The sequence below is a fragment of the Hordeum vulgare genome, chromosome 5H (genome assembly GCF_904849725.1).
Source record: "Hordeum vulgare subsp. vulgare chromosome 5H, MorexV3_pseudomolecules_assembly, whole genome shotgun sequence".
NCBI lineage: Eukaryota > Viridiplantae > Streptophyta > Magnoliopsida > Poales > Poaceae > Hordeum > Hordeum vulgare.
The window spans coordinates 571,505,729-571,577,817 of NC_058522.1; the positions used below are offsets into that span (position 1 = coordinate 571,505,729).

Here is a 72,089-nt window from a genome sequence, read left to right on the forward strand (position 1 = left end):
AGAGCATCTCTGGCACACCCCATATAATGCCCTGACCCGTAAAATAACCCTCAAAATATAGGTCCGCGCGAAAAAAAGTTGCTCAATCAGACCCTGCAAACTCGTCGGACCCGTAAATTGTTTTGCGGGGCGCGGTAAAAAGCTCCTCCCGATCTGCAAAACACAGTTTTCGCTTCCGCGTCTACGGTACCTTGTATCAAGAGAAAGCAGTTGGCGGGAGCCCAACCGTCACGGAAACTTTCGCATCCGCCGTCCACGTCCACCGTACGCCACCTGGGACGTCGTCCCTGACATCCCCGAACGTCGGCCGCCAGTCCCCGGTGTAACATCCCAATTTTCCTAATTGGGAATGTTTTACATTGTAGCTACGCATCTATGCATATTGATTGAATTAAATTTAGCACGAGAATTCTTTCGTCTTTTGATTTGCATTTCTATTTTTTTTCCTCGCACGAAAAGCCCGGAGAAATGCTCTCTTGCACGCAAGAGAGAGAGCGGAGGAAAATGACCCCCCCAAAGTGCGGGCAAATTTCTGAAATATTTGAGCCAAGAAACCCAAGGATTATTTGCAAAAATAATTGCAAAAAGGAATAAAGCAATTTAGTGAATTTCTGAAAGAAAAAAAACATTTTTTAAAAGTTTTTATTTTTGCTTTGAAAAAATGTTATTCGGGTAGAGGATATTTTTCTGAATTTTTTGGTATATAATACCCTATATTAATATTTTGATTTATTTCCTTTTTATTCGTTTTTGTTTTCTGTCTCGGAAAAAGTTTAAAATAGGAAAGTTAGCCGCCGCCGCCCGAGCGCTTTTTAGGCCATTGGGCCGAGATTCCCTGCCGCCGGGGACTAATTCCCTAGATGCCGGCCGACCGCCCCACCTTTCCCCGCCTCCCTCTCTCTGCCGAGTGGCCCCCACCGACCGAACCCCCTCCCCGTCGGTCATCCCTCTCCTCTCCCTTCCTTTCTTCTACCGAGACCGAGCCCGAGCAGGAACCTCGGGATTTCTTCCCCGATTTCCCTCCCTCCCCTTCCTTATCTCTCCCCCTCCTAGCCTATAAGAACCCCGCCCCCGAGCCGCCCCCGTTCCCACCCCTTCCTCGCCGAGCCGCCGCCCCTAGCCTCTACAGCGCCGCCGCCGGAGCCGAGCTCCTGCTGCCCACTTCGGCCCCTGGGAGCAGCACCCCAGCGCCCTCTCCGTCCCCCCCCCCCCCCCCGAGCGCCGCCCCTCGGAGGAGGACCACCACCGCCGCCGCCCCGACTCCTCCAACGCCCCGGAGCCCCCTCCCCCCTCGCCGGCGACGCCCCTCGCCGGAGCTACCCCACGGCCAGCACGATAGCTCTCCTCCCCTCTCTGTTCCTTTTCCTTTTCTTCGTTGTAGCCGTTAGATTTAAGTTGTATGGTCTAGATTAGACCCTAGGAAAACTGTTCGGTTTAGATTAGAAAAACCAGCGGTTTTTATTTCACTTAACGTTTAACCAGCAAGTTTTGCTTAGCCTCCGGCCGTTTGCTCCTAGCCTTGCAACAAACGCCTCCACAGCCTATAGCAACATGCCACGTGTACCCTCCTTTTAGTACTAGTTAGCTTTATATTTTCTGTCTAAATTGCAAAAAAATAAAGTTTCTGTTTTGTTTTGGCCACAACTTTTGATCCCGAAGTCCAATGACATTGATTCTTTTTCCAGTAGCTCACAAATTTCCTGTAGTTTTTAAAAACATATAATTTGTCTATGTTTGAAATTTTCAAATATAAGTTAGATCAGATTTAGTTTAAACCTTGTTTTGCCTATTCCAGGAGTTTAAAAAATGATTTTTAGTTGATTCTTTTTGCTACTGCTTCCTAGTGATAAAATCTTACTGTGGTAGAAGTTTGAAAATTTTTAAAGTATTTTTACTGGTGTTTTCAACAGAAACAAGTTTCTGCCATACCGGCGCGTGATGAATTCTTTTGCTTAGGCTTTAGCAAATCCTTACTTGTGATGTTATTTTTACTTGTGGCTTGATTGAAGTGCTTATGGTGTGCTTTGTGTTTGTATCGGTAGATCATCCGGAGTGCAAAGCGTGTTACTTAGAAGCGCTCGAGCAAGACAACTATCATCAAGGCAAGTCATTTTGATCATGTTATTTTTACCTATGTTTTCGATGCATGGTAGATCACCTTTCTTTGCCCAATTGCATGCTGCCTAGGTACTTGGAAACTTTAGTATAAGTTGTAGTGTCCTGTGGTAGGCACACAACAACCCCGATACTTGGCCCCGGGACGACAATTTCTTAATGCTATGCTTGAGTAGACGGGTTATCGGTTAAGTGTATATCACGAGAGATGTGAGGTTGATATAATAATCAAGACCGGCTAAGACAAGATTTTCAAGACCTCGGACGCAATGAACTCTGGGTGAAGGACGGTTGATCGGCTCCCTGGAGAACCGAGTGGATGCCCGGGATGCTGGAGAGGCCATGTCATCCTGCGGAAAGCTTCACCCAGGCTCGAAGAGACGGACGGAGACTTCAAGACTCAAGGCTTACCTGCACAGCCACAAGTCATTATGGGCTCTGGCTTGGTTGGACAACGCGGCGACTCTGGACAGGCGGTGCTAGCAGATGTAGACGAACAGTAGGAATGGATGGGCACCGACAGGGATTCAGAGGGACCCGTTGAAAGACCATGTTTTGATCATCCGGTCTTCAAACACCTTGAAGTGCGAGGACAAACCCGGAGGCGATCAAATCTTGTGGGGAACGTGTGCAAAACTCTGCAAAGTGCCCAACCTAATCGATTAGCCGTGTCCACGGTCATGGACAACTTGAGCCGAAGGCATTGAATTTCCCCTGAACTCTCGACACAACTTAGTAATGATGTGGGTGTTAACAACTATCCGGGCACGAGAATTGGTTGGCGGAACCATCTCGTTAACAACAAACAATGTAGTAATATTTTGCTTCAAACCCCTCTTATTGTAGGATAAAACTGGCTTTATGCAAAACTTAGCCCCACCGGCCAAATATGCATGTAGAGATAGTTGATTATTTTACTCCTCTCTTTGATGACTTGCCGGCATATTCAATATGCTGACCTACACGGCTGCAACGTATCATGTTGCAGAGTACTTTTCCGACCAGGAGTGAGGCTACGATTCTACGCTCAGCGACAATGACCTTGGAGTCGGATGGACTCGTCTACCTGATGCTTCCGCTAGTCTTCGTTAGATATCTCATGAATTGGCCTTCAGCCACTTTATTGTAATCCTTTATTGTAATAAAGTACTCTTTATGAGATTTCGATTAATAAAGCTGTGTGATTGAACTCTTGAATATATACATTATGTACTGTGTGTGTACCAGCATGATCTTGGGATGGTACGGAAACACCAGAGGCTTGACTCGTCGTGAGTCGGATCGCTACACCCGGACGCCGCCCCGCCCGTCCTGGCCGGAGTCGGCACCGGCGCGGAAGCTAGCTAGTTAGCTCCGGGCTCCTGGATGGATTCGTGGACATAGAAGCTAGCTAGCTCCTGGATGGATTCGTGGACGGAGGAGCTAGCTCTTGGATGGATTCAGGGATCGACGACTCCGTATTTAGAAACAAATTTAGTTGACCATGGACATGGAAGAAAGGAAGAAGAAGATGCGGTGGGGGATGTAAGCGAAAATTCGATTTACAGTTTAAGTTTAAGGGGTTTGTTCCACCGCAGCTCGAGCCGACCCGTAAAAGAGCATCTTCTACGAATATCCTTTTTTATAGGTTCATTTTATGGGGTCTGGCTCGTAAAGTTGTTTTTTTTTTAACTGTAAACGCGTTTTTACGGGTTGATGTTATATGGGTGATGCTCTAAGAAAAAAAAAGGCGATCATACCGGAGGCTGACGTGGCAGCAAAGTTTCGGCCGCGATGCACACGTGCGCGGATTGGCTCGCTCACTTCCTTCCGTCACGTCTCTCCCCTCCTCACCGCGTCGCGTTTCTCTCAGAGAGAGAGAGAGAGAGAGGGAGAGAAACAGAGGAGGCTCATGGCGATGGCGGCAGCGTTGATGGCGGGGGCGCTCCGGCGGGGAAGAGCGGGCGTCGGCGGCGCGTCCGAGATGGCGCTGCGTAGGCTCGTGAGTCCCCTTCCCTTCCCTCCCCTTCCCATTTTCCCCTCGCTACGATTCGATCCGGTTCCGAGGTAGAGCCTCGTCCCCTTCCTATGAGTAGAACCGGCGACCGGGGTGATGACAAACTCACCGCACCAGTAGTGGTGTTAGCCAGCCGGACCAGCCCGCCGAAGGCCGAACGCGGCGCGGCGAGGGGAGGAGAGGAGGGGCGAACCAACTCTGTCTATATCTCTCTCTGTGTGTCTTGGTGTGCTCTCTCTTCTCTTGGACAGATTCAGTTCCATGCCTGCCTGCTACTTCCTCTGCTAGTATCTGTCTACTCCACTCCAGAGTAGCATGTGAACGCTAATTAAACAAAACAAAAGAAGATGAATTTGCCTGCTCCTTGTGCGGTTATGCCATTATTACTTCTCCTGAATTATTACTGAACATCAGTCTTGCCTCACCATCACTACCTAAAAAGGTTAGTCTGCCCCTGGATCTCCTTGACCCTGCTGCTGTCCTGCTTGCTAGGTGAGCACACTGATCATAGCGGAGCACGAAGGCGGGCTCGTGAAGCCATCTTCCCTAAGCGCGTTGGCGGCTGCCGAGGCCATCGCCAAAGAGAACAAGGTGTCTCTTCTTCTCGGTGGATCCGGACCGACGCTGCACAAGGCTGCCCAGCATGCCGCGTCTAGCCACCCATTGGTCAATGAGGTATCGTTACTTGCTGTTGGCCACCTCACATTCCCCTACATAATACTAGTTGTTGCATCTTTTTATTTATTTTTGGCCATGCTCTGCATTATTTCAGTTCAGCAAGGGTGAAAGAGAACTTGGCGAGAATGGAAGCACAGGTTCATTTCTTCATCAGTTGTCTCTCTTGTGTGGCAGGTTCTTGTTGCGGATTCAGACGTGTTTGCGCATCCTTTAGCCGAGCCTTGGGCCGAGCTGCTCCGCTCCGTGCAGCAGAAAGGTGGATACTCTCATGTGATAGCCTCGTCGACGTCGTTCGGGAAGAATTTGCTTCCACGCGCCGCGGCTCTTCTAGATGTCTCCCCTGTCACGGACGTCACTGCCATATCTGAACCACGGGTCTTTGTGAGGTACGGCAGTACAATGTTTTTGCATTGTTATCAGTGATTCATGGAGAATTCGGGGTATTCATAGGGTAGTCACCATCTCTTTGGTGTTTAACATAGACAACTTGATGCTATAACCCATCAGCAATTAAACTTTTGATGATTAAGATAAGACATACTCTTTTCTTCAGGCCAATTTATGCTGGAAATGCACTCTGCACTGTACGATATACCGGGGAGTCTCCTTGTATGATGAGTATTAGATCAACATCATTTTCTCTAGCTACCGAGTCTATGTCAGAAACTAAAGTTGCGCCCATAACCCAGGTTGACCTCTCTTTCCTCAGTGAAGGTTTGTGTGGTTCCCTCACCATATTCTTCTATTATAAACACTCTTCTATGCCTTGCAGAGTTTTTGTTGTTAATGTTGCATTACCTTTCTTAGACCATGGATCTATTAAGACAATATTCTGACTTCTGCAATAGAAGTTCAAGGTCTGATTGAGTGTTGGTACTTGATTTCCATTTCCATGCACTTATTATGGTTTACGGTCCATAGCTCAGTCTTGAGCAGGCGCTCATGCTTGGGTATGTAGGTGCTGATGTCACTGGTTTGTGGGTGCATCTGCAGGTTGTATTTATTGTTACAAAAACATGCTGATAATAACAGTTTACGGATCTATAAATCATGCGGCATGTTTGTAAAACTCTTTCATTCGATCTGCAGCGAGCTCAAGGAAATCTTCATGGGTCAATCTTACATCCCAAGACACAGAACGGCCAGACCTGGCAAATGCACGTGTGGTAGTCACTGGAGGCAGAGGTTTGAAGAGCGCCGAGAATTTCAAATTGTTGGAGCAGCTGGCAGAAAAACTTGGCGCAGCAGGTTTCTGCTTTTACCTCATTGTCCATTGAACCTAGTTGACACCGAACCTGTGAAGGCCAGGCCTCGTATGAAATCCATTCCTGTTTTACATTTATTGTTCCTTGTGTAGTGGGTGCGACCAGAGCTGCCGTCGATGCAGGATATGTGCCGAATGAACTTCAAGTAAGCTCCTCAAATCTATTAGAGTGGCTAGTTCTGATATTGTCCCTAGCTATGTACTCGGTATACAATCCCTTTGCGCTGGTTACGGTCTGATGTATGATCACAATGCCCTGACTTCTCAGGTTGGGCAAACCGGGAAGATTGTTGCGCCTGAGCTCTACATTGCTTTCGGAGTTTCAGGGGCGATACAACACTTGGCGGGGATGAGAGATTCCAAGTACATCGTGGCGGTCAACAAAGACGCAGACGCCCCAATCTTTCAGGTTCAACTCCGCTCCCCACAGACTGAGCTTGGAGCATCGAACCCCAAATATTGACCGCTGTTATTGAGCCTGCCCTTTGGGTTTTGTTTCTGCTGCCCAGGTCGCAGATTACGGGATCGTTGGCGATCTGTTCCAAGTCCTCGAGGAGCTCCTGGAGAAGATCCCAGACAAGAAATAAGTGTCCAGCTCGTGTCAATCATCTATCATGTTCCTTGTCAATGCACGGAAGGGCTTTGGTCGAAATATGTCATTGTTGTATGGTTGGCTGGTCAATAAGCACCTTGCTGGGATAGGGGTGCAAGCAGCATAATCGGAGGAATGTGTTGACAGTTGACATTTTCAAAAACTCATCTCCCCACTTTGTACATATACATGCACCAGAGTATTGACTGCATGCCCAGAGATGAAGGGGAATTTGAATGTATGATGCAGAGAATAATAATGAAGTGGTTAATCCAGCTATTCCAACTGGTTCAACATTTGACTCACTACAAGAGCCTTGTTATTTCTACAAATTTTACTTGTGGGAACCTGGCTCCAGAATCAGGTCAGGACGACTTACTGTCAAAGAACTGTTGGGAGACACGTTTCTTGCTGTCGACAAATGTGAATAATGTGAGAATCACGTATACACAAAACATACTCCCTCCATAAACTAATATAAGAGAATAACATACTGTATTAGTTTACGGAAGGAGTACAAGAGAATAATGTGAGCCTAGGAAAAGTGTAGAGTACAAGAGAATAATGTGAGCCTAGGAAAAGTGTAGAGTTTTTTGGGGTCAACACAAAGTGTTCTGTTCGATTCACAAAGAGGACACTTGAGAATATGTGTTGTAAGATCAATAAACAGGGAGCAGCCGACAATGACACCACTAAGACAATAGAACTATTGAGAGAGGAGATCTTCAACCATGAATTCAGTATCACCAAAAGGTAGAAACAAAATTAAGACAATGCAAGATGCATCTATCCTACCAAATAGATAGAAAGTTAAGCCACTCATGATGATGACTAGTAGATAGATGAAAACAAGCAAGAATTACATTGCAAGCACAAAATTGTTATTCACATGCCTAGTTCCTTCAGAACACAGAGTGGTAACTGGACACGATTCTTGGACTGGAACTGCCAAACAAAGGTGAGTAGGTCGCTCTTACATCACCGCCCGCTCCTCCAGGGTGATATTCTGCATCAGCCCAAAGGCACCGGTACCGGTCTTGGCCGGTTTCCCCAGTGACACGGTCGCCGAAGGGCCGGTGAGGTTGTCCACCTCCCCGTGGTAGGCAGCCTCCATGATGAACCTCGTGGCCTGCTCGAAGCTCATCTTGCCAAACGGCGACGTGCAGAACCGGGACATCCCGAGGCTGTTCATCGGTCGGTAGGAGCCTCCCGAGGTCATGAAATCCGCGGCCAGGCTCAGATGCCTCGGGTCTACCTTGATGCCAAAGGGCTCGAATACGGCCTTCACCTCATTGATGATGGTGGCCCTCGCAGCCTCCACCCCGTATGTATTCAGGATAGCGTGTATGTCGTTAGATTTAAGCTTATGGATGTCCAGGTAGTCCTGCAGATCCCAGAATACCTCAAAGTCCACTCCTGACGTTTGCAGTTGTCTTTCTTCCTTCTTCTTTTTAGTCGGATCGTCTTTCTTCTCTTCTTGAGAGGAATCACCTTTCTTCTTTTTAGTGGTAGAATCACCTTTCTTCTTCTTCTTGGTGGAATCGTCTTTCTTCTCTTCTTCTTGAGCGGAACCACCTTGTACATCTCCTTGAGAGGAATCACCTTTCTTCTTCTCTTTAGCGGAATCATATTTCTCCTCCGGCCAAACAACTGTGCATTCACTGATGCTTTTGTTATGGGATGCACTGACAAATAGGGACTTCAATGTCTTCTGGGCAATCTGGAAAGGCAAAATTAAAATGCATTTTCTATCAGTTTTTCTTTTGTATATGCAAACCAAGCTTGTATGGGGTCAAAAGAGTGAGCTTAAAAACACCCTGTTGTGGGATTGTTAAATCCAGAGCTGCACATACCCATACATAGAGCAGGGTAAGGCTTTTTTTCTTCTCAAATACTGATCAGAGTTTACTATAAACTTCTAAATCCAAACAACGTAACTATGACCCTAGCCAATATCGGTTCTCCTAGAAATCCTACAGTTTCCATTATTACAAATCAAATCTATGTACCAGATCTAAGACACATAAATAGATAACTGCTATGCCATTACTCCAATGTATGACTAAATTTACATGGTGGCAGCAACAGGTGTTTGCCATGACACAACTGAATAGCGTGAGAAAAGTTCAGATCCATACATGGTGGCAGCAACAGGTGCATACGGGGCCAAGCATTTCAATGGCAAAAGGGATACAGTGGGCATGATACAAGTTCACCGGAGATCCACAGTACAGTCAGGTCAACACATGTTCAGAGAGGAACTATTTACTACTACCTCCGGCCCGAATTAGTTGTCTTAGATTTGTCTAGATACGCATGTTGTCTTAGATTTGTCTAGATACGGATGTATCTAGACACGCTTTAGTGTTAGATAAACGTGTCTAGATACGGACATCCGTATCTAGACAAATCTAAGACAACTCATTTGTGACGGAGGTAATATTTTTTAGTTCTGTCGTATTCAGTTACTACCATCTGAAAGGAAACCAAAATATAGTGTTCTGTGTATGATGATGTACCTGGGATAGTAAAATATGTGGTTCCTTGTGCAAGATGTAGTGAACCTCAAATTTTAAATCTGCGCTTTCAACATGAACAGTCAGCTTTAACTTCTTGCTGCGTTTCTGGGTTATCTGTGCCTGCTTCTGCTCCTCCAAGTTTTCAACTGTTTCATTTTTGTCCTTCTTGAGTTTACCAGCTGCAAGCCTACCTTCTAATTTCCCTGTCTTGTTACCAGAATCTGACACATGTTCTTCACTATTCCCTTCTGATTCTGCACCAGACTCAACTGCATCATCGTTGTTATCAAGTTCATATTTTGTCTCCTCTTCAGGGTCACTATTCATACCATCTTCCTCTCCAATATCATCATCATATTCCATCTCATCATTCTCTTGCCGTTTCCTCTTTTCTGCATCAGCTCCCAAGTCATCATTATTTTCATCATCACCATCACTCCCACCAGATTCTTCACCATCAATAGGTCTGCTTTCGGATTCTTCAGGACCTTCTGATTGTGAGCTCTCAGTGTCCTTTACCCTAGTTTCCTGGATTCCACTAACTTTGTGTAGAAAATTTACGTGTTTTTCTATTGCATATTCCATTGCATCAACAAACACAGTTCTCAAGGCTGTTTGGCACTCATCAACTGTAAGTTCCGACTCAGGAGGGTAACACTCTGGTGAGAATAGTTTTAGCTGTAACTTGTAGAGACTCGAAATATGCCCATTACTGTTGTGAAAAGGAATTGTGCATACTTCAATTGCCTCCACGATATCAGCCAACCTAACGCCCCTTAATTTTGTTTCCAGACGTTTAGCTTCATCCCTAAATGTCCACATGTAGAAAGAGTTAGGGCAAGTATCTTGCTAGTTCATATGAAACTTTCTTTTACCTTTATACTGGAAAAGTGGGCATTAGTGCATGTATTTGCTGATATGGTGAAAAAACTGAGTGCAGTTTCACTGGGACTCTTTTTTACTTCTTATACAGGAGAGTTTGATATAACATCATGCATAGAAATTAAACTAAAATTATGAAGCAACTTCAAAATAAAGCAAAAAAAACTCACCTGCTGATATCTTCACGCAGAGGGCACACCATAACAGGCGTACTAATGTTAGCTGATGCTTTCATTAGGATTTCTTGTATCCGAGGCATCCCAAGTGTGACATTCATGTCACCTCTTCCAGCAAGATGAAAAGTGTTGAGCCTGCAGGGCATGAAAAAAAAAGTTTTACACGAATATACCCCAAAACAAATAAAGAAATGGAGTCGATATAGAACTACAGAAGTAGTGGACATAAAATAATTCATACAAACAGATGTACAGAAATGTTCTTACGTCATCTGTGTTGAAGGTTCTCCTAAGGACTGAGCAAGGATCACACCAACAGCTTCACCAGGATCGACAAGACTAGCCATGTACTTGACTTTCAGTAACTTTGTTAGTTCCTGCTCCTTTATGAGATATCGGCAGCGACACTTTTTAAACTTAAGCTCTTTAAGGCAGGGGCACTGTTTTTTAAGAAAATCCTTTGCACGTCCAGTGAGTTCTTCAGGCAGTTTAGTAATGTGTTTGGGCTTTAATAGAAGGGGATCACGATTATAGATCTCAAGCTCATCATTGTACCTCCCAAGTCTGTCAAACACAGCTGTTCTATTCTGTAATTTTGAACAAATTGCAAACATCAGTCCAATCAAACAAATGCATAGAGCAAGGTGTACTGTAGAAACCTAACTTGGCTAGTTTTATAACTGGGAACTTGAATGTCTTACATCTCGTAGTTCTTTAAAGTTATTGAGAAAACTACTTTTATGGACATCAACTCCATCTTCTCCATAGCAGAACTGTATGATTGATCCATCAACATTACGTACAGTGTGATCGTACGAAACAAACAATGATTCAAGACTTTTGATAAGACAACGCTGAAGATATCCACTACGAGATGTTTTGACAGCTGTGTCAATCAACCTGCGAGGAACGAACACAAGCTAAATATCATAACAACAAAAGCCACTGCAGATGTAATAATGGATGGCTCTAAGGAGATAATATATCTAATTATAATGGTGAAGTGAGATTGGCAATTGAGGGTATGAAACTACCACTGTTATATGAGAAATATTTTCTTTTCCACCAAGGGAATATACTCAAAGAGGTAGTATCTTATGTATTAGAAGGAGTAAAGAAAAGTTTACCCATTTCTGCCAGCCATACAATGGAAATAGTACTCTTGAGGGCGGAGACCAGTTAAAAATCTGTCACTGACGAAACCACCAGCTCTTGTATTAGTATCCCATGGTGGAAAGCATGGTAATGACTTCCCAGATACCATTCGTGGAACACGCGCTCCTTCTAAATCTTGTGAGCCTAACAATGACGAGATTTGTGTCATGTTAACCTAGTAAGACAAATGAAGTGGCAAGATGTTAGGGCAAGTAGGTAAAGCAAGGTATCTGCATGGAACAATTCATATATTTCTAGTTCCAACACAGAATATTGCACTGTTCTGCCCTATCAAAAGAAACTTACATCACCGCCTTTTGCTCCAGTAGCAGTCATAAGAGTGAGACAATTTCTAGGAAAGGGCTTTTGTAGACCATATGGAAACATGTTTTTGTTGACTTTAGTTGTTAACTCATTTAGTACACTTAAAATCTTCTTATCCAATGCGACGTTCGCGGATTCTCCTATTCTCCGTACAACCGTTTCGACATCCATTTGCAATTTCACTGTATCTGCATAATACATAAAAATAGTGAATGAGACAAGGTAGCAACTCCAATTTATAGAGTACAAACAGAAAGGCCGCTCTTATGAGCTAAACAGGTAGCCCATCCCATGAATACCATAGATGGAAAGCTGGCTATTAGGATTATGGAAGTATCTTATAATTATACAATCTTACCAGAGGAAAATGATACAGAAGTATGACGATATAACTCGTAAAATCACTAGTATCATGAGAAATATATGAATATATGTGATCCCACATTTATGATAAAAATAGGAATCATCTAGGAGACCGTAAACCAGTTACTGCTCGCAAAAGTGGCCTGCCCAGATTACATGAAATCTCTACAGATCAAAGAAACTTATAAATTGCCGTATACCTTGTTACTTGACGGATGTGGTAGTGGGCTGCGGATGAGAAGGGTCTAAAGTCATAGGTTGCGGGGTTATATCCATGAGATGGGCTCTCTTGATTATGGGTGTATCATGGGCTATGATTTCTAAATGATAGCGCATGTAAAATAACACATGATTTACGATCATCATTAGAATTATATTTCTAGCGCTATATAATATCTTCCAAACAGTTATGTAGATAATCCATAAGAATTACTCCCTCCGTTCCTAAATATAAGACCTTTTAGAGATTCCACTATATACTACATACGGATGTATGTAGTCATATTTTAGAGTGTAGGTTCACTCATTTTACTCCGTATGTAGTCTATAGTCAAATCTCTAAAAGGTCTTATATTTCGGTACAGAGGGAGTATATGTCTAGTGTATAAATTTATTGTATTTAAAAAGAAAATCATCATGATACTATGGTCTGGTCCTACGATCTGATATTGTCAACAGAAAAAGATACTCCCTCTGTCTCAAAACAACGGTCTCAACTTTGTACTAGCTCTAGTACAAAATTGTACTAAGCTTAAGACACTTATTTTGGGACGGAGGGAGTACTTCCTTACCTAATATCCCGATACTTTGCCCACTATGTGATACTTTGCCCACTATGCTTCAATGGGCTGGCCCACTACTTCTGGCCACTGCAACCTCAGACCTGGGCACCCTTAAAAGTGTTTCGGGGCCAATCCTGGCGATTAGGTAGGTGCGGAAACTACCTAGGTGGCCCTCGTGCTGACTTTTGGAACACTGTTCACATACCAACAAGGTTTCTGCTTTTCAGGAGTATTAAGAACATCTTAAGAGAAGGGCAGTAATTTTTGGAGGAATTGCTGCTTTGTTAGTTAGCTAAGTTTGAGTTTCTGTTCTTGTACCCATATTCCATGTTTTCGTGTTTTCTTTAGACCTGTGAATTATTTTCTTCACTTCCTTCCCTTAGACCCCTAAACAATCAAACCTATTTTTCTCACCAAATAATGGGATTGAGGATCTGATGCTCCCATAGAGCATCTCTGTGAGAGAAAATCGAGTGCATGTAAGTTGTTTTGGCTAGAGCACAAGATATTTGCTGTAAAGATAGTATTGAACAAACCTTTAATATCACCATCTCCAGTGCATGTAAATTCCCTATGGGCTTGTTTACTGTGTTCCTCACTTCCCGACAGAATTTTCATCCTCTGCTTATCTGACTCTTGGGATAGTAAAAGATCATCTATTCCACAAGTAAATCCATGAAACTGCAAGAATTTAATTAACCTTAGACCAACAGTAGAATTTAATTTATCTTAGACCAACAGTTACATAAACACAATGAAAAAATACAGCGCGAAGAAACAAGACAAAAACCTATTGACAGTGGGCCAAAACCAAAGGGAAACTAAATACAAAACAATAGAATAGTTAAGAACAAAGGGAAAACAATTAGGCCATGGTTTAAACACAAGGGGAAGTGCATATCACGTTTTTTTATCATTTGCCCCACTTTACTTCCCACTTTGATCCATGTGGGGGCCCAGGTGAAGGCAGGGCAAATTATCAACTGGGCACGTAATACCCCCCCCCCCCCCACCCCCCTTGGCACTAGGACTACTTAATCCCCTGACATTTAAAACATGTCATTCCACCCTCAACCTTTGCAAAAACGGGCAGGTAACCCACCTTGAGAACACAAGGCTACCCCACCGACACCCAATCGGCGAACAACCACTCACACCAAACAGTGAGGGTCCACCAGTATAATCACATTCTCTTTATCTCTTCTCTATATTCCCCTTCTCCACAAATGGCGCAAAGAACAGAAACACAATCAAACTCCAACTTTTGAGTTTTGTTCCATTACTTCTACAATTTACACTATGACATGACGAAATTTCATTAAAGAACACACTTCCGCGCCTACAGTATTATCAATGCTCTGAAAAAAAACAGATCTCTAACTTTTTTATCACCAAGGTTTCACGGTTCAAGAACAGCATCTCACCTAATAGCAGCAACACGAACTGAGGCTACAAACTGAATTTAATCTGGAAAGAACAGTGATGTGGCTAAAGATATGTTAAATCAAGCAAAGATGAGGAACAGCAAACGGCCTAACAGCAGCAAAAATTTGGAGTGCCGTGGAAGAGAGAAGGCGGGGAACAGGGTTGCACAGAGCAAAGAATGCACATGGGATCTGGACTCACAAATAGGCCTGTTCGATTTTATCATATAAAGCCGAGTAACGGCCACTTGCCGCATCACGTCACACGATAGCTTTCCAAAACTGCTCACGGAGTTCTACTGGTTTCAAAGGTTATGGTGATGTGTACATTTTTTTCTAAAGCCTAAACCATAGTGATTGATTAGCCATGGACAGGGGTAGTCCAAACTTGACATGGGAGTCCTTAAAGAGATATCTGAAGGACTGGAATATCACCAAAGATTTAGCCATGGACAGGGGTGCTTAGGCAACACAAAAGTAAGTTGTATTGTATTGTTGTGGCAGCTGGATAATTTTTTCACATGATCCACTGCAGAATGATGATATGGTTCAGTGACCAAACGTTTTCAGTTTGCCTCTTCAGCGCTATACCGAGAAAAATATGGCTCAAACAGACAACTCAACAATGGGTTGGCCCATTCAAAGTAGATTGATGTGCAGGTTCAGATCGGCTTTCCTTTTCATTTCTTTATTTGTTCAGGTAGCCTGTCTAAATGAATTTCCAAGGCAGATTATCTAGGAATTTTTTATTTGCTCCAGATAGGAAATGCTGCTCAGGAACATTAAAGGAATACAGTCTTGAACTAAAAAAGGGTAACTAAAGAATACTAATCAGCACATCTAATGGCTAAAACTGGCTAAAAAGTGCTCCATTTGCCAAAACATTTAAGAAGCATGTCTAGGTCTACGAATACTACTCCCTCCGTCCGGAAATGCTTGTCGGAGAAATGGATAACAATGGACGTATCTAGAACTAAAATACGTCTAGCATCCATTTCTCCGACAAGTATTTCCGGACAGAGGGAGTATTTGTTGCTACTTCACTAGAGAGTTCAACTGGTACAACTGTCTTAGTGGCACCAAATTCAAGAAAGAGTACACCTAGGGCTACTGTCTAGATGTTTTGACGGTTACCTGCAAGAACAATGTAAACAAGCGGCTGAATATCGAGAGCAATCTTCCAGCTGTATCCGCACCATAGAGTTCATGAACTGTATGAACTATCCCGTAGTTCCCGAACTGCTTCTTATCTATCATGCCTGTTAGGAGCTGATTATCATGAATACGTAAAACTTGTTCTTCAGGAGCTCTAGCAGTTTCTTTTTGTTCTTCAGGAGATTCCTGTCCTTGAGCACTAGCCTTTTCATTTTTCTCCTTTTTTGAGGAAATAGCCTTTTCTTTTTTCTTCTTTTCTGAGCAAACAGCCTTATCTTCAGCAGCAACGCACTTTTTAGGTGTTAGATATTGTACTGGAATCTTCCCTTCCATCTCCACAGTAAATGGTGGGTGACCTTTTGTTAAATGGTTCAAGATGGTTGTTATGACCTGTAGACAAAATAAAAACTTATACAGCTGAGTCCCAAGAAATGTCAAGATCAAGGCCAACAGTGAAATAAGTTCTGTTGTACAAACATCTTGCCTGTTTTCCCGTCCACAGCAGCTTTGGCTTCAAAATAGCTGGACTAAGAAGTTCTAATGTATCATCATCATTCATAATAGATACCCTTTTACCAGATTGACAAGGACTTCGAGCTGAGGACACACAAGACCCATAGACAAGCTGACTATATTCCTCACGGCTTAATAATGTGCCCACTTTTGTGAGAAGAACAGCACCAACAATGTGGTCCTAAAAATTAAAGAAATATCAGTTATTGCTTGTTAATATCACAGGCATGGCGAGTTTGCTAGATAGAATAGATGCATGTGACAACTGACTATACAACAATTGGGATGACTGTTGAACAGTTGATATGACTACACAGCAGTGGATATGGCAATACTAAGTACTCCATGGTGAAACTGTGTAGAAGAACAAAAATCTGCATATACATAGTATTACCTGAATGAGACCTCTGACAGCCTCACCACTCCTTGGACCAATGTACTGCTTATTTGCATCAACGATGTTGATGGCTTCAGCACGAGATATTTCATCTTGCGGAAAGTGCACGTTCATTTCATCCCCATCAAAATCAGCATTGTATGTGCTAAAAAGAAACACAATTACTGGATCATTTGATGCAAGCAAATGAAAATAGCAGGGACATATGAAAATACCTGCAATTGGCATAGTGCATTCGAATTGTCTTCTCTCCAGCCAACACACGAACAACATGGGCCATCATGCTGGGCTTGTGAAGAGTAGGCTTCAAATCACAAAGAGAGGGATTAGAGATGTAGACTAATAGTTCACTCTATCTACAAAAACTAAGTGTTAATGTTGACACAAAAATCCTATAGCAGTATGATCGGCAGCAAAGTGGTGAGTGGTTGCAACTCCAGACAAAAGTTTGCTGTTAGATTCTGATGTTCATGTCTTGACTTAAAAGTGAAACACCTCCTGAAACTGGCAATTCCAAAATTATGAAGTTGGCCTGCCAAGTAGGGCTACAAGTCATGGGCCTTATGTCGTATGCACCACTGCAGTTAATCTGGGTATTTACTATCATCTTAACATTTAAATTAAACCTTGAGATGAAAGCGTTTTTTGCATGTACCTCCATAGACCCAATATGATTTGTATGTTTAGCTCTATGTACATAAAAGAATGAAGAAATTAACACATCAAAAAATGATTAGACTCCCTCCGTTCCAAAATACTTGGAAGTTCTAGGTTTGTCCTAAGTCAGACATCATTAAGGGTATGTTTGGTTGGTGTCCTCGTCCTTTTACGCCTGGCCTGGAGCATGCCTGCAAGTTGCCTGGACTGTGTTTGGTTGGAGTCCAGAGAAGCAGCAGCTAGCCTGGCCTGGTGAGCATAAAATATTACTTAGCCTGGACCACAACCAAGGCTACTTGATTAGCCTGGCTCCGGTGCAAGGAACCGGTTGCCTGGGAGCAGCCTGGCGACAAGTCGTACGTTTTAATCAGCTTTTTCTTTCGTGGGCCAGCTCTCAAATGAATCATTTTTGCACTAAGCTTTTCTCAGGCCAGGTACACAACCAAACACACCATGCCCGACCAGGCACAAAACATCTAGTTGTCAGGCTGCGCTCAGGCATCATTTTTTATCAGGCATGAAAGCCAGGGTGCAAACCAAACAGGCCCTAAGTCTGACCAAGTATATAGAAAAATATGATAAACATAGAACTTCGTATTTTGGATCGGAGGGAGTACATCACAATGCTGCAAATAAATTATAAATGTGTATTTGTGTGGAAAAAGTCGAGTAGAAGAAGTATAACAACATTCAAAGCCCCACTTTGCTAAAACAACACCGAAATGAGATTGAAGGATGTCTTTCCTTGATTTTCAAGTATGCTGCTGAAGAAAATGGAATGTTAAGCATGCTAGCAAAATAATATGTATACCTGTCTGTTGACCAGTACAACGTCACCATCTTGAATATGTCGATATACAACTTTGCTTTCAAATTCACATTTAGGGTCCTTCCCTGGTTGAGAAATTGATCCTCTAGAAGCTGCCAACATCTTGGCAATGCCACGACGTTTGGAATGGTCATCCTGTAATCTATACATGTTATTGTTAACCTTGAAGTGTGTCGCACCAGGATGAATTTCCGGGCCATTATTTATAGCTCCCTGTAGCTTTTTGGCATTCCAGGGCGTCACTTTCTGCGCAGGAAAAAAAATCATGATGAATACTGTAAATTAGATACAAAACAAAGAAAAGCATGGATACAGGTTAACATATCTACAAAAAGGGTAACATCTTCTGTACAATGGTGTATTCTCTCTCTTCCTTGCATTGCCCAAAAAGGTGGAATGCAACTGCTAACTCAACAATAACAAAAAGTACCTCTTATTTAATAACTAGGAAACAATCCAACTTCCATGTTGTTCAAATTTCAAGAATAAAGAATACATCATCATCAGGAGTGATGCACTTTATTGGATAGAATAACACTAGTAAGATAGCATGCAAGAATCAACAGTGGTGAAAAAAAAAGGCTGGTGGATATTTCAAGTATATTTAGAGCACAAACATAAACATAACCATAGAAATTTTAATTGAATGTCAATACAGAAGAAAATGCAGGTCAATCCATGAAGAAAGTACCTCAGGATAAGTCAGCTTTGAAGCAGCAGCAGGAGGAATCCCAATTTCGTTAACAGCCAAAAACGGATCCGGAGATATAACCGTCCGGCAGGAATGATTAACTCTCTTGCCCATTATTTTCTGTCGAACAATCCCGGTTTTCTTGTCCACCAATTGTCGTACACCATGACCGTCTTTCCCGCTTTTTACTGCCATCAGCATAAACATTTCAAAAGAGAGGGACTTCTTAGTGGGGGTGAAGAAAATGAGCATGATGTATACGTGCATGTAAGACCAAGCCCGTTAGTGAAGGTAATGCTACAGTAAACATAGGACTTCTACGAAAAACAATCATAAACATCATGAATGACAACAAATATCTGCATGTGCACCATAATTCTTTGCTATAAAAAAATCTCGTTCTGAAATACTCCCTCTGTCCAGAAATACTTGTCGGAGGAATGGATGTATCTAGATGCATTTTAGTTCTAGATACATCCATTTTAATCAATTTTTACGACAAGTAATTCCGGACGGAGGGAGTAATATATATAATCCTGAAACTGAAGTGATCTAGTTGAGAAAAGAGGCAAGAAACTCAAGGCAAAAAGAACTCTACCAAATTATAAGAAACATAATCCAATTAGGGTCAAAATTGTTGAAGCAAGAAGCAGCCCAATCAATATAATCATGAATTGCAATATATGACTGTGTCTAAACAACTGAGAACAAACTGGTAACAGTTAGCCATGTATAGCATTCCGAAACTTGATTCAACCAGTTTATCTAAGTACAGGAATCCAGAGATACATGTAACATGTTTCCGTCTTTTTTAGATTTTGCCGAGGGTCAGAACATAAAGGGATGATCTATAATTCATTGAAGGAAAGAATGCATACTAACCAAGGCCTTTACTGTTATCATAAAATAAATTTACACTTGTTTGCAGATCCCTCCATCTTGTAAGAATATCCATGTGATTCGGATGGACATTGTCATGCTGTAGCGCAAGATTGGCCTCTTGCACTTTACTTAGCATAACATTTTGTGGATGTTCCATAATCTATACCCAAAAAAAGTTAAGCATGATTAGTTTACAAGAAGACTCAATCAATTAGACTAACTATGGTCTACTTACTCCAAGGCTAGAGCTAGTTGAGGGACGGAATCTATTTGGTGGCACAAGCATACTCTTCAAGAAAAACATCTCATAGCCCCTCCTCTTTTCCGATACACATAAATTCTGCTGGAAGTCACATAGTAACATGCAGAACCTGGCTTCCTTTTCCCACAGGTCTTTGAGAATAGATTCAACCTGAGCAGTTCAAAAAGAAAGAACTCAGTCATGTGCTGCCTGTAGAACGTGCACAAGGCATCTCAATGTTACTTCAAAATCAAAAGGAAACAAAAAATGTAACCTCCGTAGTCAAGAGAGGTCTATCATCAGAAAGGCCTTTTGTTTGATTGCTTGATGCTTTAACTCTATCATCCGTAAGACCAGAAACACCAGTTCCATTTGGGTCGGGAATATGGCCATCTCCTTCAAGATTATAATCAGTGATTGCTTTTCTTCTTGCAGCAGAACCATCTGTACCCTGCAAATCACGCACAACGAGGACAAAATAATGTCTACCTTTCATTGGTTAAATTGAACTTTTTGTCGCATTTTCTATTTACCTTTTGGTTGGAGTATAGTTATTGTTGGGTTTCATCTAGTGAACAGGAGGAATAATAGCAATATACAGAACCACAGTTTGTACTAAAATATGGCCGTGTTTTTATCCTCTGTCCTAATGTGCCTAAAGTTATTAGTCCTAAAAGCATTGAAATTCAACACATCTTGAGCAGAAGCAGGACGTAGCAGGTCGGGTTTTTCAGACAATGGCAGTGATACAGTGCTAGATGATACCTGAATCGTGAGCCAACCATATATCTGGCATTTGACGGACGGGCTCTTCATGCCGCAGTTTGCACACTTGTTCACCCGCTTCTTCATCAGCTTGGAGAAGATAGAATGGGCCTCTTTCAACTGGATGGATGTCCATGTTTTGTTCCCACGGTCAGATGGGGACGCCGGTTTATCAACGGAATCGTCCTCGTCCATTTCGAGGCTTTCCACGGAAACAGCGGAATCTTGCAAGTTCTTGGCCTGGACAACATCGCCCCTCGCCAGCAGCTCAAGCTCGTGGGCGTACCTGTCTACCTGACAATCATAGAACAAATCCATGGAAGGGGAATTATGACATGAGCACTGTGGGGGTGGATGGATGGATGGATAAGGAGACGAGGGAGGGAGGGGGGCGTGCGTACGAGCTGGGTGCTGAGGCGGAACTTGCGGCAGGTGAAGCAGGTGGAGCGGAGGAGGTCCCGGAGGGTGTCGAAGAGCAGCGGGTTGAAGAGCGGCTTGGAGAGCTCGATGTGGCCGAAGTGGCCGGGGCACTGGCTGAAGTTCAGCGCGCAGGTCTTGCAGCTGCTCGGAGTCGGGGCGGCAACAACAGAATCAGCTATCAGTCTACTAGTATGCTGCCGGAAAGAAAAGGCTAGAGAAGAGGGAGAAGGGGGGCGGCCATGCCATGGCTTTGCTTACTTGTCGTTGGCGTTGACGGGGCCCATGGCGGGGTCGAGCAGGCCGCCGGGCACGGGGCAGTTCTTGGCGTCGAGGCGCTCGGACCTGGTGAGCCGCTTGACGCTGAGCCGCCTGACCTCGTCGTCGGTGTAGAAGCCGAAGAGGATGGAGTCCACCTCCACCGACGTCGCCTGCTCCTGCTCCTGGTGAGGCACAACAGACACACACACACAAGGACGGGGTTATTACGGCGTGAGAAATCGCCGGCGGGGAAGGGGAGGGAGCAGGAACTCGCCATGGCGCGCCGCCGCCCGAGGGGGAGAGGCCGCCTGCCGGCGTTGGAGGGGAGGGGAGGGAAGGGGTGGGGAGGGGGGCGTCGGAGCGGTTCGCGGCGGCTAGGGTTTTTGCGAGAGGGTTTAACGCTCACCACCGCGGCAGGCCCATCATAACAAGCCCATGGTTCACAGCGTGCGCGCGCACGGGGAGGTGGTGGCGGTAAGTGGGCTCGCTGTTCTGAAAAGAATAACCTGGCTTGACCCAACATACCAAATTGATCGGCCCGTCTGTCTTAAATAGCTACTAGTACAATCCACTAGCTAATTTTCGTCTTCATGTAACAACGATGCCACATCATTAAATCATATATGGAGTCATAAGTTACATTTTTCATTAATCTTTTCATGCAAAATATATCATTTCATGCATTATTTTTTCCTAGGAATTAAGTCATGTAAGAAAGTTTTATAAACGCGTAGGTGTGGGGTTAATTTAGAATATATTAGACCAGGAAGCAGAAAGAGTGTTGCAATTCAACATAAAAGACTGGATAACAGATTCACATCAGTATAAAAGAACAACAAGATTTTTCTAAGTCAACACTTTAACAATGCTATGCGCTAAAGGGCTACCCAAATATCTCCCATGTTAAAACATTTTCACATACTCAAAACTTCAATGCACGTCAGTAAATGGCTTTTATGAGAACTCGAAGGCGATTCTCACATTTGGAGACACTGGTTAAGAAAAAGGAATAATTATGATAGTTAATTCTTGGGCAGCAATTTCTGGAATATTTGAGAAGTAATACACACCATAAGAACATGGAAGGTGCAAGGCTCTAAACTAACCTTTGCCACTTTTTTACTGTAACTCTTTGTAGCTTTTTGGTCAACACAATCATAACCATAGGAGTTAGCCATTTTGTAAGACATCTAATACAAGCTCTAAATAGAATTGAACCATTTCATACCCATTCTTCATGTTTTTTTTCTTCACACATTTTAAACGCCAACCTATAGATGATGCCAATAACTTGCTTAATTCAGAAAATGCAAGAGGTTACATCGGGAATGGCAAAAAGGGACATTTTTTCAATTTGTTTACAACAGATCTGCATGAAAAAAACAGTATACATCTTTAGATATCTGATGACACACGTTAGACCTGACAACACGGGTACGATTCTAACGACCATCATTCTTCCTTTCCCCAACAAAAAATAGGTAACAACCATGGTAAATAACAAGTTATATAATTCACTAATGGATCTTTGGAATGGCATACCTATGGAGTCAAATAAATTACTTGGCGTGGTTGGAGCTCCAACCTCCATGGCCTCATGCACCTTCGGTATCTCTAAGGCACCAGTGACTCTGAAAGATAAAGTATATGTATACAACAGATGATTGGAGAATTAATAACTTCAAAGTTAAAACAATGGCAATTGCAATATGTCTTAACTTAACTTTTTTCTGCAATTTGAAACAATTAAAGGTCATGACCAAGCCACTATTCCATCGAGGTTTGCAATACGCAACAAACTTAGATCCGATTAATGGTAAAAGCATGTGTTGAGTTAGTAATATCACCTACCGTGAAACATAGGGTTCTACTTTAAAACAATGGAATTACACTTAGAACTACCTAAAAATGTGAGAGCCGGTTAGTCAATATAATTTTCTAATGCTTCTTCTTCTAACAGGCAGCCTTAGTGAATGAATAAACATTTGATTGCATAGCATTTTCATGACCAGAATATGGCGGCTCACCAATCTGATTGATAGGCATCTTATCGATTGAACAATTCCACCTTCTATCCCGGTAAAAAATTAGCTTGAGACAAAAATAAAATCCCAATTTCTGAAACTCTAGCATCGTGCAAATGTACATCAAGGAATCATTTTCCTAGAAGACACCCTACTGCTGAAGCAGAAAAGTAATATGCATTTATTGATAATCAATAGGTTTCCCAAGGATTTTCTTCTCAAATAACAAATGTATGGTTATTTTCCAAAGCTCACACCAAATGACCACAATCCCATCACCGGAACGACTTCATTTAAGGGCTTTCTTTGTAAAAACTGGAGAGCAAATGCTTCGGCCGTGAGAATGCATAATAAATTTCCAATATACGATGGAAGTCGCTCCTCAACCACTTGAAAGTGCAGTCATGCCCTTAATCGTGTTTTGGTGTTGCTGACAACACACATATAGATAACTAATCACTAATCCCCTTTAAGCTGTTGTTAATGATCATGTGTTGATAAGGACAAGCTCATGTGCTAACAAGGACAAGATCAAGATAAGCATTCCTGAGCACTACATGCTTGATTCTTGTGGATGTTCACATGATGGACAAATGAAGATGAATACATAAGCTAGGCTTTCCACATTGTGTATGGGAGAGCTACTTGAAGACTTCATCATGTCTTGCTTTCAACTTGAGCCAAGAAGGAACAACAACATCAAGCTCAAGCGAAAGGGCTAACTCAAAGGTATCAGTTCCTTTGACGTTAGTGGTGCGGAGTGATGATCAACGAATAAAAGTATACACTCAAGTATGGATCATCAATACCCTTTTTATGATTCTTGAGTCTTTAGGGATCCCGCACTATTAATAGGGGATCACAGGTTTTGCGATGAACTTGCTCAAACTACATCTCTACTTTTGTGCTCATACCACATCTCCACTGCTCGGCTTTGATCTCAAAAATAGAACCAATGCCTCGGACATCCGGCTTCCTCCGGACGTCCGAGGGCCGGACGCCCGACCACTTCGGAAATCCGGAACCTTATACCAGAGCCAAAGTCTCGGACATCCGGCTCCCTCCGGACGTCCGAGGGCCGGACGCCCGACCACTTCGAAAAACCGGAACCTTGCACCAGAGAAATCCAGAGTCATATAACTCGGACTTCCGGCCTCCCCCTGTCGTCCGAGGGCCGGACGTCCGACCACTTTCAGAATCCGGTGCCCTTGAACAGAGCTGAACTCGCAGACATTTGACCCTCTCTTCGATCGTCCGGTCCCTGTTCGTCTATACAGTGATTCCTGATATCTATACAGTGGTTCCTGATATATATATACATCCCTCGGACGACCGACCCCTGTCGGACGTCCTACCCCTTGTGGGCGTCCGGACATCCGAGAACTGTCGGACGTCCGACCACTGTCAGACTTAAGTGACCCCAACGGTCACTTTCCCCTCTCCACTATAAATACCCCCTCCCACTTCGTGTGAGAGGGCCCAACACAGCCATATCCTCATAAGAACACATTTCTACCTCACACACATTTGCTCACACCAAATCTTAGATCCCAAGAGCATTTGTGAGCCCCTTTGAGAGTTGTTCCAATCAAAAGATAGATCGTCTCCCTCTCCTCCTCTCAACCCAAGCTATTTGAGATTTGAGCAAGTTTTGAGCATTCCCCGTGATCTTGTTACTCTTGGAGGTTGGAGACTCCTAGGCGGTAGGAGTTCTTCGGAGAGGAATCAATCTGTGTGATTACCCCCGAAAAAGTTTGTGAGGGTTTGGAAGCCACCTCAAAGACTTACCACTAGTGGTTGAGAAACGCCTTCGTGGTGTTATCTCAAAGGGAGATTAGGGTGAGCCTTCATGGCGTTGGTGTGCCTTCGTGGTAACATCCACCTCTCTAACGGTGACTAGCTTCCCTCCAAGGAAGTGAACATCGGGATACATCTTTGTCTCGGTGACCTTGGTTATCCCTAACCCTAACTCCTTACTTGTGGTTTACTTGTGTTACTTGAGCATACATACATTGCATATTGTTTGTGCTCATTATATTGTGTTGGCTATTTCTTTGTACAAGATTAATCGTTCAAGCATACCCTCTATATCCACACTTCTCACTTACAGCTTTTGATATATCGTGTGCTATAGGGTGATCTAGTATCTTGTGTCATTCACCTACTGGTCGTGTGATATAGCTCAAGTAAGTTTGTGTAACTTACTTGTGCTTGTTAGTAACCGTGTTGTGTCCATCTTGGTAGATCGTGTTGTTGGTACACGTTGCGGTGCCTATTGCATTTAGGATTTGTGCTTGAAAAGTATCCTCTTAGTTTATTTCCGCATTAGGTTTAAGCCAAATCCGAAGAAGTTTTTAAATAGCCTATTCACCCCCCCCCCCTCTAGGCGTCATCGTTGTCCTTTCAATTGGTATCAGAGCAAGGTCTCTCTTTAATTAGGTTTCACGACCTAGAGAGTATCGATGTTGACTATTGGATTATTGCACAATGACACCTTTGACTTTGATGGCACAAATTATACCCTATGGAGAATTCGTATGATCCATCACTTTCGGGCCATGGGCCCAAATACTTTACGAATTGTTCTTGTAGGGATTGTCGACAAAAAGGATGATGCATCTTCATGTACTAATGAAATGTATCTTGATTGTGAGGCTTTTCTTACCATTCATCGAACCATAAGTCCTGAAGTGTTTAAGTCTATCTCGACTTGCAAGTCAGCTCATGAAGTTTGGACTAAACTTGAAGATATATATGGTGGGTCCAATCTTGATGAAGACGATATTATGATGAAGGAGTTGGTGCATGAGCTCTTCACTATTTTCGATCATAAAGAGTCCACCACTACTTCCATATCCGATTGCTTGCACACCTCAGCATCTTCAATCTCACAAGGTAATGACATGGTGAGTGAAGAAATGTATGTTGATGAAAATGTCATAGCCTCTATGGACACGAGCATATCTAGCACCACACATAGTGTAAATTATTGTGCTGATAGGTCATGCATTCCACCTAAAGATCCCTCGACAAATGTCTGTGGTGATATGCCTGCTTTCCCGTGTCCTCTTGATCAAAATATCTTGTTTCTCCCTAGTTGCCCTATGACTAATCATTTAGGGGAAATCAAGAAATATGAAGTACTTTTGACTAATGAAGAATATGATTCACCAAAAGAATCATCATCAACTCCTCCAGTTCACATGTGCCTCATGGCAAGAGGTAATAATGAGGTATCATCTTCTCTATGCAATAACGATGATATTTGCGATGAGGATGATGATGATGACTTGACTGAAAATATCTATGTGATCGGTAAAATTCTTCATAAAGCTAAAAATAACGCTCTTCAAAGATTCCAAGATGTTATTGCTTACTTTGAAAATTGTAATGATTCACTTAATCATGAACAAGCTAAAAGTGAACAACTTGAACATGAACTTGAGAAGAGTCATCAAGCATGTAGAGACTTAAGATCTTAAAAAGAAGAGATTGAAGTTGCTCATGATAAACTTAAAAAGGATTTTGAGGTCCTTCTCCTTGAATGCAATAGTGTCAAGGGAGAGCTCATCAAAACCTCTAAAATCTATGAGGAGCTTCAATCTACTCATGAGAAGTCTCTAATTGCTACTTACTCCTCTCATATTGTTGATGATACTTATACATCTAACTCTACCTCATTTGAAGTATCAACATTGAAGGAGAATGCTGAGCTACGTGCTCAACTTGATTTACTAACTAGCAACTATGGGAAGTTGGAAGAAAACCATGTAATGCTCACAAGCTCTCATGCCGATCTTCTAACATCCCATAATGTGCAAAAGGTAGCTCATGAAGCTATCATCACCAAGGTAACATCAAGTGAGCCTCATGTGGAAAATGGCACTACTTCTAGTCAAAGTACTATATTTCCATGTGCTAGTCCTCGTAATTCGTCTACTCATAATGTTGCTACCTCGTGTGATGAATTACTTTCCTTACCTTGTTGCTCTAACATTGAAGCTTACACTTCCTCTAGTACTTGCGTTGATACTAGCCGTGCAGAGGAAATCGAAGAGCTCAAGGCCCAAGTCACTTCCTTGAAGAAAGACTTGGAACGGTGTCATGAAGGGATGTCCACACTCAACAACGTCCTGTGTGAGCAAACATCTCCGAATGACAAAAATGATGTTGGAGTAAACTCAAACAAGAACAAGAGGGGCCTAGAACAAGTCAAGAATTCGGCCAAAATCATTTTCTTCAAGTGCAAAGTTAAAGGGCACCATGTTAGATCTTGCCCTCTGAAGACGAAGTCTCAAAGTCACAAGCAACAAGTGAAGCGGCCACAAACTCAATCACATACTCAGCTACAAGTTGAAGGAAGGTCTCTTCCCAATAAGACCCAAGCCAACACTCCCCGAGGTGAGAAATCAACTGGGAAGAAAGCAAAGGGTAGATGTTGCTACTTATGTCGTGAGAAGGGTCACGTCGCTTCGTCTTGCACGAGAGGTAACTTATCCAACCCAATCACTATTGATGATATCTATTCCCTTAGGAAGGATAAGGTTGGTAATGTGTTTGCCAAGTTTGTTGGTACTCAAAATGGTGTCAAGAAAAGAACCATTTGGGTTGCCAAGCCTATTGTGACTAACCTCTTAGGACCCAACGTAGTTGGGGACCAACAAGCTCAAACTTGATCAATAGGTGACTCTGGAGGACATTGGAGACTTGGATACACAATGAAGATTTGAGGACTCTTCATCATTTGTATTATCTCAAGCCAAGTCATTTGGATTATCGAGCCCATATCCCATATCCAATGTGCCTCTTTGCGGTAACTTGTACTTAAATTGTTTACATTGAAAGTTGCCTGCCCCACTCCTTCTCATGTCTAGGTTTGGTACCTAGCATGTACTTTGACATGTTGCGCCTACTAGTATGATTGTTATGTGTTATCTATCATGTGTAGGTCGCTATGTATGTCATATAGTCATTGTTCAAGAAATCGGTAACTGGTAGCTGCTCGGTCGGCTTGGGAGTAGCGATTAATCGGTGAATCGGCCTATTAACTGGATTAATCGGTCGACCATTAATCGATAGATTAAACAGAAACTTGCCAACTTATATCTAAATTTTTTATGTATCATACCATAATTCCATGCACCTAGCTATGTAATGTACCAAAATATTCTATTGTAGGCATATAAAAAATAGATAAGAGGTAAAATTAATAATCATTATACATCTAAATATATAAAAATTCAAAATGAGAAATGAGAAATTAAACATTTAAACTTATCCATATACTTGGTAACATACATCACGTAATATACTACAGATAACAGCCAAAACCAACAGTTCCATCCATCCATCTACAAAATTATAAATCATAATTTACTAATATATGAATGCTGATTCTCCACTAAGGTATGTGGGGAAGATGGTAGTACCTTGTCTGCTCGTGACGCCATCGAGGAAGAGATTGGGGAGCATCCCATGGGAGAGGATGGGGAGTGTCCAAGGGGGGTTGGGTCAAGGCAAGCGACCAGAATGGCAGAGCTACTAGATCTTGCAGGTGTAGTGTGGAGACTGGCACCAATAAGAACACGACTAGCCACCAGCCAGGTTAGGAGGGGATGAAAGGAGCATGAGGAAGCGCGAGGAGGCCAAACCCTAGGTATTTAGTAGAAAGAGGGGCGGGAGGCATTATGGGCCAAAGTTTTGGGATTCGTTTACCCATCAGTTAATAGGCCAGTAGTGATTAATCGGTCTGGCAACTAATTAATCGGTATGACAACTCATTAATCGGTCTAACTAGCCAATTAATCGGCACGACAAGTTAGCACGATGAATAAGTGTTATTCGATTCGGTCACCCTAGGAGTAGCGATTAACTGGCAAGTTAACAGGTTAATCGGACGAATTCTTGAACAGTGCATATAGTTGTGTGTAGTCCTGATCATTACTTGCATCCTAGTTGCACCGTTGTGTGGGTCTTTTGAGACGTTAATAGCTCATCACATTAAGGGGAGTGTTCTCTTCTATGCACATCACTAACCCAAAATGTGTATATATGTATTGGACCTCATCTAGTATTCACGGTGTAAGATTATCCAATCATTCCGTTGGATGTCAAAGCCATCCGAAGTTCAAATTGGCATCCACTTATCAGCTTAGTTGGATGATTGATTGCCTTGTATGATAAATACATGGATTATCACATTAAGGGAATGTGATATGCTTTGTGCACGTCACATCCCCTGGTAAGATGAACATCCGATGTATGCCACTCAGAATCTACCACATGGGGTTATTTTATAACTGTGTGGCGTGTCATGCTATACATGTCTTAATTCACATAATAACCCTGTTGGTGTCTAAATCCCTTAGATGTGCGTGAGTATGACGTTCTACTACACCAATACTCATGGCTTAGCCGCTAGATCGTACCTAAAAGAAGGGCATAGTTGATGCATGCCTTTCGAATTATTTCTCTACACTATGATCTAACTAATTGGGATGTTAACGTACGACATCTAAACATTATGCTTATGGCTGAACTCCCATATCACACTTGTGTGAGTATAAAACGATCTTTGTGCTTGTTTGGCATCTACCACCATTGATAATTCTAAATACCATTGTGTTCTCTCACACATGGTATCTCTGGCTTGGTAGTGTTTTTCATGGTCATTCTATTTTGGTTTTGTCTTCATTTGACCTACATAACTTGCCGAGAAATTCATGTGTCTCCCGGTAATCTCCCATGCATGTCTTTGAGCTCGTACTATTTATTTCATAATGTTGTGGGAGTTATAATCATATTACCTACACTTATACATCTACTGGGGTGAGACATGCATGTAAGGTTGTGCAAAATGCATACCTTACATGGTTTGATGGTTTGACCGGTTCATGTGTTGAACTTGGGGTGCTATCATATGTTGATTTGTCACCCTAATCCATTTTGGACGACATGAATGTTCTGTAATTGACAATTATGTGTTCATTTGCCCAAATTGTATATCCTTGGATTTTGATAGGCTCGTGTAGGCATATCTACTATGTGTAGATGCACATGTCGTGTCTATCGTATCTTTGATCCAATATATGTATATGGTAAATCAGACGTATCCATTAAAAGGTTAAGGTGTGCTTGAAAGTAAAACTTATATTTATATGCACATAATTGAGTGATTTTACCCTATATATATTGTAGTTGGACTAACTACTTCGGACCCAATAAGTTCGGGGACCATATTGTGCTTAAATGGTGGTTTAGGTACTTTGGAGAAGCATTGCTATCTTGACTTATTCTCAGAAGAAAATGGTGCTGGTCACGAAGAAATTAGAGTCAAGACAGGACTCGACTACTTCTACGCCATACCAATGCTTTTCCGGCAACAAGTATTTACTTCATGCATGTATAACATTAGAGTCAACCCTGTGTAGGTTGCATCATTGCATGAACATAATACTTTTTCCACTTTGTAATTTCTTGCATGTCCTTGTCAATCACACTAATGAAATGCTTAGTGATTGGTGTTCTCTTAGCACTTCATGGTCATATGAATGAGACAAATTTGTGCCATGGCACCTGTGTCATGTGCCTTGCTCTTATAATAGGATAACTTGTGCATGATCCTATGCACTCATGCATTTGACCGTATTTTGGACCCACACTTATCATAGCAATCGAGTTAGAAGATTTACATCATATCATGTCCAAAATATGTTAGTTGAGAGGCCCTTGGTTGCTACACATGCGAGAATACTCCTTAGCACCTCACCATCATGAGCAAGACAGAAAATGCTTAAGTGTCCCTGTCTCGAGGTAGCACTCGAACTTGGTGGTTAAACCCACCACACACTCCATTGTTCGAGCGTTGGGAAGGTATAATCACTATATGAAATACTGTTGGATGTTACCTCCGCTCTATTCACTTGAACCATCTCACCATCATGATTCAGCCCTGTCTGCCTCCCTCTCGGACATCCGACACGGCTCGGTCGTCCGATTGTTGACAGCTTCCGGACATCCGACGTCTGTCGGTCGTCCGACCGCTGACGGCTTCCGGACGTCCGACGCCCGTCGGACGTCCGACACATCGGGAGCCTCTATAAATAGAGGGGCGCGGGCTGGGCCTTGCCCTAGCCCCCACGCCCCCCCCTTTTTCACAGCCGCCGCCAGCTGCCTGAGGAGCTCGGCCCTGCGACCTCGCCGCCACAAGGGCCCTGCCCCGCGATCTGGCTGTCCTCCTCCGTGGGATCCTTCTTCCATTCCTCTCCTCTCTCGATCTGCAGGTATCCTCTTGGTTTCTCTCGTGATTGGTTCCCCTTCTCACTAGTTCATGTGTTCGTTCATGTGTTTTGACCGTGACCGTTCCCCATTGGGTTTCCAATCGTGTAGGCCGTTTTCCATCATGCCCAAGATTAAGCACACTGCCCGGAAGAACTCTGCTGGCTCATCCGCTTGTGCCACTCCTGGCACGGGGTCAGATGACTCCGATGTACCTCGCCGTCCCTTCAAACGGCTCGCCCGACGTCCTCCTCCACAGCCCAACTCCTCGTCTGATGGCTCTGACTTCGAGGATGAGCTTGTAGCTGAGGAACGTGCTGAATACGTTGCCGTTCGGAAGACTATGCTGAAGACGGGGACTCGCAGGCCCTCGTATATGCCCCCGCCTCCTCCTGAACAACCCGAAGGTGATGCTCGTTGCATCTCCCTTGAACCTCCTCCTGCTTTAGGTCGTGAAGTCAAGGACTTCACCAAGGTTCCCAAGTCTTCCTACTTTACATTCCGCCGCGATGTTAACCGATTTTCTGTTGAACGTGACTCTATGGACTCACGTTTCCACACACACACGTCCAAGCGGACATCTTTTCTACTGTCATCGTTCCTAAGGGTCTCTCAGTACATCATTATATTGATCTTGAGCATATTCGCACTCACCCGGCGAAATACCCGGGTGCCATTGAGCTCATTGAGTCATCGGGGCTCGCTGCCCCCTTTGCTTTTCGGTGCGATTTTAACAGTGCCGCTATTCATCAATTTTATGCCACGTGTTTCTTTGGCTCAAACAACACTGTTAGCTGGATGACTTCTGATGTTGAGTTCACAGCCTCTTATGTTGAGTTTGTTTCCGCACTCGGTTTCCCCGACTCCGGCACCAAAATCCATAAGAATGATCCTAACCATGCACCTAAGCCCATTGAGGCGTGTGGCCTTCTCCTCAAACCACATCGTGAACTTGATGCAGACGAACGGATGAAGGATCTTAACCAAGTATCCATCTGGCGCTCTCCCTTCTTTATCATATTTCAGTGTCTTATCCGCACCATCTATCCCAAGATGGGTGACAGGGGAACCTGCAGCGGCTACTGTATTGATATCATGTCACATTTACACGAGTTCCCCAAGCGCAAGATTAATGTGCCTCACTTTCTCTGGCATGAGATTCGGCTCGCTAGTCTTCAATACAAGCGAGCCTTCCCTCATGCCCCCTTCATCCAGGCCTTTATTCACCATGTTGTTGAATTCACTGTTGCTCCCACTCACACGCATCACAAGTGGGCCATTCCCAATCACATGGCAGATGACTATGCTCCTAAGAAAACCTCATCCACCTCCACTCACCGCACTGCTGCCCGGTCAGCAACCCCTTCATCCAGCTCAGCTCCTCTCGGTCGCTTTGCCAAATTCATTGGCAAGGCACATTCTGCCATGATGAAGGCTTTCTCTTTCCAGTGCGATCAAACTCATGATGTGGTTTCTCGTCTCATCTCCTCCAAGAATTCCCTCAAGGCTCATCTGAGAGACTCGGGCGCTCTTGATGTGAGTGACGATGAGGATCTTCCTGCTGCTCCTCCTTCTGACTTTGGCTTCCCATCTGGCCGTGAGTGGGCTAACTTCCTTCACGAGGCTGGTGGCAGTGGCCTGCCTGATGATGATGATGAGGGTGATATTTGAGTATGTGGTAGCATTGTCGGGTTCCTTCCTTTTTGGTCCTTGATGCCAAAGGGGGAGGACATTATCTTATCTTAGTTTCGATTATGGTTTCTCTCATAATGTATGGTATGATGTAGTATGTCGAACTTAATGATGTGTCATCATGTAACGATACTTATGGATGATGTGCTATGCCATCACTTATGGATGATGTATTGTTAAACTATCAGGTGGTGATGATATATCATGATATTATCATTGTGTCATATGATGATGAGTTTTATGCTACCCTATTGATTCATATGATATGCTATGAATTATTGAATCATATGATATGCTATGTATTCTTGAACTATTATGGTGTAATGTTATATCATGCTATTATCTTCAAAGCACACATTAAGGGGGAGCTCCCGCACTTACCTATTTTACTATGCATATAATCAGGGGGAGTTTCATAAGCATTGTAACAAATCTCTCCTAAGCCACACATGTTTATTACTATTTTTGAGAGCTATATGTATGTTGACATCAACTACCAAAAAGGGGGAGATTGGAAGTGCAGTCATGCCCTTAATCGTGTTTTGGTGTTGCTGACAACACACATATAGATAACTAATCACTAATCCCCTTTAAGCTATTGTTAATGATCATGTGTTGATAAGGATAAGCTCATGTGCTAACAAGGACAAGATCAAGATTAGCATTCCTGAGCACTACATGCTTGATTCTTGTGGATGTTCACATGGTGGACAAATGAAGATGAATACATAAGCTAGGCTTTCCACATTGTGTATGGGAGAGCTACTTGAAGACTTCATCATGTCTTGCTTTCAACTTGAGCCAAGAAGGAACAACAACATCAAGCTCAAGCGAAAGGGCTAACTCAAAGGTATCAGTTCCTTTGATGTTAGTGGTGCGGAGTGATGATCAACGAATAAAAGTATACACTCAAGTATGGATCATCAATACCCTTTTTATGATTCTTGAGTCTTTAGGGATCCCGCACTATTAAGAGGGGATCACAGGTTTTGCGATGAACTTGCTCAAACTACATCTCTACTTTTGTGCTCATACCACATCTCCACTGCTCGGCTTTGATCTCAAAAACAGAACCAATGCCTCGGACATCCGGCTTCCTCCGGACGTCCGAGGGCCGGACGCTCGACCACTTCAGAAATCCGGAACCTTATACCAGAGCCAAAGTCTCGGACATCCGGCTCCCTCCGGACGTCCGAGGGTCGGACGACCGACCACTTCGGAAAACCGGAACCTTGCACCAGAGAAATCCAGAGTCATATAACTCGGACTTCCGGCCTCCCCCTGTCGTCCGAGGGCCGGACGTCCGACCACTTTCAGAATCCGGTGCCCTTGAACAGAGCTGAACTCTCGGACATCCGACCCTCTCTTCGGTCGTCCGGTCCCTGTTCGTCTATACAGTGATTCTTGATATCTATACAGTGGTTCCTGATATATAAACATCCCTCGAACGACCGACCCCTGTCGGGCGTCCGACCCCTTGTGGGTGTCCGGACATCCGAGAACTGTCGGACGTCCGACCACTGTCAGACTTAAGTGACCCCAACGGTCACTTTCCCCTCTCCACTATAAATACCACCCTCCCACTTCGTGTGAGAGGGCCCAACATAGCCATATCCTCATAATAACACATTTCTACCTCACATACATTTGCTCACACCAAATCTTAGATCCCAAGAGCATTTGTGAGCCCCTTTGAGAGTTGTTCCAATCAAAAGATAAATCGTCTCCCTCTCCTCATCTCAACCCAAGCTATTTGAGATTTGAGCAAGTTTTGAGCATTCCCCGTGATCTTGTTACTCTTGGAGGTTGGAGACTCCTAGGCGGTAGGAGTTCTTCGGAGAGGAATCAATCCGTGTGATTACCCCCGGAAAAGTTTGTGAGGGTTTAGAAGCCACCTCAAAGGCTTACCACTAGTGGTTGAGAAACGCCTTCGTAGTGTTATCTCAAAGGGAGATTAGGGTGAGCCTTCGTGGCGTTGGTGTGCCTTTGTGGTAGCATACACCTCTCTAACGGTGACTAGCTTCCCTCCAAGGAAGTGAACATCGGGATACATCTTTGTCTCGGTGACCTTGGTTATCCCTAACCCTAACTCCTTACTTGTGGTTTACTTGTGTTACTTGAGCATACATACATTGCATATTGTTTGTGCTTATTATATTGTGTTGGCTATTTCTTTGTACAAGATTAATCGCTCAAGCATACCCTCTATATCCACATGTTCACACTTGCACCTTTTGATATATCGTGTGTTATAAGGTGATCTAGTATCTTGTGTCGTTCACCTACTTGTCATATGATATAGCTCAAGTAAGTTTGTGTAACTTACTTGTGCTTGTTAGTAACCGTGTCGTGTCCATCTTGGTAAATCGTGTTGTCGGTACACGTTGCGGTGCCTATTGCGTTTAGGATTTGTGCTTGAAAAGTATCCTCTTAGTTTATTTTCGCATTAGGTTTAAGCCAAATCCGAAGAAGTTTTTAAATAGCCTATTCCCCCCCTCTAGGCGTCATCGTGGTCCTTTCACCACTCTTATGTCAATAGCTTAATAATACTCCTTGCAAGACATCGCAAAGAATTTCAATCCTACTTGTAAAATAAGTTGTGAAACGAAGCATAATACAACCTGCCTACATATATAATTGTAAATTACTTTAATATTGGACAATATCATTTATGAACATGCAAGCAAGTCATTCGTACATAGAATAAAAGACATCCCTGTAATTGAGTTTACATAAGTTATTGGAAATCAATGTGTAAACACCAGTAACCTACTCTTACAAGCTTTGCACATTTTCAAGTACCCTAGAATTCAACAAGTGAAAACAAACTTACAGCTCTCACAACAGAACTGCAGTTGGTTTGTGGGGCCTTCCAACTCCCGTTGAGGCTAGCATTGAAGTCCCCAACAAGAACAGACATAATCAACACGTACATGCGTCAGGAGAATCCATTAGATCATCCAACAGAAAGACATCACAACCTATTCTACATGTTTGTCATCCCATAACCACCAACCCATCATGAATGAGTCTATCGAACGGATGCATCCATGCGTGCATTACATAAGCATAGTTTTACTTGAATCCAAGTCATATATGAATCTAGAAAAATAAAACAACCAAAACTTGGAAGAATATAAACAAACAAATACTCTAAATGGTCAATCCATCAACGTGAGATTAGGTTTCTCCTTGTCTGACTCACGCAAATACTCCGACTGATCAGTGACTCTATGTAACGTGAGATTAGGTTTCTATTTCTGGAGAAGCCATCTCAAGGGTAACTGCAGCAGCACAGATACAGATGAAATCATTGAAAAAAATTGCAAGTGCAATGCTCCCCAAGCTTGGAGTTATTCAAGAACCTAGTCATAAAAACACAAATCATTAAAAGAAAATAGAAACAGATATACATTTATAAGCATCACAGATTTCAATCCTAATAATTGTGCGAAAATATTAGTGAGCTAGACATCAGAGATCTTGAGATAGAGGAAATGTGACTTCCCACCAAAATTTAGCAAAAATCAAAGAAATATTATGGGATAGATTGATAAGATTAGTAAATATAACATATAAATATATTAAGAACGAATTTCAGTGAGACCAGTATTAATGAAATTGATAGAGATACTTATTTCAATGAGACCAGTATTAGTGGAATGGATAGAGGTCCCAATATTAAGAACGAATTTCAGTGAGACCACTATTAGTGGAATGTATAGCCGTGCCATGTATAGTCTACCATGACTGACCAAGCATTAACAATGGTAAACAAAGGAAACGAAAAATTTGAGTGTTTAGAAGTGTACCTTTCAAACTGAGGTCCAACAATGACAACTTTCAGACCTTGAATAACCAGATGAGTTAGGCAAAGCCACATATGCTCTTCTTCATCAGTGCCTCATTGTCAACAACCTCCTTTGAATGGTTGCCTTGATGCTTCAGCAAAACCAATACAATCTATAAAATAAATCCCTTGCTGCTCACATACTTATCCCCTCTTTATAAGGATTGAGTTTTCGACTGCGTGAAGAATAGAGACTAGTACAAAGAGCCATTTTTTATCATGAATAATCAATTACATAGGCACTAACAAACTGCTGCACACAATTAGTGGTAGTACAAACAAAAGATAAGATGAAAAACATAATCAGATTGTTTTTCTACACACCGGTAACATTTATTTGGGATGAGAAATTGCTTTAACATGATAGTTGGACATTACTCAAAAAATAAAATGAAAAGGCGATAACATATCAGTTAGGTTCAGAAGGGCCTCTAGTGCAACAATGAGTAGAAAGATATGCAATAGACGCACACTTAGTACGTCGTCCTACAAATTTTTGGTAAGAACTCCTACAATCCATGCTCGAGTACATATGCTTGCATATTTGTTTTAACGATGGGACTGAGAGGTAAGGTTAGAACTGACAGTAGAAGACACTGGAATAGAACATGGGAACAAAAAAACAAAAGATTGGCATTTCAATCAGAACGAATCTGAATATCGTTCATCACAAAAATTCAGAAATTTGTTATTCATCAAACAACACGTAGAGAAGAGAAGGGATCCATACCAGAAAAAACCAAAGCAAATGTCGGTCAGCTGGGCAGAGGTCCCAAGCTGAGGCGGAGATCAATGGCGGCAAGGTCCAGCCGCGTGGCGTGGAGGCGGGTTATCTGTAGATGGGGCGCGGTCGTCGCCATCGCGTGGAGCCAAAGGTGTCCGCCGGCTGCGGTACAGAGGGCGCTCCGCCCGTCCGCGGGCGCGTCAGGTGACATGATGGCTCTGGTCTGGCGCACAGGCGAAACAGCGGGGAGGTGGGCAGCGCAGCACGGTGGTCGCCTGCGCGTGGATACGTAGGTCCGGCGAGCAGGGGGATGCACGACGCGGCGAGCGGGGCGAGCGGGAGGAGGTGGCGCGGCGCGGCAAGCAGGGGGATGCGCGGCGCGGCTAGCGCGGGGAGGAGCCGCGGCGAGCGGGCGCAGGAGGAGCGGCGCGGCGAGTGGGGGGAGGAGGCGCGATGAGCGGGCGAGGAGGCGTGGCGTGGCGAGCGGGGCGAGGAGGCGCGGCACGGCGAGCAGGGGGAGGAGGCGCGGCGAGTGGGGCAAGCGGGGGGAGGACGTGCGGCGAGCGGGGCTAGCAGGGGAGAACGCGAGTGGCCGGGATTAACCGCGAGATGACGTGCGAGGTGTGTGATTAGCGCTAACGAAAACTGATTAGTTTCGTTAACGTAGTATCCATGCCGTTGATTGAATGTTTAGAGGGTCAAGATTTGAAGATGGATATGTCCTCTCGTGCTTTTAATAGTACACATAATGACATACTAACAATTGATACTTTCATTGCATGTTTTATGTGAGAACGACATTTTGGAGCTCGGCCTCCATGGAGGCCGAATTTTTTAAAAATTTCAAAATTCATTCTTTTTAGCTTCAAAAAATCTGAAAACATTTTTACAAGTGCATAAGGATGTGGTGTCTATGTGTGTAAAATTTCCGAAAGAAATACCTTGAGATGGTACATGTGAAAAAAGGACAAATTAATTGACTTTTACGATGAATAGTATCATGTGTTGAAAAGTCGTATATTTGTCACTTTTGCAGAGTCGTCATTTCAACATATTTCGTCATAAAAATTATACACATGTGTGTTATGCCTTCATGTATATCTGTACTTTTTTAAGAAACAAAATAAAAGGTAAAATATGAAATTTGTGTTTTTCATAAACCTGCCTCCATGGAGGCCGAGTTCCAATAGTAATTTTTGGTTTTATATAATATTATATTACATAATATATACTCATTGCATTAGAACATTCAAATAAAGAATATGTTTTCAGTATACAATACATATATTTTCCTAATAAAGCATCGACTAAAGACATAAGGCTAACTAAAATAATTAATCCACATGAAGAAAAGCTATGTATACATGGTAACTAAATCAAGAATCTAGAACTCTATGTGTTGATGACATAAATCTAAACATATGCGTGATTTTTCTATAATATTTTGTAACCAATAAGATAAACACCATCGTCAGAATAATTCCAGCGTTGGCAGCTCGCAAATAACATTTTTACATATTGCATATGACAAATATATGCAACAACTTGTAATACAAACCAACTATGTTTTTGGGAACCAACCCACAACTTGATATTAGTGAAATTTTATAAGCACCTCTTCCGTAAATGATTTCCATACAACTAACCAAATGGGAAAGACAGTATATGATTGTAATAACATCACTGGAGGAGAGTACAATCCTAACAACGAAAAGTATTTAGACATATGATGATGTTTAACCTACATCTTGTCAGGTATAAATCTAATTCTCTCTAGGACCTATTATAGTTAAAAATATATCAATGTGCAAATGCCACACAGATTTTGAGTCCATTTTTTATACTAAACACTTCTACTTACACATACAACATTTAGTAAAAGAAATGATTTTTTACCCACATGATATTTAAGATATAACAATTACTATTATTTTGTTCACATAATGCTCAACAACTTTATATTTATCACAAATGTAATAGTCCTAACTTTTACCACGCTTATTATACTTATTCAAATTTAGATTAGAACATTCACTCAACCGTGTTCCGTCTAAATTGGAATGGGTTATAAAGTCACGATCATCTATAGAATAATATTTTCTGCCTACAGATATAATATTATGGTTATATGTGTTTGTATATATATAGAATAATATTTTCTTCCTACAGATATTTTCTGCCTACATATATAATAATATATATAGTATGTTATATATTAGTATAATTAAATATCTTAACAGAGTGTTTTACGAGTAAAAAGTTCTAATAGTGATTTGTAGAGCAGGACTGTCTATCTTAGTTGTGGTAATAGAAAAATCTGGAGTGTGATATGCGTTGACAAGTTGTTTATTTTAGCTTGCTCAGGACCTTGATTTTTTTGTCCTTGAATGTTTATAATTGGTCTGGACGCATCTGTAATTTTTAGAGTAAGTTTATATTCTGTTTGACCAGTTTCTTGTTTGGGTTGTAGACAGGGATGAGAGGATCCAAACCGCTCGTGTGCATGCTCTCGTGCGAGATTCACCTATTCTTCTAGAGAGGAATGGCCAATACAACAAACCACGTTCCGATATAATATATATATATCTATCCATACTTTTACTAATTAGACACTTCCTAAAATTTCCATGTTAATTAGAGAAAATTAGAAAATAGATGACGTTTATTTGGTGGGCAGAATTACAACGGTTCCGATCTACCTATCTATCCCAATCGGTTTCTCCATTAGAAAAATAAATTAGAAAATAGATGCGTTGATTTGCTGGGTTCAAATTATAACGGTTCAGATCTATCTATCCATTTTATATTAATTTATATCTGTAGTAATTAGTTTCTCTATGCAAACTACCACCCAAACAGAATAAAAAAAAGAACTACTCGTCAGATGATCCGTTTCCTCAAAAATAGGAAGAACTTGATGTGATCATGTATCTCTTGCATGTCAATAAACTTCCCGTCACTATTCTATTTGTTATTAGAAAAAAAGCCCGTGTGATGCAACAGAAAAGAAAATAACATAGGTTCTTAACTCAATAACGATGACTTAAGACCATATAGTCTTTTATTTTCATATAGCATCACATTTGTATTACCAACAATGACCTTAACATGCTGGAGGTATATTTGTTTCATGTTGGTGCGTGTGTCGTTGTTGACGATTGGAAGCCAACACGTTGGGATGCAAAGGTCCAGAGGCTGCTGCTGACAACCTAATGCACGTGTAAATCTATATGATATAGACTACAGAAGAGAGGCCATGTGTGTGTGTGTGTGGGGGGGGGGGGGGGGGGAGGTTGAGTCATCTTCCCCTCCATGCACCGCAAATTCAATCTTTTTTTTGCAGGGTCACCGCAGATTCAATCTGATGCAGATTTCCAATGTCATCGACATACTGGAGGAGACAACTCTCATATTTGTTTTTTGAGAGAAAAAGTGGAGAGAGATGATGGGAAGGACTCCTAGCGTACCTCAAATGTGGAGGAGATGACGTTCCGTTTTATTTTCAGTTAGTTATAAAATAGAGGTAGGCCAAGGGGAAGAGATGACACTCAGTTTTTTAGTTAGGGAAAATAGAAGGAGGCCAAGGGGAAGACGACTCCTGTACGTGGGGAAGGATGTTAGGTCTCTTGCTTCATCCAACGGCTGCAGACTTATCATATATACTAGATCATTTATGGCGCGCGTTGCTGCGTCCATATATTTTTGCACTCTAATGTCAGGATTTATACAAATATATGTAGAGGTTATATATTGTTTTAATACCAACAATCACCGTATATATTAGTAATTATTTGAGCTAATTTGGACCATCCTAATATCTGTGATGGGCGGTCACTTATCGCGATTGCGCAGCTTTGTTTTGGTCACTTGTTTTGATTGCCCTGCTTTATTTCATATTCCATCAAATTTGGTGGATTAGTTGGAGTTTTACATAGTCAAAAGCTCGCTACTCTCTCTTAGTGTTAAAAGGATTCAATGTTTACACTAATGACCTATCTAGGTTGCCTGGCAATATTAACTACACTCTTTATAATCTCTTCTATCACAAAATCAGAAAAATTCTTAATAAAAGTGCAAAAGCATTCCAGAAACATAATACCGCACCCTCTTTGGAATGTTTTGGCTCTTAGTTTCCGTAGCCTCCCTCTCCTCCCGCGAGCATGAACCTAGTCGTTGGGTTGCTCTCGGCGGGCTTGTCATTCTTCCCTTGCCCGTATGTTTGCCATTGTTGATCTCCATTTTGCTTCACCAGGCCCACTATCCTCTCGGAATCATCCGTCTTGGACCATTTGGCATCCGATTGTTTTTAGTTCCTTACCTGGAAATCAGAATTTATACACTTGTGTAAGTGTCGGTGGCACACAACTCTTGTAAATCATCATAATTAGCAAACAAAGAGAAAAACTGAGGTGCTCATGCGAGACTCCTTCACTTCAGCTTTCACATGCGGAATGCAAACACGTAACGTACGACCATTAGAAGTGTGAATGTTTTCAATCCAATACTATTATTTTAAAAGATCATACGACTCACTTCATTATATAGGGAATATATACATGTAGGAAATCAAATAACAGTATGAATGATTCCTTTTTAGCCAATTGGAAATTTTGTTGCTAAGCCCAAGGATTTGGGAGCATCAATGAAGGTGTCTTTTTCTAAATAACATCAGTTGTGGTCATTTCATCTTGTATGGAACTATGCAAGATGCAATAGCATTCCGGATGTGTTTTTCGCACTTGAAATAGCTTAACTTCTAATTAGAGCATCAAGACGCTATCAAGAAGTTTTCTGGCAGGTGCACAAGTGATTAACGAAATCCATCTAATGGATTAGCCTAGTTATATAACCGCTCAAGTTTCCTGCCTATTATGTATCACACAATTTCTAACGACATGATCAGATGTACGAGGTTGTCAATCAGATACAGAAGCTTGACATGATAGTTTTGAATTATACACACATCCATGTAACTTAAGCAAAGTAGACTTCATGGTTCTGAATATGGGAGTACACTGAAAGCAGCAAGAACACAAGACATAGATTCATAAGCAGGAAGTCAACAAGTTGTATCATGTATGTGTACATTAGTCCTTCCTTGGGATGTTGTACCATGTATTTGAGAAAGAAATTATTGTTGTTTGCTTGGTATCACGCCTTTCTAGAATAGCTTGATTATGTTTTTTTGTTCATTTTGCTATATCATTATAAGAAATCTATTGGAAGCATACATTAACAAACAGTATCATGTCATGAATAAAATACATACATGGCACTCATACATCGTAGATACCTGCATGTTGAAGCATTAAGAGATAAGATATGCCAATCTAGCCGTACTAATAAGCTGGATGGTTGTCATTGCAGTTTGTGTTGGAAATATGCCCTAGAGGCAATAATAGATTAGTTATTATTATATTTCTTAGTTCATGATAATCGTTTATTATCCATGCTATAATTGTATTGATTGGAAACACAATACTTGTGTGGATACATAGACAAAACACTGTCCCTAGTAAGCCTCTAGTTGACTAGCTCGTTGATCAAAGATGGTCAAGGTTTCCTGGCCATAGGCAAGTGTTGTCACTTGATAACGGGATCACATCATTAGGAGAATCATGTGATGGACTAGACCCAAACTAATAGACGTAGCATGTTGATCGTGTCATTTTGTTGCTACTGTTTTCTGCGTGTCAAGTATTTGTTCCTATGACCATGAGATCATATAACTCACGGACACCGGAGGAATGCTTTGTGTGTATCAAACGTCGCAACGTAACTGGGTGACTATAAAGATGCTCTACAGGTATCTCCGAAGGTGTTCATTGAGTTAGTATGGATCGAGACTGGGATTTGTCACTCCGTCTGACGGAGAGGTATCTCGGGGCCCACTCGGTAATACAACATCACACACAAGCCTTGCAAGCAATGTGACTTAGTGTAAGTTGCGGGATCTTGTATTACGGAACGAGTAAAGAGACTTGCCGGTAAACGAGATTGAAATAGGTATGCGGATACTGACGATCGAATCTCGGGCAAGTAACATACCGAAGGACAAAGGGAATGACATACGGGATTATATGAATCCTTGGCACTGAGGTTCAAACGATAAGATCTTCGTAGAATATGTAGGATCCAATATGGGCATCCAGGTCCCGCTATTGGATATCGACCGAGGAGTCTCTCGGGTCATGTCTACATAGTTCTCGAACCCGCAGGGTCTGCACACTTAAGGTTCGACGTTGTTTTATGCGTATTTGAGTTATATGGTTGGTTACCGAATGTTGTTCGGAGTCCCGGATGAGATCACGGACGTCACGAGGGTTTCCGGAATGGTCCGGAAACGAAGATTGATATATAGGATGACCTCATTTGATTACCGGAAGGTTTTCAGAGTTACCGGGAATGTACCGGGAATGACGAATGGGTTCCGGGAGTTCACCGGAGGAGGGCAACCCACCCCGGGGAAGCCCATAGGCCTTGGGGGTGGCGCACCAGCCCTTAGTGGGCTGGTGGGACAGCCCAAAAGAGCCCTATGCGCATTGGAAGAAAAATCAAAGAGAAAAGGAAAAAAAAGGAAGGAGGTGGGAAAGGGAAGAAGGACTCCACCTTCCAAACCAAGTGGATTTCGGTTTGGGAGGGGGAGACCTTCCCCCTTGGCTCGGCCGACTCCCTTGGGAGTCCTTGGACCCCAAGGCAAGTCTCCCCCCTCCTCCTCCTATATATAGTGGGGTTTTAGGGCTGATTTGAGACGACTTTTCCACGGCAGCCCGACCACATACCTCCACGGTTTTTCCTCTAGATTGCGTTTCTGGGAGCTCGGGCGGAGCCCTGCTGAGACAAGGTCATCACCAACCTCCGGAGCGCCGTCACGCTGCCGGAGAACTCTTCTACCTCTCTGTCTCTCTTGCTGGATCAAGAAGGCCGAGATCATCGTCGAGCTGTACGTGTGCTGAACGCGGAGGTGCCGTCCGTTCGGTACTAGATCGTGGGACTGATCGCGGGATTATTCGCGGGGCGGATCGAGGGACGTGAGGACGTTCCACTACATCAACCGCGTTCACTAACGCTTCTGCTGTACGATCTACAAGGGTACGTAGATCACTCATCCCCTCTCGTAGATGGACATCACCATGATAGGTCTTCGTGCGCGTAGGAAATTTTTTGTTTCCCATGCGACGTTCCCCAACAGTGGCATCATGAGCTAGGTTCATGCGTAGATGTCTTCTCGAGTAGAACACAAAAGTTTTTGTGGGCGGTGATGTGCGTTTTGCTGCCCTCCTTAGTATTTTCTTGATTCTGCGGTATTGTTGGATCGAAGCGGCTCAGACCGACATTACTCGTACGCTTACGAGAGACTGGTTTCATCGCTACGAGTAACTCCGTTGCTCAAAGATGACTGGCGGGTGTCAGTTTCTCCAACTTTAGTTGAATCGGATTTGACCGAGGAGGTCCTTGGATGAGGTTAAATAGCAACTCATATATCTCCGTTGTGGTGTTTGCGTAAGTAAGATGCGATCCTACTAGATACCCATGGTCACCACGTAAAACATGCAACAACAAAATTAGAGGACGTCTAACTTGTTTTTGCAGGGTATGCTTGTGATGTGATATGGCCAATGATGTGATGTGATATATTGGATGTATGAGATGATCATGTTGTAATAGATAATATCGACTTGCACGTCGATGGTACGGCAACCGGCAGGAGCCATAGGGTTGTCTTTATACTAACGTTTGTGCTTGCAGATGCGTTTACTATTTTGCTAGGATGTAGCTTCAGTAGTAATAGCATGAGTAGCACGACAACCCCGATGGCGACACGTTGATGGAGATCATGATGATGGAGATCATGGTGTGACGCCGGTGACAAGAAGATCATGGCGGTGCTTTGGTGATGGAGATCAAGAAGCACATGATGATGGCCATATCATGTCACTTATGAATTGCATGTGATGTTAATCCTTTTATGCACCTTACTTTGCTTAGAACGACGGTAGCATTATGAGGTGATCTCTCACTAAAATTTCAAGACGAAATTGTGTTCTCCCCGACTGTGCACCGTTGCTACAGTTCGTCGTTTCGAGACACCACGTGATGATCGGGTGTGATAGACTCAACGTTCACATACAACGGGTGCAAAACAGTTGCGCACGTGGAACACTCGGGTTAAGCTTGACGAGCCTAGCATGTGCAGACATGGCCTCGGAACACATGAGACCGAAAGGTCGAGCATGAATCGTATAGTTGATATGATTAGCATAGAGATGCTTACCACTGAAACTATTCTCGACTCACGTGATGATCGGACTTGAGATAGTGGATTTGGATCATGTACCACTCAAATGACTAGAGAGATGTACTTTTTGAGTGGGAGTTCTTAAGTAATATGATTAATTGATCTAATTGTCATGAACATAGTCCAAATGGTCTTTGCGAATTACGATGTAGCTTGCGCTATAGCTCTACTGTTTTTATATGTTCCTAGAGAAAATTTAGTTGAAAGTTGATAGTAGCAAACTTTGCAGACTAAGTCTGTAAAACCGAGGATTGTCCTCGTTGCTGCACAGAAGGCTTATGTCCTTAATGCACCACTCGGTGTGCTGCACCTCGAGCGTTGTCTGTGGATGCTGTGAACATCCGACATACACGTTTCTGATGACTACACGATAGTTCAGTGCAAAATACTTAATGGCTTAGAAGCAAGGCGCCGAAAACGTTTTAAAACGGCACGGAACATAAGTGATGTTCTAAAGAGATGAAATTGTGATTTCATGCTTGTGCCCTTGTTAAGAGGTACGAGACCTCCGACAAGATTCTTTGTCCACAAGGTAAAGGAGAAAGGCTCAATCGTTGAGCGTGTGCTCAGATTGTCTGAGTACGACAATCACTTGAATCAAGTGGGAGTTAATCTTCCAGATCAGATAGTGATGGTTCTCCAAAGTCACTGCCACCAAGCTGTGAGAGCTTCGTGATGAACTATAACATATCAAGGATAGATACAATGATCCTTGAGCGGTTCGCGATGTTTGACACTGCGAAAGTAGAAATCAAGAAGGAGCGTCAATAGTTGATGGTTTGTAAAACCACTAAGTTTCAAGAAAGGCAAGGGCTAGAAGGGATACTACGTGATACGGCAAAACAGTTGCTGCACTAATGAAGAGACCCAAGATTAAACCCAAACCCGAGACTAAGTGCTTCTGTAATGAGGGGAACAGTCACTGAGGCGGAGCAACTCTAGATACTTGGTAGATAAGAAGGCTGGCGAAAGTCGAAAGAAGTGTATTTGATATACATGATGTTGATGTGTACTTTACTAGTACTCCTAGTAGCAGGAGGGTATTGGATACCGGTTCGGTTGCTAAGTGATTAGTAACACGAAATGAAAGCTACGGCATAAACGGAGACTAGCTAAAGGCGAGGTGACGATACGTGTTGGAAGTGTTTCCAAGGTTGATATGATCAAACGTCGCACGCTCCCTCTACCATCGGGATTGGTGTTAAACCTAAATAATTGTTATTTGGTGCTTGCGTTAAGCATGAACATGATTGGATCGTGTTTATTGCAATACGATTATTCATTTAAGGAGAATAATGGTTACTCTATTTTCTTGAATATTCACCTTCAATGGTTTATTGAATCTCGATCGTAGTGTTACACATGTTCATGATATTGGTGCCAAAAGATACGAGTTAATGATGATAGTACCACTTACTTGTGGCACTGCCGCTTGAGTCATGTTAGTATAAATTGCATGAAGAAGCTCCATGCTGATGGATCTTTGTACTCACCTGATTTCGAATCACTAGTGACATGCAAATCATACCACATGAGCAAGGCCTTGTTTTCATTGAGATGAAATAAGATAGTAACTTGTTGGAAGTGATACATTTTGATGTATGCAGTCCAATGGGTGCTGAGGCACGTAGTGGATATCATTATGTTCTTACTTCACCGACGATTTGAGTAGATACAAGAGTATTTACTTAATGAATCACAAGTCTGAAATGTTGAAAAGTTCAATTCTGTTTCAGAGTGAAGTTCGTCGTAACAAGAGGATAAACTGTTTACGATATGATCATAGAAATGAATATCTGAGTTACGAGTTTTGGTACGCAGTTAAGACAATGTGGAAATTGTTTCGCAGTTCATACCACCTGGAACATCATAGTGTGATGATGTGTCTGAACGTCATAGCCACGCACTATTTGGTATGGTGCATACTATGATGTCTCTTATCGAATTACCACTATCGTTTATGGGTTATGCATTAGAGACAACCGCACTCACTTTAAATAGGGCACCGCGTATTTCCGTTGAGATGACAAAGTATAGACTGAGGTTTAGAGAAATCTAAACTGTCGTTTCTTGAAAGTTTGGGGTTTCGACACTTATGTGAAAAAGTTTCAGTCTGATAAGCTCGAACCCAAAGCGGATAAATGCTTCTTCATAGGGTATCCAAAACAGTTGGGTACATCTCCCATCTCAGATCCGAAAGCAAAGTGTTTGTTTCTAGAAACAGATCCTTTCTCGAGGAAAGGTTTCTCTCGAAAGAATTGAGTGGGAGGGTAGTAGAACTTGATGAGGTTATTGAACCATCACTTCAACCAGTGTGTAGCAGGGCGCAGGAAGTTGTTCCTGTGGCGCCTACACCAATTGAAGTGGAAGCTAATGATGGTGATCATCAAGCATCGGATCAAGTTACTACAAGCCTCGTAGGTTGACAAGGTCGCATACTACTACAGAGTGGTACGGTAACCCTGTCTTGGAGGTCATGTTTTTGAGCAACAGTGAACCTACGAGTTATGGAGAAAGCGATGGTGGGCCCAGATTCCGACAAATGGGTGGAAGCCATGAAATCCGAGAGAGGATCCATGTATGAAAACAAAGTGTAGACTTTGAAAGAACTACTTTATGGTCATAAGACTATTGAGTAAAGATGGATCTTTAAAAGAAGACAGACGATGATGGTGATAAGTCACTATTAAGAAAAGCTCGACTCGTCGCAAAGATGTTTTCGACAAGATCAAACAGTTGACTATGATGAGACTTTCTCACTCGTAGCGATGCTAAAGGTCTATTAGAATTATGTTAGTTGTTGATGCATTATTTATGAAATATTGCATGTAGGATGTCAAAACATTGTTTTCTCGACGGTTTCCTTGAGCAAACATTGTATGTGATACAACCAGAAGGTTTTGTCGATCCTAAAGATACTAGCAAGTATGCAAGCTCCAGTGATCCTTCAATGGACTGGTGCAAGCATCTCGGAATTGGAATATACACTTTGATGAGATGATCAAATATTTTTGGTTTGTACAAGGTTTATGAGAAACTTGTATTTCCAAAGAAGTGAGTGGGAGCACTATAGAATTTCTGATAATTATATGTGGTTGACATATTGTGGATCAGAAGTAATGTAGAATTTCTGTAAAACATACAAGGTTGTTTGAAAGGAGTTTTCAAAGGAATACCTGGATTGAGCTACTTGAACGTTGAGCATCAAAGATCTATGGAGATAGATCGAAAGCGCTTAATGGAAGTTTTAACAAGATGCATGCCTTGACAAGTTTTTGAAGGAGTTCAAAATAGATCAGCAAAGAAGGAGTTCTTGGTTGCGTTGTGAGGTGTGAATTTGAGTAAGACTCAAAACCCGACCCCGGCAGAATAAAGAGAATAGACGAAGGTCGTCTTCTATGCCTTAGCCGTAGAATCTAAAGTATGCCATGCTGTGTACCGCACCTGATGTGTGCCTTGACTCAAAGTATGTTGAGAGGTACAGAGAGTGATCCATGATTGAATCACTAGCAGCGGTCAAAATTTATCCTTAGTAACTAATGGACTAAGGAATTTTTCTCGATTATGGAGGTGGTTAAAGAGTTCGTCGTAAAGGGTTACGTCGATGCAAGCTTTGACACTAATCCAAATAACTATGAGTAGTGAAACGGATTCGTATAGTAGAGTAGATATTTGGAGCATTTCCGAATAGCGCGTAGTAGCAGCATCTATAAGATGACATTAAGATTTGTAAAGAACGCACGGATCTGAAAGTTTCAGAACCGTTGACTAAAGCCTCTCTCACGAGCAAGACGTGATCAGACCCCAGAACTATAGGGGCGTTGGATTCGTTGAAATAACATGGTGATGTGAACTAGATTATTGACTCTAGTGCAAGTGGGAGACTGTTGGAAATATGCCCTAGAGGCAATAATAAATTAGTTATTATTATATTTCTTAGTTCATGATAATCGTTTATTATCCATGCTATAATTGTATTGATGGAAACACAATACTTGTGTGGATACATAGACAAAACACTGTCCCTAGTAAGCCTCTAGTTGACTAGCTCGTTGATCAAAGATGGTCAAGGTTTCCTGGCCATAGGCAAGTGTTGTCACTTGATAACGGGATCACATCATTAGGAGAATCATGTGATGGACTAGACCCAAACTAATAGAAGTAGCATGTTGATCGTGTCATTTTGTTGCTACTGTTTTCTGCGTGTCAAGTATTTGTTCCTATGACCATGAGATCATATAACTCACGGACACCGGAGGAATGCTTTGTGTGTATCAAACGTCGCAACGTAACTGGGTGACTATAAAGATGCTCTACAGGTATCTCCGAAGGTGTTCGTTGAGTTAGTATGGATCGAGACTGGGATTTGTCACTCCGTGTGACGGAGAGGTATCTCGGGGCCCACTCGGTAATACAACATCACACACAAGCCTTGCAAGCAATGTGATTTAGTGTAAGTTGCGGGATCTTGTATTACGGAACGAGTAAAGAGACTTGCCGGTAAACGAGATTGAAATAGGTATGCGGATACTGACGATCGAATCTCGGGCAAGTAACATACCGAAGGACAAAGGGAATGACATACGGGATTATATGAATCCTTGGCACTGAGGTTCAAACGATAAGATCTTCGTAGAATATGTAGGATCCAATATGGGCATCTAGGTCCCGCTATTGGATATTGACCGAGGAGTCTCCCGGGTCATGTCTACATAGTTCTCGAACCCGCAGGGTCTGCACACTTAAGGTTCGACGTTGTTTTATGCGTATTTGAGTTATATGGTTGGTTACCGAATGTTGTTCGGAGTCCCGGATGAGATCACGGACATCACGAGGGTTTCCGGAATGGTCCGGAAACGAAGATTGATATATAGGATGACCTCATTTGATTACCAGAAGGTTTTCGGAGTTACCGGGAATGTACCGGGAATGACGAATGGGTTCCGGGAGTTCACCGGAGGAGGGCAACCCACCCCGGGGAAGCCCATAGGCCTTGGGGGTGGCGCACCAGCCCTTAGTGGGCTGGTGGGACAGCCCAAAAGAGCCCTATGCGCATTGGAATAAAAAACAAAGAGAAAAGGAAAAAAAAAGGAAGGAGGTGGGAAAGGGAAGAAGGACTCCACCTTCCAAACCAAGTGGATTTCGGTTTGGGAGGGGGAGACCTTCCCCCTTGGCTCGGCCGACTCCCTTGGGAGTCCTTGGACCCCAAGGCAAGTCTCCCCCCTTCTCCTCCTATATATAGTGGGGTTTTAGGGCTGATTTGAGACGACTTTTCCACGGCAGCCCGACCACATACCTCCACGGTTTTTCCTCTAGATCGCGTTTCTGTGGAGCTCGGGCGGAGCCCTGCTGAGACAAGGTCATCACCAACCTCCGGAGCGCCGTCACGCTGCCGGAGAACTCTTCTACCTCTCCGTCTCTCTTGCTGGATCAAGAAGGCCGAGATCATCGTCGAGCTGTACGTGTGCTGAACGCGGAGGTGCCGTCCGTTCGGTACTAGATCGTGGGACTGATCGCGGGATTGTTCGCGGGGCGGATCGAGGGACGTGAGGACGTTCCACTACATCAACCGCGTTCACTAACGCTTCTGCTGTATGATCTACAAGGGTACGTAGATCACTCATCCCCTCTCGTAGATGGACATCACCATGATAGGTCTTCGTGCGCGTAGGAAAATTTTTGTTTCCCATGCGACGCTCCCCAACAGTTTGTCAGGTGAAGATTACTCAAGCCATTAGAAGAGATTCAAACTCCAGATTTTCTCAAATCAATTAAACTGAACCAGGATGAGCACTGCCTGTACAAAATTAAGATTGCAAACACAGTAGCACATCACAATCACTGGGCTGGAGAGGCAAATTGTAGGCCGGGACACGAATTGTGCAGGAAAGACCAACATGAAGAAGTAACCTAGCCAAGGACAAATTTTCACACAGGCGCATGAACTGAAGAGTGTGTAGGTTTCCATCTAACGTAACCCTTAATTAAAAACTCATCACAAACATACAATGTACACTTCGGAAAACAATTAAACCATACATACAGAAAAAAGAGAAATCTGAGTTTATTTGGAATACCTAGGAGAAAAAAGGTTATACATATACCATGGAACTCACGTATTCAGCCGAGTGTACTATTTAGATAATTTTCATGGACTTGTAAGTTGTATCATGTCAGAGCTCTCACACGTAGAGGAGATATTGCAAGTCCTAAACAAAAGATAGCCATGTCTTGTGGGATTCCCGTGTTTGGATCGGAAGCATGGCCTCCGTCTCTGGCCTAGGCATATTGTTTATGTGGGAAGGCTAGTTGTATCTGTAGGCAAGGCACACCCGTGTGGACCCTAAATCTTGCGGCACCGCCGGCGGACAATGTCTAGACATGGTGGACGCCGCCACAGGAGGTTGAGGTCGTGGGAGGGGCGCTGCCGTTCGTGGTCAATGTTAGTGGAGCGCGACGGCTTGCTTGATGAGGATGAAGGGATTTGAGGTCGGGACAGAAGCCAGGATCGGTGATAGCGTCGCCTAGCCTAGGTTTTTCCTGAGGGGTGTGGCCGCGGGCACCACCCAGTCGCCCTTGAGTACAAGCGGGCGGAACACGAGGTAGAGGAGGCGTCGTAGAGGGAGAAACACGAGGTAGGCAAGGCACGGCCGTGTCGGAGAGGGTGGCGGGCTGGCGGCTGTTAGGGTTGGTGGGAGGGAGTAGATGGCAGTAACCCAATGGGGGAGCATGATCAAGGCAGAGGGGGCCAGCTATCAGATATAAAAAAACACAATATGCATGGAAAAGATCCATATCTCCTGTATCATCCACAACAAAACGATTTAGCTGAAGCTCCAACACATATCTTATCAATCAATACAAGTTTGTAAGTCTGTGATGACCAATTCTAGGCATCAACTAATGCATCAAAGTCTGTACTGTAAGTCTGTAACTCGTCAGTTTTGAGTGATGAATTCAGATACTTGTAACTCATCGATTAGAAGGGCCGGCAGTCTAAGCAAGAACCTGTAACCAGGGCGCGGGCGTCGGCAGCGTGCCAGCGTGCAGTACGGCGTGGGTGTGCGGTTCCGATCGAAGGGGCGGCGAGGATCAGGTCCAGTGCGTCGGCCGCGGGTGCACGGGCTGCCGCCTCCCGGCGTCGGTGGCGTGCGGCTCCAACCTAGAAAAAGGGAATCGAGGGGGAGGTGAGAGGAACCGACGAGTGCGTGCGTGGTCGTCAGTGGCTCAAATCAGGTCGGCAGACGGCAGGTCGCCATGTCCATGGGGAATTGGGGATGGAGGCTGAAGGAGCCGAGGCACGGGGAATTACGGGGACGGAGGCAGGGAGTTGTCATTGCCGGAGCAGATCGAGATGGTGCGAGAGTCCAGTGGGCGGCGGCGATGGAATTGGGATAGGGTTTGGGAGAGAGTCGGGGTAGAGGTGAGAGACGAGAGATGAGTGGGCGTTCCGCATTTGTGGTTGACTGAGATTGGTTACTGGGCCGTGAACCATGGTGCGCAGGCCCGATCAATAGAAACGCTTCGATTTTTCTACCGGAGTAGCGTCCCTCTAGGACAGATGGCCCATTGAGCGGACAGATGGCCCATTGAGCGAGACACGAGCCACCAGCACCTATCGGACGGCCAGAAACTGATATATCACATAAATGAACGGCCACAAAAGCTAAATCGCTGAGAAGGCTCCATTTAGGCTCAGTTTTACTGTCCTAAATATTAACCGGATGGTTATTTTTTTTATTTTAAGAATTAATGTGATGTTTTGTATGGTGCCCCTAATTAGTAAATAGGAGATGCTATGGTTCTATGTTGATGGGCTTAAACCTATTTGCGAATTGATGCTTCATTACTCTGTCTGTAAAACAGATCAGATGTGTTGGACCTCGGGACCGAGTAGTATTTCGTTGTAGGTCGGGGGAGAGTTGCGCACAGGCTTGATCTCAGGTACAACTGTTCTTGTCTAACCAGGTGTCATAGCCATCGAGCCCAACGGGCATGCGTCCCCTCCAGCCGTAGATGGACCAGGGAGGTATTCGATTTGCCTCAATGTGACGTCGAACTTCGTGAGGGTCTAGGTGATCCACGGGGTCTTTGTCGTAATGGCGCGACGCCGGTCGAGTGTTAGTGTTTTCCCGTACTGGCCTATCTAGACCTGTGGAGGGTCGGTTTAGTCCGTTGGTGGCTAGTTCTTCATCGAACTCCGACAGCACACATGTGCGTGGGTATGATTTCAGCGTGCTACAACGTTGGTCTTCGAGGTCTTGTTCGGCCGAGAGTACTTCGACCCACTTGTCGTTCGACGCATCCACACTTGCTTGCAGCTAATGCTGCTTGCATTTCATGCTTCGAGCGGTGGCGCTGAGGCACCGCCTGAAGCGTTCTTGTTCCAAGAAGTCTTCGGGGACGATAAAGTCCTCGGTGCCAAGGCTCTAATCTTCCTCGAACCTCGACATGTAATTGTCGTCGGCCCCTTCAAAGAGCTCGTCGGGATTGGAATCCTCGGGATTTTATTCGGGACTGTCGTTCCGTACCCATGTGGCTTGAGGTTCCTCCATAGTGTTATCGGCATTGCTGGTTGATTGCAATCTCTGGCGATGATTAGACGAATGCTGATGACAACAAACCTTCCCATGCAACGGCACCAGAAGAATGCTGCTAGCACTCCCCGGCAACAAAACTAGAAGAATGTTGTTGATGGCCCACCAGCGCGTGGGTTCACAACAGTTTTCGAGGGTAGAGTATTCGACCCAAATTTGTTGATTCGCCTATAGGAGGTGAGATGATACTCTCAAGTATTAGCAGCTGAATATGTCAGATTCAACCACACCTGAAAGATTAGTATCTGCAAGCAAAGTATCAGTACCAAAGTAGTATGATAACAATGGTGTCAGAAACGATCTGTTGACGACAGACTATTCCTAACGATTGTATCAATGGTGCCAAGTTGCCTCATTGACGGAAGTTGTCAGTTCCCGTAAACGATCAACGAATCAAGATTGTAGCAGGCAGCAGCAGTGTAACGAGCAATAGCAGCGGCAAGGAACAACAGTAGTGACAACAGTAGTAAGTAGCAACAGTAGCAAGCGACAGTAGTAGCAACAGTAGCAGCAGCAGCAGAGCAAAACAAGTAACATGAGTAGCAACAGTAGTAGCAGCAGCAGCAGAGCAAGACAAGTAACATCAGTAGGACAAACTCGTAGGCAATGGGTCGGTGATTTGTTTGTATGATATTCATCATGCAACAGCTATAACACGGAGAGATATGTGGCTAGCTCCCGTTCGTCAATGTGATGTAGGCATGCATTCCGTGTGTCGTCATACGTGCTTAGCGAAAAGAACTTGCATGACATCTATTGTCCATCCCTCCCGTGGCAGCGGGGTCCAAATTAAAGGAAACTACGGGATATTAAGGTTCTACTTTTAATAAAGAACCGGACCAACGCATTAGCACTTGGTGAACACATGAACTCCTCAAACTATGGTCATCACCGGGAGTGGTTCCGGTTATTTTCACTCCAGGGTTGCCGGATCATAACCCATAGTAGGTAACTACAACTTGCAGGATCGGATCTAAAACACACATATATTGGTGACAACATAATAATTTCAGATCTGAAATCATGGCACTCGGGCCCTAGTGACAAGCATTAAGCATGGCAAAGTAGTAGCAACATCAATCTCAGAACATAGTGGATACTAGGGATCAATCCCCATCAAAACTAACTCGGTTACATGATAGATCTCATCCTACTCATCACCGCCCAGCGAGCCTACGAATAGATTACTCACGAACGACGAAGAGCTTCATGGAATTGGAGAGGGAAGATGGTTGATGATGACGATGGCGACGATTTCCTCTCTCCGGAGCCCAAGACGGACTCCAGATCTGCCCTCCAGATGAAGAACGGGTGGTGGCGGCGCCTCCGTATCGAAAACGCGATGAAAACTTCTCTCTTTATTTTTTCTGGGATGAAAGGGATCTTATAGAGCTGGAATTGGGGCCGGCAGAGCCATGTGGGCCCCACAAGCCTGCCCACCGCCACCAGGGGGTGGTGGCGGAGCCAGGGCTTGTGGCCCACTGGCCCACCCCCTGAGGTGGAACTTGGCGTAGATATTTGTCTTATTTTCCAAAACTGCTCCCCGTAAATTTTGAGGACGTTTGGAGAACTTTGATTTCTGCACAAAAATAACACCAAGACAATTCTGCTATAAACAGCGTGAGTCCAGGTTAGTTCCATTCAAATCATGCAAATTAGAGTCCAAAACAAGGGCAAAAGAGTTTGGAAAAGTAGATACGATGGAGACGTATCAACTCCCCCAAGCTTAAAACCTTGCTTGTCCTCAAGCAACTCAGTTGACAAACTGAGAGAGAAAGAAAAACTTTGACAAACTCTGTTTGATCTTGTTGTTGCAACTATGTCTAATTCATAACCAGAATTTCAGCAACATCACAAGTTAACCACATAATCAAATGACACAAAGGTCTCACGGTAAACTAATATCAATGGCATAATCAGCTAACGAGCAAATAATAATGAGTTTCAAATACCAATACTTCAATCAAAACAAGCATGAAGCAATAAGAATAGGTGGTATCTCGCTAGCTCTTTCTGAGACCGCAAAACATAAATGCAGAGCACTTTCAAAGATCAAGGGCTGACTAAACATTGTAATTCATAGCAACGAAGATCCAGTCATAGTCATACTTAATATCAATCAAAAGCAAAGCATAAAAATGAAAGACGTGCTCTCTAATTGGTGCTTGTAAAAGAAGAGGATGACTCGATAGGAAAATAAATAGACAAGCCCTTCGCAGAGGGAAGCATTGATTTGCAGAGGTGCCAGAGCTCAAGCTTTCAAGACAGAGATAATAATTTTGGGTGGCATGCTTTCATTGTCAACGCAATGACCAAGAGTTCTCAATATCTTCCATGCTACTCATGCTATAGGTGGTTCCCAAACAGAAAAGTAAAGTTTTAACTCCCCCACCACCAATCAATCACACTCCATGGCTAGACGAATCCTCGGGTACCGTCCATACTAACATCAATCCGGGGGGAGTCTTGTTTTACAATTATGTTTTCGGTTTAAGCGTGGAACTGGGCATTCCAATTACCGGCCCCTTTCTTGTGAATGACTGTGAATAAACACATGTCGAGGATAACACTCCTAGCATGGAAGATACCAATAGCCCTCTGTCACCACATGAGCGGTTCGGGCATGCAAAACAGATTATTTCTTGAAGGTTTAGAGAATGGCACATGCAAATTTACTTGGAACGGCAGGTAGATACCGCAAATAGGTAGGCATGGTGGACTCTCATGGAAAAACTTTTGGGTTTATGGAAGTGGATGCACAAGCAGTATTCCGCTTAGTACAAGTGAAGGCTAGCAAAAGACTGGGAAGCGACCAACTAGAGAGCGACAACAATCATCAAGATGCAATGAGTTTGACTAACATTGAATGCAAGCATGAAGAGGATATAAATCACCATGAACACGAACATCATAGAGGCTATGTTGATTTTGTTTCAACTACATGCATGAACATGCGCCAAGTCAAGCCACTTGAAACATTCAAAGGAGAATACCATCCTATCATACTACATCATAGTCATCTCAAAATCTATGTTGGCATTCAAGACAAACCATTATAAGCTCTCAGCTAAATAAGCATGGCATCAGAAACTATGATCTCTAAGTTGTCATTGCAAACATGGTTCTCTCACAACAAAGCTAAATCTGGGTCGACAAGCTAGTCATATTTACAAAAACAAAATAGATAGAGTGCATACCAGCTTTTTAGTCTTAGTCACTTCATCATATATCATCATTGTTGCCTTTCATTTGCACGATCAAATGATAATAAGCGCATTGGACTAAGCTGAATCTGCAGGCAAACACAAAGGAGAAGACAAAATAATATGGCTCTTTGAAAGCTAAACAGGTAAGCATGCAAGAACCAATAAACATTGTAACCAATATCTTCTACCTTGACACAAAGAAAAAGAAAACTATTTACACGGGAAAGCTCCCAACAAGCAAAAGAAGAAAGAAAAATCTTTTTGGGTTTTCTCAAAAGGACACAAAACAAGAAACCAAGAAAACGAAAAGAAACTAGCATGGATAATAGAGTGGCAAAGTGTAAACACCGGCTAACAAAGTGAAAGCATAAGCATGAATGTAAAGTCGGTGAGAACACGTACTCCCCCATGCTTAGGCTTTTGGCTTTGATTGGTCTACTCCCAAGGTGGGAAATAACCAGCTCCAGGATACTCCGGAGCAGACTGTGGATGCCACTGCTGTGTGAGCTCCTCTGTCTCCCACTGATAAACTGGCGTCTGGTACTCAACTGGCGGCTCGGGCACGGGCGCCTGTGGTTGGGCCAAGCCCCAATACTCGTAGATGTCTGCGGGCATAATAGTGTACCTGCCTGCATGAAGATCAAACAAAGAAGGAGCAGGCAAAGTAATAGTCTCTCAAGTACCCTAACTAAACACGAGGTTATAAATCATCCGTCTACTAGCATCTCTATCCAAAAAATCATGGCGAACCATGCTGTCATAATCCAAATATCTCTCAGGGAGAAGCATCTCTCCTTCCTCTCCTAGTCTAATGGGTATCTCAAAGTGTCTGGCAAGACGGGTAGCATAGATACCTCCATAGACAACACCTTTAGAACGGTTCAGGTTCAACCGTTGAGCTACTATAGCGCCCGAGCTATAAGTCTTATCGTTATAAAGGCCTTCGCGCAAAACCGCAAGGTCTAGAGAACTAAGTGATCCAGCCTCCCCACGGCCAATCAAACATTTTCCCACAAATAGTGAGAAGTACCGAAGCACAGGAAAATGTATGCTACCAATTCTAGCGCGAGACACTCCTCTCTCCTCTCCAACAACAATAGAACCAATAAAATCCTCCAAGTCCCATGGACGAGGGTCATGGATGTCCCCAACATAAGGTAATTTGCATACATTGCAGAAGTCCTGCAGTGTCATGCACTGGGGGACATCGTAAATCATGAACTCAACCATGGGAGGATTCTTCCTCGGATAAAAGTTGAAGCTTTGAACGAAATTATTGGCGAGGAGGAGGTATTGTGGGCACTTATCTTCAACGAACGCAGTAATACCTGCGTTCTCCACCAAGTAATAAAAGTCTTCATAAAGTCCGGCGGCGCGAAAAAATTCATCACTTGGCCACTCGCACGCTCGAACTTCTGTGACTCGAGGGACTACGTACTTGGGGTGATTTTTCTCATCCTCCTTGGGGTTACGGCTTGAAGAGCCTCTCAAGAACCTCCTCATCTTTTCCCTTTTCTAGCCTGAAAAATTCTGAAATTTTTAGAGACTTCAAAAGAAAAGTGAATGAAGATTAACCCAACTTGTAGCAACTACTCCTACTAGTGCCTAGAGACTGTATCACGCGCTAAAACTACTTGGGACCAGCTAAAATCAACTTTTCAAGCTCAAGAACAGGGTCAACAAGGTAGCAAGAATCCACGAAGGATAAAGCACTAGAGCAAAAACTAATTGGACCAATGGAGGAGTCACTTACCAAGGAGTATTTTCCCCAAAACGGTTCGGAGAATGGTGCTTTGAGCAAGGAGATCGAAAATCACAGCCAAATGAGCAAGAACACGGGTTTGAGTTGCGATTTTTTTTTCTGGAGGTGGAAGAAGAGGCTGGGAGCGGGAATGAGTGGAGGGGGTGCCTGTGGGCCCCACAAGCTTGCACCCCACCACCAGGGGGGTAGGTGGCGGTGGTAGGGCTTGTGGCCCACTGGTCAGGCCCCCAGGCCAGCTCTCAGGCCCAGAAATTTTCAAAAATTCCAGAGAAAATCATACTAAGTTTTCAGGACCATCGGAGAACTTTTATTTTCGAGGTATTTTTCTCCAGGATGCTAAAACAGAAAACAGGAAAAACTAAACTAATTCTATCATTTTTCTTCTAAGCAACAGAAAAAGAAAGCTTAAAACAGAGGTATGTGACTTCTTGATTCATCCGTTTCATGGTCATCGAAAGAAATCCGTCAATGGGATTGATCAAGTCCTTATGACAAAACCTTCTCGAATCGCAAGAGAGAACGGATAATTTTTGAATAGCCACTAAGTCACCTCAATGGGGATATGTATCTCCCCAACAAGCAAATCATACTTCATCTTGACACGAGGAATAGGGCATTCAAAGCTCCCAATGAGAATCGATGAAGTCTTTTCGATAGCATTGATGCAATGTACTTGACATCGTTTCTTCGGAAAGTGCACGGTATGCTCATTACCGTTGACATGGAAAGTGACATTGCCTTTGTTGCAATCTATAACAACCCCTGCAGTGTTTAAAAAGGGTCTTCCGAGGATGATAGCCATGGCATCGTCCTCGGGAATATCCAAGATAACAAAGTCTGTTAAAATAGTGGTGTTAGCAACCATTACAGGCACATCCTCGCAAATTCCGATAGGGAAAGCAGTCGATTTGTCGGCCATTTGCAGAGAAATTTCAGTGGGTGTCAACTTATCCAATTCATGTCTACGATAAAGAGAAAGCGGCATAACACTAACACCGGTTCCAAGGTCACATAAGGCAGTTCTTACGTAGTTTCCTTTAATTGAGTAAGGTATAGCGGGCACTCCGGGATCACCAAGTTTCTTAGGAGATCCACCTTTAAAAGTGTAATTGGCATGCATGGTGGAGATCTCAAGATCTGGTATCTTCCGTTTATTAGTCACGATATCTTTCATGTACTTGGCATACGGAGACATCTTGAGCATATCAGTTAACTGCATCTGCAGAAAGACGGGTCTTATCATCTCAACGAAGCGCTCAAAATCCTCATCATCCTTTTTCTTGGATGGCTTAGGAGGGAAGGGCATAGGTCTCTGAACCCATGGCTCTCTTTCTTTACCATACTTCCTAACAGTGAAGTCATTCTTGTCGTATCTCTTAGGTTGTGGATTATCAGGGTTAACCATAGGTTCAATCTCCACATCCTCATCATTGCTAGGTTGAGCATTATTATGAACATCGCTGTCCACATTGTCACTAGGTTCATGTTCATCACTTGATTGTGTTTCTGCATCAGACGCAGAAATATCATTAGGTTCTTCAGGTGTGAAAGTATTTGGTGAACTGGCGTGTAGGTTTCTATCATCCTTCTTCTTCTCCTTAGGATGACTAGGTGTATCAGCATTGATTCCTTGAGAATCTTGATCAATTCTCTTAGGATGACCTTCAGGATACAAAGGTTCCTGAGTCATCTTGCCTCCTCTAGTAATGACTCTGACAGAGTTGTCATTTAATTCATTGAGCAGGTCATTCTGAGCTTTAAGTACTTGTTCTACCTGAGTAGTAATCATAGAGGCATGTTTACTCAGAAGCTTCAGATCATTGACATTTCTGTCTACACAAGCACTTAAATGGCTAAGCATACGAGTACTTTGTTCCAAATGTCTGCTAACATAATCATTGAAACTCTGTTGTTTGGCAACAAAGTTTTCAAATTCATCAAAGCATAGGCTAGTAGGTTTATCAAAAGGAATATCACTCTCATCAAACCTACGCAGAGAATTCACTTCCACTACCTATGTCAGGTTATCGAGACCATGGATCTCTTTGATAGGTGGTAGATTTTTGACATCTTCAGATCTAATGCCTTTCTCTTGCATAGATTTCTTGGCTTCTTGCATATCTTTGAGACTGAGGAATAGAATACCTCTTTTCTTTAGAGTTGGTTTAGGAGGTGGTTCGGGAATAGTCCAAGCATTATCGTTGATCAACATGTTATTCAGTAGAGTCTCAGCTTGTTCTAAAGTTCGTTCCCTAAAAACACAAGCGGCACAACTATCTAGGTGGTCTCTAGAGGCATCGGTAAGTCCGTTATAGAGGTTATCAAGTATCTCGTTCTTCTTAAGAGGGTTATTAGGCAAAGCATTATGTAGCTGGACGAGCCTCCCCCAAGCTTGTGGAAGACTCTCTTCTTGGAGTTGAGCAAAGTTGTATATTTCCTACAAGGCAGCTTGCTTCTTATGGGCAGGGAAATATTTCTCACAGAAGTAATAGACCATCTCCTGGGGACTACGCACACATCCAAGAGCAAGAGAGGTGAACCAAACTTTAGCGTCATCCTTTAGAGAGAAAGGAAACCGCTTAAGGATATAGTAGTGGCGGATCCTCTCCTCATTAGTGAAAAGGTTGGCTATTTCGGATAGTTTGGCAAGATGGGCTATGACCGTCTCAGACTCATAACCGTGAAAAGGATCAGATTCGACTAGAGAGATTATCTCAGGGTCGACAGAGAATTCATAATCCTTATCGGTGACAAAGATAGGCGAAGTGGCAAACTTTGGGTCATTTTTCATCCTAGCTTCCCGAGATATTTCCTTCCACTTGAGAAGTAATTTCTCAGCGTCATAGGCATCCTTACACGCAAGAAAATCCTCACTATCTCTCTCTCCATAACATAACCCTCAGGTATATCAGACAATTCATATCTAGGAGAGCTAGATCTAGCAGGAGCAAAAGCAGGTTCTATCTCAATAGTATCGACAGTTTCAGAAGCATCACAAGCATTGGCAGTAACTCTAGCAATATGAGCATCAGGGAACACTCCTAGTGGAACATCAGGCAAAGTGGTATCTCTAGCAGTATCAAGCATAACATCATCAGGCAAAACAGCATCTCTAGCATAATCAGGCAAAGCAGTATCAAACATAGCATCTCTAGCAGTATCAAGCATAGCATCTCTAGCAGTATCAAGCATAGTATCATCAGGCATAGTATCAAGCATAGCATCTCTAGCAGTAGCAGGCATAGTATCAAGCATAGTATCTCTAGTAGTAGCATCATCAACATCATCAAGCATAGGCGACATATCAAGATTTCTAGAAGGAGGTGATGTCACAAACTTACTCATAACTGAAGGTGAATCAAGTGCAGAGCTAGATGGCAATTCCTTACCTCCCCTCGTAGTTGAGGGCAAGACTTTGGTCTTCAGATCCTTCAAATTCTTCATAGTGATCAGCAGATATAAATCCCAAGTAACTCAGAGAATATAGCAATACCCCCCCGACAACAGCGCCAGAAAAATGCTGATTGCAATCTCTGGCGATGGCTAGACAAATGCTGATGACAACAAACCTTCCCCTGCAACGGCACCATAAGAATGCTGCTAGCACTCCCCGACAACGAACCTAGAAGAATGTTGTTGATGGCCCACCAGGCCGTGGGTTCGCAGCAGTTTTCGAGGGTAGAGTATTCGACCCAAATTTGTTGATTCGCCTATAGGAGGTGAGAGGATACTCTCAAGTATTAGCAGCTAAATATGTCAGATTGAACCACACCTGAAAGATTAGTATCTGCAAGCAAAGTATCAGTAGCAAAGTAGTACAATAACAACTGTGTCAGAAACGATCTGTTGACGGCAGACTATTCCTAACGTTTGTATCAATGGCGCCAAGTTGCCTCATTGACGGAAGTTGTCAGTTCCCGTCAACGATCAGCGAATCAAGATTGTAGCAGGTAGCAGCAGTGTAATGAGCAATAGTAGCGGCAAGGAACAACAGTAGTGACAGCAGTAGTAAGTAGCAAGCGACAGTAGTAGCAACAGCAGCAGCAGCAGCAGCAGAGCAAAACAAGTAACAGCAGTAGCAACAGTAGTAGCAGCAGCAGCAGAGCAAGACAAGTAACAACAGTAGGACAAACTCATAGGCAATGGGTCGGTGATTTGTTTGGATGATATTCATCATGCAACAGCTATAACACGGAGAGATATGTGGCTAGCTCCTGTTCGTCAATGTGATGTAGGCATGCATTCCGTGTGTCGTCATACGTGCTTAGCGAAAAGAACTTGCATGACATCTATTGTCCATCCCTCCCGTGGCAGCGGGGTCCAAATTAAAGGAAACTACGGGATATTAAGGTTCCCCTTTTAATAAAGAACCGGACCAAGCATTAGCACTTGGTGAACACATGAACTCCTCAAACTATGGTCATCACCGGGAGTGGTTCCGGTTATTGTCACTCCAGGGTTGCCGGATCATAACCCATAGTAGGTAACTACAACTTGCAAGATCGGATCTAAAACACACATATATTGGTGACAACATAATAATTTTAGATCTGAAATCATGGCACTCGGGCCCTAGTGACAAGCATTAAGCATGGCAAAGTAGTAGCAACATCAATCTCAGAACATAGTGGATACTAGGGATCAATCCCCATCAAAACTAACTCGGTTACATGATAGATCTCATCCTACTCATCACCGCCCAGCGAGCCTACGAATAGATTACTCACGAACGACGAAGAGCTTCATGGAATTGGAGAGGGAAGATGGTTGATGATGACGATGGCGACGATTTCCTCTCTCCGGAGCCCAAGACGGACTCCAGATCTGCCCTCCAGATGAAGAACGGGTGGTGGCGGCGCCTCCGTATCGAAAATGCGATGAAAACTTCTCTCTTTATTTTTTCTGGGATGAAAGGTATCTTATAGAGCTGGAATTGGGGCCGACAGAGCCATGTGGGCCCCACAAGCCTGCCCACCACCACCAGGGGGTGGTGGCGGAGCCAGGGCTTGTGGCCCACTGGCCCACCCCGTGAGGTGGAACTTGGCGCAGATATTTTTCTTATTTTCCAAAACTGCTCACCGTAAATTTTCAGGACGTTTAGAGAACTTTGATTTCTGCACAAAAATAACACCAAGGCAAATATGCTAAAAACAACGTCAGTCCAGGTTAGTTCCATTCAAATCATGCAAATTAGAGTCCAAAACAAGGGCAAAAGAGTTTGGAAAAGTAGATACGATGGAGACGAATCACTGGTCATTGCCTTGCTGTCATCGGCGGTGGCGTTATTGCTGTTGGGTTCCCGGTTGTTTCCTCTTCGACGTCTGCGCTAAAGTTTAGTATGTGATTTGGGGGTGTCCACCATGTAGACGTCATAGGTGGATGTCGTGGTCCACTTGCCGGTGTTTACCTGGGGAGATGTGTGTTCTTTAGGGCCATCGAAATCTTCATCCATGTCTGTGGCCTCATCGTAGTCTAGCACATTGGTTAAATCATCGTTCGTCAGCTTTATGTCTCATATGGTGGTAAACCGAAGTTGAGACATACATATTCTGGATGTGGTCGAGCATCTCATTGAGGTGATCGAGCTCTTTAGAGGTCATAGCTTGAGTATAGGCAGGGCTGACTTGAAGTATTCCCGACGTATAGTTTACAATTGGCTCAAGATCCAACATGGCTCCGGAGGGTGGGGCCGGGACCGAGCCCGGGCCAAGGTTTGAGGGGCGTCGTTCGGAGTCATTACATCTGGGACCTCCGGCCGAGGTTTCTAGCTCGACCTCTTTGAAAGAGATCGGTTTCGAAGATGATCCTCTTGTGCCAGGAAGCCCCTCTACCAGGCGGGGCGTCCAACCTGACAAGATGAGTTCTCCGCGGGAATCGGTTGTGTATTCCAAGCATCCGAAGGTTACACTAGTAGGATTAAGGCTACCGGTAGCGCTGGTTTTACCCTTACCAGTAGCGCTGGATAAAAAGCGCTACTGGTTTCTACGTTATTATTAGCGCTGGAATAAAGAAAGTGCTACTACTAAGCCAGCGTTCCTGCTAATATTCCTTCTTTCAATTTTTAATACCCGTTGTATTTATTACTCCTCTACGTATTTGTGCATGCTCTGAACAATAGTGTCATCGTATCATAATAAATATGCATTATTCTCATCATAGCGTACACATAAAGTATCATTACATATAACTCATCATCGTCTTACGTACTCATCTAACAACTCATCATCATCTTAATCATATAACAAGTTAAGATCTCGTAAAACAGAAAAACATCATAATAGTCATCATATGCATGCATCCTAATCGATCATGCCAAGTTAATATAAACCAAAAAAACTTGTCTCTCATAAGACCTAGTCCTCTCTCCTAGGTATAATGTCATAAAACAAAATAACACCTATGTCTGCATGATGAAGCACATAGATCCAACGGTCTCCAACTTGTGTCTTGTGATCCTTCTTTATTTCTCTTCATGCTTCAATTTGGAGCCTTTTTGATTTGCGGTTACTTGAGTATGGAGCATCGAACTCAGCCCTCAGCAGGCTTATAATTTTCGTATGACCTTCTGGGTGCATCAACAGAGGCACTACATCATTTGGCAGTTGATGTTGAAGAACATAATAATAACCTAGTTAGCAATGTAATCAACAACATTTATGCAATAGTAGAGCGTAATTAATTAGGAAACTCTTACCAAGATATTTCGGCGAATGTCTTCCGGCCTCAACCTATGCACTAGTGGGATGCAAAATTTATAATTTTGGCCAATTCCCAAATTATACAGGAAGTTCTCCCTACCAACCAGGACACCAACAAGAAAGTAGATAATAACATCCTTCTCCTCCCAAGTTAGATGTGATCCATACGTGTAGTGTGTCGTGTCAATTAATTTTTGTAATTCACTCGAAGAAACGAAATAAGCTGTAAATTATAATTTAACAAATTCAGTATATGGATGAACACCAACTATTTCTAAATATAGAATGTAAATTACTTGACAAATATGGTTGAGGAACTCACATGGAGGTAAAACAGGAAGCATATGGACAACCACCCAAATGTCGATGTTGCCTGACATATTATCTTCAGGAGCCTGGCATATTATCTTCAGGACGAAGATTGAAGGTTATTTTCATACCCTCCTGAAATCCATATGCCTTGCAAAGATCTTCCCAGTTTGGGCACCCTATTTATGTGTTAAAATTTGAATTCATTACTTTGATCACAAATGTGTGACCATGTATAGTCCTCAGGTTAGCTCTCCTCATCTCCATACTCTCGTGGTCTTCGAAATCGAGCCTCTCCAACACATATATTCTTACATGGCAAGGGAGGAGCTAGTCGAATTGTATAAAATAAAAATTACACGTTGAAGCAAAGAAGTAGAAGTCATGCATGCTTAATTATGAAAAAACACTTGTCATCATTGCGTACCATAGGATTTGTTTTCCTTTTCTAGTTAGGCCATCAAAAGATCTTCAACAAACATATCTTGATTTTCTTATTAACATGTATCTCAAGATGACACCACTGGAACTATAGCTCCTAATTATTAGCCCATCATTCCAGGTTCACGTGGTTCGTACTCATTTTATTTTACTAGTGTAACATAAAAAATTCATTAGTGTAACCATCAGAACTGTCCTAAACACCACTGTCCTAAACATCAAAAATTCATTAGTGTAACCAAAAACACCACTTGAAACGTAAACACCATTTGAACATTAGTGTAACACAAAACATTCATCAGCTCCAACCATGGAATTAAAACTGTCCATCTCACCAAACCGATGGCCCTAAAATCAAAATGACAGTAGCCTTGGGGTGCCTAGAGCGGGAGGGGAGGGGGCGGCGACGCCTAGAGGGGGGCAGCAGCGCCTGGAGGGGGGCGGGGGGCTTACCAGAGTGGGAAGGGAAGGGGGCTTACCGGAATGGGAGGGGAAGGGGCTTACCAGAGTGGGAGGGGAGGGGCGGTGGCGATGACGAGGGAGGCGGCGGCAGCGATGATGAAAACGACGACGAGGGAGGCGGCGACGGCTTGAGATCGAGGAGAGGGGGTGGGGGAGTGGGGGAGTTAGGAATTTTTGAGCCAGCAGTGGGGTGTTAACTCAACATAGCAGCAACGCTGATTTCGGAGGAGCGCTACTGCTATTGCACTTAGCAGTAGCGATTTTACCATGCGAGCGCTGCTACTACAACTACTGTCGGTGGCCTCTTTGGGCCCCTTTTAGAAGTAGCGCTGGATTAGGACTAGCACTGCTACTATAGCTACCGCGGATGGCCTCGTTGGGCCGTGTTTATCAGTAGCGCTGAAAATAGGGCCAACGCTACTCCTAAGGACATTAGCAGTAGCGCTTCGTATTTCCAGCGCTACTGCTAAGTAGCAGCAGTGCGTGCTATAAAGCGCTACTGCTAAGTAGCAGCAGTGCGTGCTATTTTCCAGCGCTACTAATAGGCTCCTACTTATAAGGTTTTTCCTACTAGTGTGACGATCTAAGCCGGTACATAGTTCTCGAGGGGGCCAGATGGTCGGTCGAGTCGGCATAGGACATCATGCTGTAGAACACAAAGAGTTGCCCGGGGACAAAAACGTTCCTGTAGCCGGCGCCACAGTTGATGTGAACACAAGCCATCTATCCTTCCGTTGATCTCATAGTAGAATGCTCAATGAAAGCACCAGTGTCGATGTGAAAACCGACAAACCTCGGGGTAGGGGGTCCCGAGCTGTGGATCTCAAACGTATGGTAACCAGAACGTGGAGACAATGTTTTACCCATTTTCAGGCCCTCTTTATGGAGGTAAAACCCTACGACTTGCTCTTGTTTATATTATGGAGTTGTATCGAGTACATAGTTGATCTACCTCAAGATCGTGATATGTGTTCTAACCCTAGGGCTAGGTGAGTAATGTTGTGTTGAGATCCCTTCCATGGGTGAAACTCCGCGGCTTATATACACGCCAGGTAGGGTATCACGGGTTACAAGGTCAGTATCCTAAGGTAGAGGCGGCAAAAGAAATCTTGGAGTATACGTAAGTCTTTGGCAGATGCAGTCTTGATCACGTTCCATCGTGTAATCTCTGGAGTCCATCTTGAGAGGGCGGAGGGTCCCCCAGCTCAACCTGAAGAGTCTGGGCCAGCTTGATTAGGACTCCCTAGTCCATGACACTGTAAATCAGGATACTTGGTGATTGTGGGTTCTTTAGAGTATCTGCTCGAGTTGCTTTCCAGTTACAATAGTCGACAGATTATGATATAGCAGGTATTAAATAAGCAACTCATATGGAGGTTTATGGGCATTCAAGGATGGTATTGGGATATAATCTAGGCAATGAACACAATATCTACAATTTGGTGAGCAAGACATTAAACATCATGCGAGGATGGTTTTTCCTGGGGGACCACAGTGTCATGAGGATTATTTTTGAAGATATTCTTCATGGAAATAAATCCTTATCTTGTTGTCTTGATCACCAATGCGCTTCTCTAAGGGCACACTCCTTTTCAAGGAGGGAGGAGCTTCACGGTCTTCGCCACCTTCGTAGACCACAACTATTACCTCGATGTCGTCCTCAACCTGGTTCCTGATGGCCATGATGACTACCCTGACCTTGTTCGAGCCAACTTCGGCCATAGCTGCAAGTGCCAAGGCTACTTCGACAACGCAGGCAAGCAAGCTTATTACCTTGGTCGAGTCTACCGTGTCCTCGGCTACTATCATGAAGACTACCATGTCGACCCTACTAAGATTAACGAACTTCGAGTGCCTTGGGATCCCGTCAAATAGGCCTTTGAGTCTTCTCCCGAGCCTCGGCTTGGGATCAAGCCGAGTTTCAAGGAGGGAGGGATGTTAGCAACCCTCCACATGGATGGGCCTTGGGCCGTCATGAGATTGGCGGGCCTTGGGCCGTCATGAGATTGGTGGGCCTTGGAAGCCGTCAACTACAAGTACTCGAAGGGCATAGATGAGTTCATCCCATAGGATCAAGATGAAATGGCACGGCGGTTTTCTATCCCACCTCCGGCTCTCAATCCTTCCTCTTGATACTTCTTCTAATTCAGAACGCTTGTGCTTGTACCTAAATTTACTGAGTGAATCCCTTTGAGATGCTAACATTAATCCCCCATCTTAATCAGTAAAGTGTTATATATTGATTCACAAAATAAAAAGAAATGCTCGCACGATCTCCTAGAAACTTATTTGGAACTCAACACCAAAGAATGATAGATCACACGTATGAAATTATAAGACGCCCTTTTCTTTGCATTCAATTACAACTCATCTTCATTTGACGAATAGTAGGAGATTCCCTTAATTAAATGACAAGTATGAAATTATAACGTATCTTCATTTGTTGTACAAAGTAGTAAGGAGATTAATGTTAAACAAAAACGAGATGTAAAAGTGAAAAATTGATCTTTATTGATGATGGGTAGATCTATATATAGAGTTACAACAGACACAAAGTGAAAAGGTGTGTGATCGAGAAGGCACCATGAACCGACGCCGGTTTCCATATGGCAATCACCATCTATTCCTTATGCATGGATTAATAGGATTAGTTAAATCCTAATATTCCCCCTAATCTATGCTTGTTGGTGTAAGCATCATCATCTTGAAAAGCTCCTCCAAAAACATTGTGGAAAAAATGAGGATATATGTGATTGATATGTTGCTAAAACTCCTTCAAACCTAGTTGGAAAATAAGGAGAAAATGATGCAACATATAATGGTTAGTGTCTCTTTTAACTCAATACGAGAAAACTCATAGAGTTTAGAGGACAATAAAGATGTCGTATATACTTTCTTAAAAAAACCCGGTGGGGAAAACAGAAAATATCAATTAATAGCAAAGCATAAAAATGACGGATGTGCTCTCTAATTGGTGCCTTTTATAAGAAGAGGATGACTCAACAGAAACGTAAATGGATAGGCCCTTTGCAGAGGGAAGCATTATTTGCAGAGGTGCCAGAGCTCAAGCTTTTAAAACAGAGATAAATAATTTTGGATGGCATGCTTTCATTGTCAATGTGATGACCAAGAGTTTTCACCATCTTCCATGCTACACAAATTATAGGCGGTTCCCAAACAGAAAAGTAAAGTTTTGACTCCCCCACCACCGATCAATCACACTCCACGACTAGCCGAATCCTCGGGTGCCGTCCATACCAACAATGATCTAGGGGGAGTTTTGTTTGCAATTATATTTTTGATTTGAGCACGGAACTGGGCATTCCAATTATCGACCCCTTTCTCGTGAGTGATAGTGAATAAACACGTATCGAGGATAACACGCCTAGCATGGAAGATACTGACCGCCCCTTGTCACCACATGAGCGGTTCGGGCATACAAAATAGATTATTACTTGAAGGTTTAGAGAGTGGCACATGCAAATTTACGAGGGCAAAACAAGGGTTCATGTCGCCTGGGGCGGTTCGCCAACCAATAACTTCCAAAACAAGGCGGCTCAGTGAGGACCATGAAATGTAGATACGATGGAGACGTATCAGGGATCACCTCGCCTCGGGCGGTTTGCCAAGCAATAACTTCCTTACTGTCGAGATGACCCGACTTGACAAATTTCTCAATAAGAGCGTCATCGATCTTGGTTGGTAGCCAATCGCATTTCGAGATGCTGACCATGACTACAAAAAGAGGAAACAGGGAGGCTCAGTGAGGACCATGAAATGTGGTAACTCGCCAGTTAGAGATCTACGATGTGTGTGTGAAGACCTTATGACTCTCCATTAGGTGACTAAAAACCTGGATATGAGGGCATTCTAACTCGCCAGCTGAGCGATTTATGGTATGTCCACGAAGGTGTTGTGACTTGCCCCTCGACCGACAAAGGGCGTAGCTATGGTGATGTTCTAACTCGCTGTGGTGGAAGAAGGTGAGCGGCGACTCTCAAAGGATTTTTTTTCCTTAGGGATATTCCTAGGAGAAGGATAAACATGTTTCTAAAAGCGAGCAGTGAATTACGGATCTATGGGTGGATCGAATTAAAAAGATAATACTTGGCAAAATTACAAAGGCTATGAACGCAAGAATGCGCCAAGGATGTCATCTGGATCTACGAAGTAAAACCTAAAATGGTCGAGAGATGCGATGAAACTACCGCGGTTTGCTATTACAAAGGACCTACTGCAAACATATTAAGCGGATCCAGAGTAAAGAGGGGTGTTTGTTCTATTCTGGAGCTAACCTATAAGAACATGGGGTCCTTAGTCTAACCCTAATGGAGAAAGTCATTTACCTGAGAGAGGAGGACGACGCCGGAGATGGATGCGGAAAGCTTCGTGCCTTCGATTGGCCCGGAGATGCCGAGGTTGCAGCGGCTAGCGACGGAGCTTCGGGAAACGGCGAGAAGGCCGAGGCACTGGCGCGAGGAAGACAAAGGGCGATGATGAAGCCGAAGTGGGGGTAGGTGATGGTGCCCCCACTCCCCCTGCGGTTATTTAAAGGACCGGAGCTAGAATCGAGGCGGCAGTTGCGGGAATTGAGGCGACAAACCGAAAATTTGCAATGATGATGCCTGGATTTTCGGGATAAATAAATGGCAGTGCGAAAGATCCGTTGG

General features: G+C 43.3%; 2 protein-coding genes across 2 annotated transcripts; one reads left to right on the forward strand and one right to left on the reverse strand.

Annotated features, from left to right (window-relative positions):
- Nucleotides 1–3,939: 3,939 nt before the first annotated feature.
- LOC123394934 (electron transfer flavoprotein subunit alpha, mitochondrial) lies at nt 3,940–6,939 on the forward strand. Its single transcript, XM_045089823.1, has 8 exons — nt 3,940–4,096; nt 4,604–4,786; nt 4,964–5,175; nt 5,343–5,503; nt 5,879–6,037; nt 6,147–6,199; nt 6,322–6,462; nt 6,563–6,939. Exons 1-8 carry the CDS (start codon nt 4,007–4,009, stop codon nt 6,638–6,640), a joined length of 1,077 nt encoding a protein of 358 aa, XP_044945758.1. The 5' UTR covers nt 3,940–4,006; the 3' UTR covers nt 6,641–6,939.
- Nucleotides 6,940–7,329: 390 nt separating this feature from the next.
- Nucleotides 7,330–21,417, reverse strand: LOC123394932 (DNA-directed RNA polymerase I subunit 1). Its single transcript, XM_045089822.1, has 21 exons — nt 21,353–21,417; nt 21,079–21,260; nt 20,802–20,961; nt 20,401–20,694; nt 19,910–20,086; nt 19,630–19,806; nt 19,395–19,554; nt 18,513–18,700; nt 17,804–18,067; nt 16,551–16,639; nt 16,333–16,480; nt 15,910–16,119; nt 15,405–15,815; nt 13,383–13,527; nt 11,684–11,889; nt 11,350–11,552; nt 10,924–11,122; nt 10,490–10,809; nt 10,217–10,357; nt 9,165–9,972; nt 7,330–8,365 (listed from the first exon to the last, which is right to left on the reverse strand). Exons 1-21 carry the CDS (start codon nt 21,353–21,355, stop codon nt 7,619–7,621), a joined length of 5,232 nt encoding a protein of 1,743 aa, XP_044945757.1. The 5' UTR covers nt 21,356–21,417; the 3' UTR covers nt 7,330–7,618.
- Nucleotides 21,418–72,089: the final 50,672 nt, after the last annotated feature.

Bases quoted from the DNA above. Each gene is read 5' to 3' on its own strand.
- LOC123394934 (XM_045089823.1), top strand. From the start codon at position 4,007: ATGGCGATGGCGGCAGCGTTGATGGCGGGGGCGCTCCGGCGGGGAAGA. The intron at 4,097-4,603 runs GTGAGTCCCCTT...CCTGCTTGCTAG, and splicing joins AGATGGCGCTGCGTAGGCTC to GTGAGCACACTGATCATAGC. The intron at 5,176-5,342 runs GTACGGCAGTAC...TCTTTTCTTCAG, and splicing joins GAACCACGGGTCTTTGTGAG to GCCAATTTATGCTGGAAATG.
- LOC123394932 (XM_045089822.1), bottom strand. The intron at 16,481-16,550 runs GTATTTTCATAT...GTTTCTTTTTAG, and splicing joins ATGCACTATGCCAATTGCAG to CACATACAATGCTGATTTTG. The intron at 11,123-11,349 runs GTAAACTTTTCT...CGTTCCTCGCAG, and splicing joins TGTATGGCTGGCAGAAATGG to GTTGATTGACACAGCTGTCA.